The 72089-nt window shown below is 45.2% G+C and overlaps 1 protein-coding gene and 1 long non-coding RNA gene across 4 annotated transcripts; one reads left to right on the top strand and one right to left on the bottom strand.

Moving 5' to 3' along the window:
- Window positions 1-46776: 46776 nt before the first annotated feature.
- LOC141042395 (uncharacterized) lies at window positions 46777-57968 on the bottom strand. 3 transcript variants are annotated; one of them, XR_012204969.1, is made up of 8 exons: window positions 57703-57968; window positions 57420-57569; window positions 56462-56505; window positions 56191-56334; window positions 51833-51916; window positions 50505-51675; window positions 48534-48615; window positions 46777-47151 (listed from the first exon to the last, which is right to left on the bottom strand). It is a non-coding gene; the product is annotated as an uncharacterized lncRNA (long non-coding RNA). The 3 variants fall into 3 exon arrangements; XR_012204968.1 differs by having other exon boundaries at window positions 50505-51916; XR_012204970.1 differs by lacking the exon at window positions 51833-51916.
- Window positions 51914-56184, top strand: LOC109770759 (uncharacterized; the record flags this gene model as incomplete). Its single annotated transcript, XM_073510454.1, has 1 exon — window positions 51914-56184. A coding segment is annotated over exon 1 (2127 nt), but the record flags the coding sequence as incomplete, so codon positions are not given.
- Window positions 57969-72089: the final 14121 nt, after the last annotated feature.

The raw sequence follows: 72089 nt of genomic DNA, 5'->3' as shown, positions 1-72089 counted from the left end.
GGCGTCGGTGTCGTGGAGGCAGCTCTACCTCGGCTTCAGCTACTGAGTCCTTGAGGGCGTTGCAGTTGCGGTTGCGTTGGACGACGACGTCGGGGTACCGGCTCCGGCGTGATGGAGTTGGGCGGCGGTGGATTGGGTGCTATGGGGTGGAGGACGTAGGAGGCTGGGGTTTCGCGGCTAGTAGAGAGGGTGTTTTGGCGCCCACGGAGTATGAATGGGGAAACGGAGGGAGGCGGGAACTAAGGGGGAACAATGTTTCGGTTTGGGACGCGCTTGTTTGAAATTTGGGGAAAGTTACAAACTTTGCCCCCATCTAAAATTTCGGACATACTGCGGGTTGGGGGTAGGACAGTAATCTCAGGTGTCCCAAATGTGGGCGGGATAGATTTCGGCCGAGCGCATGGGTGTTTTGGTGCCCACGGCGTATGGATGCTTCTCGGAGGCGGTTGAGACTGGCGTCTTGGTGAAGTTACAAACCTACCCCGGTGGACATCGGGCCGATAGGCTACACGGGCCAGAGTCAGGCAGTAATTTCCTACCACCAAACATTAGTCTCGTGCGGTTCCGGGTGACCAGAGGCCTATTTGGTGCTTCGTTCAATATTTGGAAGCAGAAGCATTAACGTTTTCGGTTCTCTTGAATTGAACATTCAGGATTTGTCAAACTTCACAAATCTTTACTCTTGATAATCCTAAAGCTACGATTATTTTGGAATGGAGGTGGTACATTTGAATATACATTGTACACGAGTATATATTAAAAAATATGCAACTTACCTCAGTTCATGCATGGTTCCAGATATAATCTCCTTGGTTGCAAAAAAAAAGTTAGACATGCGTATGAATATATATAGCATGTTCAAAGGCACAACAAAGATTGATGCCCCCTTTTACATCTGATTTACAAATGCCATTTTCTCGGGTTCAAATAGATGAATGCACTTCTTATGAATTCGAATCTTCAAAAACCCCTTTATGTTGAATTCGACATGTATTCTGTTTCGTAGCTAGCAATTTGGAATGTATCCATGCAAGTGACAAATGTATAAAGTGCTTCACACTAACAACATGGAGTGCACTAATTAATGTTTATATATGAATTGCAAAAGCATCCATTGCCTGTATTTCAAACCGCTCTCACTCTATGGATCGATAATATGAAATAAACACATGCACATGCTAGAATTCAATAGAGTATGGGTGTCTGATAGACCGATTTTCGTCCATACGCAATTTGCAAAATTCATGATCTCATCCAAAAATAATAATGCCATTTATATTTTAATTTAATGCGTAGAACCGCCTTTTACACGTAGATGGACTATGCCTCGGCCCGTTCTCACAAACGCGTTATATATCTCTCTATCTACCGCATAAGTGCACACACTTTATATGCATCGGCATTTCTCTTTCACACATGCTCGCAATCTCTCTCGGGGTGTCGGGGAGTCTCACGCACATGCTCTCTTTGTATCTCTCTCTCTCTCTTTCTCTCTCTTTATGACTACTATGTACCACTCTTTTCACTAATCTCAGTTGGAAAACACTGTTTCTCTCACATGCATATATACACACGCACGGTCTCTACTAGCCCTCTATACGCACCTATATGTGCCTACGTGTCTCCCGCACACACATTATCTTTAGGCCTCTCTCGCACACATTCCCCCCCCCAGACACACCTCTCTCTTAGTAGTTGGCAGATATGATTCCATCATATCATTCGGTAGGATATCCCTGACTGTTAGGCTGGATGGTAATACGAGGCAAAGTTTTACCCTAGTTCGGACCCTTGCAGTTGAGGAAAAAGCCTACTCCTGGTACTGTATATTAGTGATAGGGGTGTGTACAAAGTACACGTGAATACCAGGCATTGTGCGTGTGTGTATACTATCGACGAACTAGCCCCCAAGCTTCTATAACATACTGGGGGCCTAGGGTTACAAATCATATATAGTCGGCTTATCACCAGTGGGGATAGAGTCCTCCGCGACTCTAGTAGCTAGCTTCGTGTTGTACGCCGAGTCATCCACATGGGTCTTCGTATAACGCGTCTCAATCCAACCTATGTGGCGCTGGATGGAACCAACCCATGAGTCCTCATGTTGACCCACCACAACTAGAAATGATGTGCCCACCACACCACACACGCAATCGGCCACTAGGAAAATAAGCATATACAATAGTACAATGTTATACATGAAAGTTAATTGCATGGTGCATCCAAAGATATTTTTTCTGCATTGTGAATGTTTATATATTCTCCTAAAATATTAGTCACGAGAAAGAGAAACGAAGGGCATATCTCTCCTTGTCTCCACCGGACATCCCCTCTTTCTACACCACTTTCACGTACGCACACAAACTATCTCTCGACCCTCTAAAAGTATGCATGCCCACGACACATTCACGCATGACGGTCACTGTATTTCAAGCTAAAGCACTATACGTTCACTGGAGTTCAGAATATGCTCATTATGGTCACCGTATACATTCTCGTGGTGATCATACGGTATCTAGCTCACGATACGTCTCCGTATTTTCTTGATGACACTGATGGACTTTGAATTTGATGCGTGCTCCGTATTTTGTTGACGACTTACGGTCATTGTATTTGAAGCGAAAGCACGATATGGTCACTGGACTTCAGAATAAGCTCATCACGGTCACCACATACATTTTGTCGTGCTAACCAACATGTGGTTGGATGGTTAGGAGGAGAGTGGTTTCTTGAGCCCACCAGGGTTAAAGTCCCGGTGCTCGCATTTATCCTTGGTTAATTTTAGTATTTTCCGGCGATGTGCGTTCAGTGGGAGGAGACGTTCCACTCGACTACTAGGCACCTATGGTGACTTCGTAAAATCTCAAGATCATATGCTGGCCCACTCTCTCGAAGGTGCTCATAGGGGTACGGTCTGCGTGTGTGCGCTTATAGCGGTGAGTGCTTGCGCTTATATATGAGCCCTTGCATCTATATCGTGTTAAAAAAATACAAGTCATGATTACACGGTCACTGGCTCACCCGTACAACTCTGTATTTTGTTGATGACACAATCAATTGACCAATCAAACGTTCCACGTGGCGCAACTAGTGTTGCACCATCGGGGCGCGTAACAGTGGGGCCCACCTGTCAGCCCGTATATGAAAGAAAGAAATGGTAGTTTGAGTCTGTACTGTGTTAATAAAATACATTTTAGGGTGATCATACGATCACTGGCTCACCATACAGCTCCGTAATTTGTTGATGACACGATCAATTGACCAGTCAAACGGTCCACATTCAGCAGCGCACATTACCATAGGGCCCACCCGTCAGCGCGTATATGAAGGACAGAAATGGTAATAAATTAGTGGTCGGTGGGTACTCGAAGTCGTGAGACCTCTGGTTGGCAGTCGCCGGTAGTGGGGGCGTTGATTGGGCGGTGGGGTGGGGATCGCCGGAGAAAAAGCTCGGCGCGGGGGGGCCTAGAGGGATGGCCGGTGCGGCGGCGGACCGGCGGTGAGGAGTGGTTTCGGGGCGGGCGGGGCGGCATGGCGGCGCGGGCCGGCCACGGGCGGCGGGGGCCGGCGGTTCGGCCGGTGGTGGCTGGCGGCTCAGGGGGTGGAGTTTGATGATAAACTGCATGCCCTTGATTTCGTATCCAACGGCTGGAAAATCTAATGACCAGAGATGAAAAAGTCAGTCGACTGACGTGTAGCCTCACCCCGCACGTACACATGCATGCACGCAAGACACGCACGCATGCAGGCGTGCAACACTGACACATACACATAACGAACACACGCACGCATGCAGGCGTGCAACACTAACGCGTACACATGCACTCACAAACACACGCACGTACGCACACATGCATGCAACACTGAAACATACCTTTGCACGCACGCACTCGCACGCCTGCATGCACACAGCACACGACGCAAGACACACGCTCAACCTATACGTGCATGCACCCTTTGTTAAGGACATGGATTGTTACGGGTATTAATCAATCTTATCTGTGATAAGCAGAACATTGATGTCTGTAGCGGTCTATGAATCACAACGTATCGAACGGGCTATCAACATAGTAGGCTTATCTACATGAAAAGGATGACGTCACACTCAATGAACAATCATCGGTTTATGAAATGCCCGCTTCTGACCGCCCTGGCCCACCAAAGGTTCCTCTGTTGTGCGCTGTCTGCGTTGGGTCACTGACATGCAGGCCATGTACCCAAAGAGCCCACACGTCAGTGGAAGAACGGCGCGCTGTCCTACGTCAGAGTCGAGGGCGCCACTCGCTGCACGCCCGGCTGAACACGCCTCCTTGCCGCATTCAAACGCCTCCATGAAACCTGCCCGTGTGGAAGCCGAGAAACCCACTCTGGACACACGTCCGTTCATGACCGGGCCGGCATTAAACGAAACGCCGGCCGAGCTCCTCCCGTCCGCCATCTATTTAATCTCCTATTTAAACAAGGACAAACGCCGGCCAAGAATCGCACACCTCCGCCGCTCCCATATCTCCTCCTTCACCATTTTGTCCACTCTTACAATGGCTTACAAAGAGTAGTTATTCCGCATCCAAGCCAGTTGGGTGGCCCGCCGAGCCCGTAGGATACGAGCTATGCATCTCGCTGATCCACCTCCCTCCCCTCGCCCGACGAAGCCAGTTGATGCCCCAAGCCGGCGCGTGGTTCAGCAACTCGCCGCTCCAGGCCAGCTCGATGAGGAGCGGCGCATGGGCGTCGTTGCTGCCGTCCACACCGCCGCCTCATACCGCGCCTCCCGTTTCTATGGCCGAGACTCACATACCGGCGGCCGCGCCATGCAAGCAGCGACAGAAGCCGGGTGCACGGAGAGCGACGAGTCGGTGGCGAGCGCCTCCGCGTCCGCCGCCATCATCAAGGAGAAGTAGAACACGGGAGGCCGCCGCCGCTTGGGTCCCATGAAGGCCACCACGGAGGCGACGCCGGCGTACACAGCAGGTGTCTTGCCGGACCCTTTTCTTGCGAGGACCTTCGTCGACCCCGCATATACCTCCGGGGCTCCCGGCAGTCCGATGATCGTGCTGCCGGATATGAGGAACACAAATCGATCGGCGGGCGACCATTTAGGCCAGGTATTATATACCTGTGCTGTCTAGAACTAACACCGTGTAGTTCATTTGAATGTAATGAAATCCGTCATGTTTGTATGAAAATCCGGTATCTTATATGATTTTCGTCGTTGTTTATATGAAATATCGCCGTGTTTGCGTGAATTTTGTCCGGTTGGTTGACTTGCTGTCATAATGTGTGCGGCTATGGTTGGATGGCGTAATTTGCGGGTCGCCGGTCGGTCTACGGGCGGCTCGGGCGGCGTGGTGGGACAAAAAGAACACAGCTCATGCGAGCTCGTCTCCAACGTGCACGCTGGAGGATGCATGAGAACCCGAGCCATTCCTCGTTCATCGGTGGAAAAGGCACCGGTGGACAAAAGGGTCGCCAATATTTTGGCTACCCCGGGCAAGATCCAAACAGCCCCTCCCAACAGATTCAAATCCCTCGTTCACCGTGGAATTTTGCCATGTGTTGTTTTCATGGACTAGCAAGATGCCCGTGCATTGCACGAAACATCAAGATGCATTTTTTTACAAAACACCTATTGTGATTGACCCATGCAGGAGTAATCCCATTTTGTAAAAACTAATGATTGCTCGAGAACTTTATCGGATAAATGGTATCTCGAGAATTTTATCGGACTCCATTTTTGTATACAAGACCACAAACCCATATTACAGGTACCAAGGCAAAAATTAATGTCTTCTAACTCAATGTTGCAAGCCACCTTGTTTCCTTGTTTGCCGTGTAAATTAATGTGTATTCTTCTCTTTCATGCACATCAAGCCAATGCTCACACTCCCGCATGCATGCAAGGGATAATTAATGTCCTCCTATGCTAGTAGTACTACGAGGCAAACACCATTAATATTGCATCGATTAGTGTTAGTGGCCTTTTATATCTACAAATTGTAATTTTGATAGTGGCCTTGTATATAAAAATGGAGGGAGAAAGATGAGAGATAAGGTGAGGAGGAGTGGGGTGTGGTGGTGACTGGTGGTCGGACTGGGCGGAGGCATGGGGATGGACGGCGCATTATGTCTAGGTTTGTATCTCTATAGTCCCTCTCACACACACCCACGTAGGTGGGGGACGTGCACGAAGAGAAGAGGTGCACGCATGGCGCACGTACCCCCGTCTCTTTCCCAACCACACCCGCATGGGTACACGGTGGAGCTCATTTCTGTACGAAAAGGCAGCCCACGTGGTAACTTGACACGTGTACTGGTTGTCCACTAGATGGAGGGAGGATCGTCTACCACGGGTGAACAAACAAATTGCGACTTGACGCGTTATGTTAAAAAAGAGGCAAACCATGTGGGGCCTACCTTAGAGGCAAGGCTCTATACACGGGAGTACTTTTGATGTGTCCCGTCTACTCACAGAATGAGCAGAAGCTTGCTTAGTACGCTGTATCCCTGCCCACGGGCGCGGTGGCTCGTAGGATGAGGTGAAGCTTGCTTACTACACCTTACGCCCGCTCCCTCGCCCACGCGCGGTGGCTCGCATGACAAGGAGAAAATTTTACTAGTACTCCCTCCGTTTACTCCTTGTCCCTACCTTGGTTAGAGAGATTATCATATTGTTTGGAATATATATGTCCTTTAGTACCCCCTCCATTTACTTAGAGGGTGCTTGGATACGTTTTAGTCTCATGACTAAAAGTAGTAGGACTAAAACTTGCTAGCCTCACCCATGCTTGGATCCAAATACAAAAGAGACTAAAATCAAGTTAATGAGCATTTATTATCCTCCAAACCCTCCAATCCAGAACTCGCCTGTGTTAAAGGAGAGGAGTTAAATGAGGAGAGAGAGGACTAATCCATATTTTAGTAGGGGTACCCCTGACTAAAAAAATTTAGTCTCAAGACTAGTTTTAGCCCCTCTTTAGTCAAGGGTGCTTGGAACTTTAGCCTCTTAAAGAGACTATTTTTAGTCAGACTAAAATAAGTCCCTTGGATCCAAGCACCCTCTTATACAAGGCCACTATAAAAAAATACATTTTGCATCTATACAAGACCACAAATAGTAATCGAGACAAAAGTTACTACTCCCTCCTTTCCAGTTTATGGCTCAATTTCAAAATCTCTCCAACAAAGGTAGACGGTGAGTGGTCGAATTATTTTCATACTCCTAGTTTGCACAAGTAATTAGTACGCTCATTTTTCTCAAGAAGTTATGTTTACCGAGGCATTAATTAGAACGAATGCATGAATGACCACTAAATTTCCATGAACTTCTACATGCATTGGTGAGTTTTTTCTTGACACTGCTTGCATCGGGTGATCTAACGCACCTCGAAATCCAACATGTGATGGTACTACAACTAGTAGTAGAATTGAGACTTATAAAACAGAAAAAGAATATTTTGTAGATGAGCCCTATAAACCCTAGTGGGTACGTACTCCGTAAAATCAGATTTTCCCAAAACTAAGTCGCTCAACCTTTATTTGCTTGTTTCCCTTCCTGCCTCCTTGCCTCGAATAGACTATGCCAAACTCCCCTGCCTGCCGCGCGGGAAAAGACCCGCCCTCACCTTTTTTTAGTCCGGGTTTGTATCAATGGATCGCGCAAAGCAGCAAAAACCCAAGCCTTGTCTTGTACTCCTCCATCGACGCTCGCTTTCATGAATTCTGTACTTCCTGTCCCCGACATGTGGGACATATAGCAACCGGGTCGATGTGTCAAGCACCAAATAACAGTGCCGAACAGCAGGGGGACACACCCCAGTCGTACCACCCCAGTAGTAGTAGTAATGAGCAATGAGATGTCAAATCACAATGCCGCACCTTCCCAGACGGACGAAGCAACCATTATTTCACACTTCGGTTCGCCATCATCTCAAACGACATAGTATTGCTTTTGCCTCAAGAGGGACACGCGCATCGCCTTGGTACATCATGACACGTGGGACCGCATGACAGGCCATGCTCCCCCGCCGATCACTCGGTAAAATCACCTCATTTTTACTACTATACTTTCTCCGTATCGGTTTACATGGCATGCACGTCGTTCTAGGTTGAGAATTTAACTGGCTATATATGTGATGAACAACATATGTTTAGAAACTACATCCGCTTAATAATCCAATGATATACTTTCTGTGACATAGTAACTCAGGTTTAGTTAGTCAAACGGATGACGTAGAACTACGTGCATGCCCTATAAACCGAGACGTCTAAAAATGAGATGGAGAGGGTAGTTCAGTACGTATCTTTTTAGATCAATATAGTCGGGATTCACCAAGGAGCAAAACCAAGTGGTAGGTTGCACCTGTTGTGTTGGCGTAGCGACTCAGGCAGGGTCAGTCCACACATGAAATGGCGACACACTTAACAGGACCCCTTTGGCCGACATGTGGCTCATCCACCGTCTTGTTCCACGTGCGATGCACCAAATTACAGTTCGGAGCAGCGGTTGGAATTGGAGGCACCCCGGTCGTAGCGCCGCAGTAGTAGAAAATGAGCGATGAGGGGTCAAATCACAAAGCCCCACCTTTCCCGCATTAAGCTGGACGGACGAAGCAACCATCATTTCACTCAGGGCGCAAGAGCATAAAGAAAAGAGAAAACCAATGATGCGTGCGGCAGCTACCTAGGGCACCCTAGGGTAGGGGTCTCCACTACAGATCATTTTTTTAAAGTGCCTCCACTACAAATCGGCTTCTCCCTCGTCCTCTTGAAGAAAACCGATGATGCGTGCGGCGGTAGGGTTTGTAGGAGTACTACTAGGGCGTGCGGGGCCACGTCGTAAGTAAACGGGAGAGGGATTGAGTTCGAGTCGACGCCTTAAATATGTGTGGGGTGCTTGGTTTTAGGGGAACGAGGCAGCATTTTGGGTTCGGGGACCAGTGGAGATATAGTACGTACAAAAAATTGTGGACGTAGGTTCGACCGAAAGGCAATGATGCATGGCCCCTGCATTTTATATACCCGGGGCCGCATGAAATTTGCTACTCTACTCAAAACTAGTAAGGTACACATGCATTGAACGCATGAGATTTCGGAACCAAATTATGAATAAATACACACTATAGCATGTAAAGCTTTGAGTCATATATGCATGATGTAGATTTTCGTTTAGTTCTTATAGTTCATCTCATTCAAAATCAATTAGTTTTATAGAAATGTTAAGATTCATGGGGTTGTGCATTGTAAAGCATAAAGTAAAAAACAAATAATGGCAATTCATTTAGAAAAAAAATCAATTATGATACGGAAGATTCTAGAACAGAGGAGAAGTGCTTGTGTTTTGAGGTTTGTGCATTATGCTTAAGTTCAACCATGGAGTCTTCTAAATTGTACATGTGGCGGATCTGGTGGAATGTTGATGATATCCAACGGCCAGTAGTGCTCGGATTTGCCATCTCTGCACTGTCGGATTAGCTTCATCCAGCGACCATCTTTGAAGTTATTCGCACAATATATAGTTCTTGTGCCATAGTTGCATGTCTTGGAAAAAAGCTACTAGTGGGTTGTACTAGCTAATTAGGAATAGAAGATGTATACATGGAAGTTGTAGGGAAAGAGATGACATGGAGTATCTCAATTCCTATGAGTAGGGATTGGAAAAGAGATGTCATTTGGTTGACATCATAGGAACTTTTCTATTGAATCTAGAGATGACATGTATCTCAATTCCTATGAGGAGGGATTAAAAAGAGATGTAATTTGGTTCATATCATAGGAACTTTTCTATTGAATATACGCTAATGTTTATTTTCCTTTGAAATTATGGGAGTATAGAAATCCATTCATATGAACCAAGTGGCTCTAAAGCTATAGAAATGATATCATGTTTATTTCCTTTGAAATGTGGAGTATATGAATCTATTCCTATGAACCAATTGGCTCTAAAGGAAAAAATCCTATAAAAATCATATCATATAGAGTTCCTATGATATTCCTCCACACCAAAGGATGGTTGAAATTGCTGCAGGTGATACGATGGTCTTTCTTTGTAGAATCCTCCCCCATCTTTATAGTTACCTCTCGAAGATGAATGAAATGATATATACAGGGTATTCTACATGTGTAATTTGGTACACGAAAACTTGGTAAAAGTTTGCGAGGTTCGAATTTTCAATAAAGCTATATGCACTGCATTTTGGAACGGAGGGAGCATACGGCAGTTGCTAACACTCACGTGGAAGATTTGTGTGTAGGAGGAGTGGCTGTTCTGTTAAATGACATGGCAAAACTGACACTGTCGGATGCCGATCTAACGGTTCTTACGGCGTTCGTCAGGAAAAGGCTTGTGGCGAACGTTTGTCGGATAATGATTTACGGACACATGCATTGCATTGATATGTGCCCCCCTCTCTCTCACGCACACGCACCCTCCCGAGTCCTCTCGCACCCACCATCTATCTACAGGTAGACGTCACACACATATGTGCTCTTCACACCCTACCCTCAGAACTTCTAAAAAACAAAAGACGTCGCGCACATTTTATTTTAGCTCACACGCCACACACTTATACTATTACTCTTATCACGAACGTTCTTTGGGCATAGTATATTGTACTCTCACGAAGAGAAGCGATGCACGCATGCACTAGTTCTCTCACACCCACTCGCGGGTACACGTAGGAGCGCATTTTTTGAAGCTGGTACAACAAAATCACTCCACTACATATATAAGCAGGAGCCTTAGCGCTTGCTTTACTAGGGTTCCTCTCGTTCATTCTCTCATGATCTCCAGATCTAAGCAAGGCATAGGTGGCCACGCTCTCTCTCAGCTCAGGGCTGGTCACAAATCTGGCCGGACAACCTCGACCGGGGCAGGGGTGTAGGTGCATTGTTCACGCTGTCTTCGGCGGCGAGGGAGGAGACCAACGGCTGCCCGCACGTCCCGATCGGCAGTCGTGCCGTTCTCTCCAAGAGAGCGCCGGCTCCGGAGGGCCTCCGACCCCTTCTTCCTCCCTATGGTATTGTCGCCAAGATGCGGCCTCGCGACGCCGTCTTTGCCACATGTCGACGACCCTCAGGTATATATTCCTTCGAAACCTGCCTTGCTCTACTGCCCCAGCTCCCCACTTGGCTTCGTGTGGATCTTTTTTTACTTCTGTCCGCTGTTCCAAAGCCAACTAGACTTTTACTATTATTAGAGGTAAAGCTAGTTCATATAGTCGACTCTAAGAGTTGGTTCAAACAGGGAAGAAAGTGGGAAAGATGTAGCATGAATCTAGGACTTGGTTCTAAGAGGAAACGGGGGAAAATAGTACATACTGGCTACCCAACCAGTCTCTTGGTTGAAAAGACGAAGAAAGCATGGTGGATGGCTAAGGGTGGGGGGAAGTGGACCTATCTCTTGGTTGAAAAAGGAAAGAAAGTGACGGGTGTTGGGGGACAGCGCAAATGAGAATGAGCAGGTCTAGATTTCCTGTGCTCACATAGGAAAATGTCCCCGAGGAGATAAAAAAATGGGACAAATGCAGACATGCTGCCTGAGTGTTTGCCGCTCTCGGCAACCACATCTGCCTCACCACTTAAATCTCACACCGCTAACATTGCTTCATCCCAGTGGAACTGCACAAATTTGATTGCACATTTACTGACCATGTGCTACTCTCATGACAATAATACTAATGCTATTGTTTTGCATGTTAATCTAGTGGCAGTGTTGATGTGATGTGATGCTACTTACGTAAGGACACTTTCATACCGTCAATCTAGTGCCAATTATAACACAATAGATGTTGTTGTTAATCATACGCCACTGCAAATATCTGTCACTGTTTAAATAACTGTATTTCATATTTGCGCAAACAGGGATGTCTGTCTCCATATCGTCTTGGGATGTCTGTCTCCGTATCATTTCTATCCGCGCAATCAAAAGCACACACCTCAGTTTTAGTAGAACTGCGCAAAATGAGATGGCTATCCCTCGTTGCCGTCGTCTAACCACCCGTCTTCCAGGTATTCCTACATTGGTAGTTACTAGGTAGAATGACCAACGCAATATAAAAGAAGTTGATTCGTACGTTTTACTTCCTGATTGCAGTGTAGGGACGAGCGAAAACAACTGCATCCTAGTCCGGAATGCACTTTCTACCAGTTCATCCATGGACCGAGGACTAGCTGGCACGGCTGCACAGCGGTTTTTTGGACAGGTGCGCGGACAAGAGGCATTGTGGTCTGCTTATTTTTGCAAATAGCGGTGCTTAAATTTAGTGGAATGCACAAGAATTTCAGCTGTTCAGTACACTACATGGTTCAGTTCAGCATTCCAGCTGAGAACACAATTATAATTGGTTATTCTGGAATGAGAGAACCTAACCCTGGATGGTGGCAACAAGAAAAAACCAGAGTGAACTCCAGGAAATTTAAGCCTGCCGGGAGGCCCTTTGCTCAGAGAAGCCTTGCTTGTTTTTTCCTGATTTGTAAACCTTCTCACAACTTTGTCTTTTGATGTGAACTGGTATAAGTTTGTTATGTTCTATGAATCATTGAGATGTATAAAATTGCTTAACTTATGCTTTTCAAGTTTTTTATGAAGCCGAGTTTAATGTGAGTGTTCCACATGAACGCTGGACTAGCGTGTGAACGTTTGGAATTTGCATTGTGGCCTCAGTTAACTGCATGAACCACTGTAACAAGATACATGGTTGCTTATATGTCAGACAGCAGATTGTTGATTGTTAGCTGGTCGATAGCCTAGTGTTGAAGCGAGCTGAGCCAATGTGTCGTGTTTTGCACAACTGCTTACAAGTGGGGTAGCACCAACAGTGTTTACAAGTACTTATGTATACGTCGGCGCACAGTTCTCAAACGAGTACTCTATTTCATCAAAACACACACTACTCGTATGATAAAACTAGTGAGGACGCATCTGTTTCGGCAACAATTACGATGATTCATGGGCACACAAAAGTAGCAGCAGTTCCCATAGATGGATTCAAACAGTGTACTAGCCCAGAGGGCTCGATAACAGGCAAGGTTCGGATAATTAGACAGAATCCAAACTACTATTAAACACTAGCTGGGGCAAGTATTTCATGCCTCGATCTAATTTGGGCTGGACACAAGATGGACCTTGCCATGAACATCATCGAGGACGTCCGGCAGCAGCTCAATCATGTGAATCTTCATGAACAAAACCTTGTGGCCTTGCCACTCATAAACTTGTTTGTGGAGGCATGCCACGTCATCTTCTTGCGTAAGCTTGACAAGAACAGTATGCCTCGCAAACGAAGGAGTAGCTTTGAACTTCTTGTGCTTCAGTACACCCTTGACAACACGCCCGACAATAGTGAGGCTGGAATACAACTCTTCATTGGTATAAGCGCAAATGGCTTCCAGGATCCAACAGCCTAAAAACTCTGTTTTCCCAGTGCGTATATTCAGGTCATCCGCCTCATAGTGAGTGACATGTACAACCACACAATCCTTGTGTGCATGAGGGCTCTAATTGAAAAAGAAACAAATTCTGAATTACTTTCCAGTATAAGAAACACAAGTTATTTAAACCACTATGTATAGCATGGCATCGAAGCTAATAAAATTTGCATTATTCATCACCACATACTTAGATGAAAAACCACAATCGAGATCGGCAAAGAAGAAAATCACCTTGGGCAGCTCAGCGGGGGGGACACATCCTCGAAGGGGGAAAACTGCTCCTGCAGTGCCACGGGGGCTGTAACCTCAAACGGGGCGTTGACCATCTCAGTAGTGGCCATGAGCGTATCTGGGGTCGGCTCGGTGACTGCCTCCATCTTCTTGGAGCTCTCTGTCTCATGGGGATCAACCTCCCACGTATGCTCCAATATCGGCAGATCTTTTCCTGGTTCTCCTTGGTCCATCATGAAACTGACGAATACTAGGAGACCACTGAAAGGAAAACACAATCGCAATGACAATGAAACAAAAAAGAGAGTGAGGATCGGTTACTGCTTTGCAAAAGTTCTTTTTTTTATCTGAACGAAAATATACCAACATCACGGATCCGCTTACCTTCCCTTCGTTGGGAGAGAATAATAGTGGCAGATGCGAGTGTTGCCTTTCTTGAAGACGGTGAGTGAGAAGGGGATTCAGCGAAGAGTGAAATGATGGTTGCTTCGTCCGTCAAACTTAGACTGCGGGGAGGTGGGGTTTTGTGATACGACGGCTCGTTATTGCCGCGCTACGACCAGGGTGACTCTCCGCCTGCATACTGCCTTCTAATTTGGTGGATGGCATTTGGGCCCGCGCGCTGCATGGCCCGCATGTCGGTGAACAAAAGTATAACGGCATTCAGTAGAGGGAGATGTTTCGATGACCTAGGAGGAGCCAGAAGCGGTATTGTATCCACTGTACTAGTAGTAATTGTTTTTCTGGGTAGCTGTAGAGTGTCTCCACTGTACTAGTAGTAATTGTTTCTCTGGGCCCAAGACAAAACAGCCCATCCACCCTAGTAAATAGTAAAATCAATTCAAAAGTCCATATATTTACTGAATGAGAGGCGCTACCCACACCCAGCACACCGCCCCCAAAAAAACCTGGGTGTTCTTCTTCCTCCTCACTCCCACCCACCTCACGTCAGCTCGCTCCACTCGTACCCCCAAATTCCTCACCTCACTCCTACAGAAAACCCCAGCTCCCCTTCTTCCTCACTACTACAGAAAAACCCCAGCTTCCCTTCTTCTTCACTTGCACTACAACTAGGCTCTTCATTCGTTACTCTGCTCAAATCCGTGAGCGCGACGCGACGCCCTCGAGGAAAATGGAGTCGGCTGACCCCAGCGTCAAGAAGATGAGGCTCCCGCCAGCGGCGACGCATGTTGTAGATCCCGCACCCGGCAGCGCGGGGAGAAGTGGCGACCCCGCCCCCACCGGATCCCAGGAACCCGTAGAATCTCAGGTGGACCGCATCAGCGATCTCCCGGACGCCGTCCTTGGGGAGATCATCTCGCTTCTCCCCACAAAAGATTGCTCTCAAGTCCTCTCAATTCGGTGGCGCCTTCTATGGCGCGTCGTGCCCCTTAATCTCGACTGTCGTCAGCTATCTCTCTTCAATGATTTTGAAATCCCCAGAGCCATCATCTCCTCCCACCAGGGCTTCGTTCAAAGCCTCTGCATCCCGTCATGCTACCTGAGCAAGCATACCATGCCCTGCGCGGTGGACGCTTGGCTGAAATCCCCTGAATTCACAGAACTACAGCTGCTTGAGTTCTACTATTCCCCTGGAAATCACCTACCAGATACCGAACGCCATCTACATGTGCCCTCAGCACCGATGTCCATCTCGCGGTTTTCCTCCTCTCTCCACACCGCCACCTTTGCGCTGTGTGACCTACCAGACAATCTGGTACTAAACCTTCGACTCCCATTTCTGAAGAAACTTTCACTTGTGCGGGTTCGTATATCGGAGGCCTCATTGCACAGCATCATCCACTCCAGTTGCCCTGCCCTGGAGTGCTTGGTGCTTGTTTTCACAGTTAGAATCGGTTGTCTCCAAATAAAGTCGCCTAACCTTGTAAGAATTGGAATTTGTTTTGACGGAAGGCAGCTTATCATCCAAGATGCCCCTTCACTTCAAAGGTTGATCATTGATTCTAGTTATTCACCGTTGCAAATAACCGTCCTCTCTGTGCCTAAACTGGAGACCTTGGGTGTAATACATGATCTCTGCGCTCATTTCAATATGGTGTTTGGCTCCACAGTTCTTCAGGTACTTTACATTATCATCTACACTTGTAACCATAAGCTGCATTTTAAATTTCTGCGCATAACTTATATGTCATCTTGGAGTACACATTTTGTACTAATATTATGTTCTATGCTCAGTGAAGAGTTTCTCCATGGATGGCCTATCAATGGTGCTGGATTTTGTCAAGATCTTATATATCCAAATGAATAGTTTTGATCTGGACAAGATTATTAGCTTGCTGCAATGCTTTCCATGTCTAGAGAAGTTGTATATAAAGGTGATAATTTCACGCACATTGGAAGCCCGCATATAGTATACTAGAATTAACCGTTCAACTGTTGCTCTTTCGACACTCCTTTTTTAGACCTTAACTGTTTTCAATCTTCATGTTTATTTAGGCAACAGGACGGGGTAAGAAAGTTATAACCAATCGGTGGATTCGTAAGCATCGGGATTTTCTTACTTCTCATGAGATTCGATTGAAGACAATAGCGCTAGAACGATATGTAGCCAACCGTGCAAACACTAGATTTGTCACATTCTTCCTGCTGAATGCGAGGTTACTATTGTCCATCAGGCTTAAGTTTATCAGCAGCATGGTTTTGACGGATGGGTATGTGGAAGAGCAAAAAAAGGAGTTTCAGGTGGGCAAAAGAGCTTCTGAACGTGTCGGGCTTCTAATTACAACATATTGTGGTCATAATCCAGTAAATTTTACGACCCAGGATGTTCATTCTATGGACCTGACCGATCCATTTGACTGTGACTGCCAAAAACAGTGCTGGAGTTAGATGTTGTTGCCCTTTTCAACCTGGTTTTTTTTGTAAACCTGATGAACAATTAACCCTCGTGCTTTTGTACATTTTGTAAGCTGGAGTTAGATGTTCTTGCCCTTTTCAACTCGGCTGTGACTATCATATTTTCTTTGAAGCAAGGCAAATGGCTTGCCAGTCGTTTAATTTAGAGTGAAATATTGTAACAACTAACAAATCCCAACCAAGGGAAATAACATCACTCTCGCCGGCTGCTTGAGCTCACTGTGCATTACAGAAGCCAAGTGATTAGCTCCCACCAGCACCCACAAACTTATTTCCAACTAGCACATCAAATGGGCTGTAAATTTTCATAGGAAGGGCTGCATGACCGTGACAGATTTGGATTCTAATATTTGGGACCCGCGAGGAAATAGCCTATCCAAGGTGTTGTCGACTTACTAGCCAGTCAACAAACGATTCTGCCAACCAGCCGTTGGATTGACATCCAACATCTGTCGTGTATCTTCTATCTCTTGTCTTCTTCTTCCTCCAGCCACCCAAACCAAACCACCCCGTCGGCTCCGCCTACTCCCGCCTCCCATGGCTGGCTGCGCCTCCGCCGCCCTACCATACGTACCCTCCAACGTTGGCCAGTCCCTCCCTCTATTCCCCCACACGTCCTGTTATTCTCCGATGATGTCAGCCCGAACACGCACCCGCACCCGAACCAGTCAACCCTCGTACTCCCCTCCGCCTGCGACTGGACCGACGCATCTTCCACGGCTCCTGTTCGTTCCGTCCGAGGCCTCACCGTCGTCCTCCGCCTTGCGGCCTTGGTTCGCTCGCCGTGCACGGTGCGCCGCCCTCTTGCGTTGTCAACGTCGTCAACAACCGAGAGGAACAAGGAGATGACTGTACGTGGAGAGGATGACAGTAGGGACCCACCAGCGTCATGGTAGTATGCAAGCAAGTGCCTCTATATTACAAGCCCAAAAATATGGTTCCTCCTAATGGTTGGACATCTGGGGCTCACGCCATTGTCAACGTAGTCAATAAACGAGAGAATTACACTACGAGCGGCTGACACCAGGGACCCAGCAGGTTGAGGAACAAGCAGTTGTTATTTATACTAGTTTTAGCGACAGATCAGGGTAACAATGGGGTTGTGCGGGGGCTGTGGCCCATCTAGCCAGGGTTTTATTTATGTTTACCACATCATGAGCCCCGTTGTGTTTTTTTTCTTGCTGAAAATGGCTAGCCCAGTTCTATTTTTTAAAAGAAATACCCAAACGAGGCCTACTTGCTTTATCAGCCCTGCTGGGCTGCAAATCTTTCAAGACGAGGAGAGTTTCATTCGGTTTGCCCAGAAATGGGCTGTACATTTTTAAAACAGGTCAAACCGGGAATTAGTTTCAATTTTTTTTATTACAAGATTTTAAATTCCATTGATTTTTATGCGTGGACAATTATTCGGATTTTATATTTATATAAATTATTTTTCAAAATAGTTTGAATGTGAATCGATATTTCGGGATTAAAAACAGTTGACCGCACCAAAATATGCAAAAAAAATCGTATACTTTTTAACCGTGGCCACAATATGGGGTGTAATGCTAACAAAAAGAAGATGGGCTCCAAAAAAATTCTTAAGAATTAGCAAATGGGTTGTACATTATTAGAAATAATGCACACAATGAAAGATCGTGGATGTCTCCTAGAGGGGGGGTGAATAGGCGCTTTAAAATAATTACGGTTTAGGCTTGAACAAATGCGGAATAAACCTAGCGGTTAATTTGACAAGCAAAAAACCTACAACAACTAGGCTCACCTATGTGCACCAACAACTTATGCTAAGCAAGATAAACAACTAAGTGATAGCAAGATATATGACAAGAAACAATATGGCTATCACAAAGTAAAGTGCATAAGTAAAGGGTTCAGGTAAGAGATAACCGAGGCACGCGGAGACGACGATGTATCCCGAAGTTCACACCCTTGCGGATGCTAATCTCTGTTTGGAGCGGTGTGGAGGCACAATGCTCCCCAAGAAGCCACTAGGGCCACCGTAATCTCCTCACGCCCTCGCACAATGCAAGATGCCGTGATTCCACTAAGGGACCCTTGAGGGCGGTCACCGAACCCGTACAAATGGCAACCCTTGGGGGCGGTCACCGAACCCGTACACTTTGGCAACCCTTGGGGGCGGTCACCGGTACCCATCAAATTGCTCGAGGCGATCTCCACAACCTAATTGGAGACCCCGACGCTTGCCCGGAGCTTTACACCACAATGATTGAGCTCCGAACACCACCAACCGTCTAGGGCGCCCAAGCACCCAAGAGGAACAAGCTCAAGGGTACCAAGCACCCAAGAGTAATAAGCTTCTCAACTTGTAACTTCCACGTATCGCCGTGGAGAACTCAAACCGATGCACCAAATGCAATGGCAAGGGCACACGGAGTGCCCAAGTCCTTCTCTCTCAAATCCCACCGAAGCAACTAATGCTAGGGAGGAAAATGAGAGGAAGAACAAGAAGGAGAACACCAAGAACTCCAAGATCTAGATCCAATGGGTTCCCCTCACATAGAGGAGAAAGTGATTGGTGGAAATGTGGATCTAGATCTCCTCTCTCTTTTCCCTCAAAAACTAGCAAGAATCCATGGAGGGATTGAGAGTTAGCAAGCTCGAAGAAGGTCAACAATGGGGAAAGAACACGAGCTCAAAGGATAAGGTTCATTGGGGAAGAAGACCCCCTTTTATAGGAGGGGGAAAATCCAACCGTTATGTGCTCAGCCCGCACACGAGCGGTACTACCGCTCCACGAGCGGTACTGCCGCTCGGGCGGAAGAAGCAGGGAAACGGATCAACGAAACATGAACCTTGGGGCGGTAGTACCGCTTATAAGCGGTACTACCGCTCACCCCAGCGGTACTACCGCTCGACCGGAGCGGTACTACCGCTTATAGGCGGAACTACCGTGCCTTACTGCCGCACGACTACCGCTGAACCCGACACGAAAAGAGCAGACCCAAAATTGAGGTGGTAGTAGAGCGGTACTGGAGTGGTACTACCGCTTGACGCTACAAGCGGTACTACCGCTGCCACCGCGGTACTACCGCTTGACGCTACAAGCGGTACTATCGCTGCCACCGCGGTACTACCGCAGGGAGAAAAACAGAACTGCCAAAATTTCTTCATATGAGCTCCGAATTGAGCAAACTCAAGCTTGTTGGATAGAGGAAGACGAGGCAGGGGAGGTATGCCAACAAATAGAGGAGTGAAACCTCCAACTGAGAAGAACCGGCATAACCTCCAACATCGAAAACATCATAGAAGATGCGAGTGAACTCTGTTTTCGATGAACTCGAGCTTGTCATCAAGATGACCATAAGCTCCAAAACTCACAAAGAGAAGAACCAAACAAGAACTAATAAAGATGATGCAAGGATGCAATGGTTTGACCTCTCTATGAACGATACGATCAAGCTACTCATCGAGAGCCCCCCTTGATAGTACGGCAATCGATCCTATAACCCGGTCTCCCAACTACCATCATGAGACCGGTAAAATAGAAAACCTATCAAGAGCAAACCTTTGCCTTGCACATGGTCCACTTGAGCTAGATGATGACGATCTTGACTCCCTCAACTTGGACCACCTTTCTTGGTTGCGTTGGCTCGATGAAGACTAGTTGATTGCTCCCCCATGCTCCACTATGGGTGAGCCACTGTTCCGCACATCTTCACAAGTCCATTGTCACCACAATGGACGGCAAGCTTCAAGCATTTGATCTCTTCATGATGCTTCACTTGAACTTGCACACCGCAACATCTTCACAAGTCCATTGTCACCACAATGGACGGCAAGCTTCAAGCATTTGATCTCTTCATGATGCTTCACTTGAACTTGCACACCGCAACCTAACCCCACAAAGATCTCTCACGAAGATCATGGGTTAGTACACAAAGCGTAATTGACAATGCTTACCACACCATCGGATCGCTTGATCCCTCTCGGTACATCTTCTACGCTTTGTGAGTTGATCAAGTTGATTCACTCTTGACTTAGTCTTGATCAACCTTGAATCTTTTCAACTCTCTTCATTTGGATGATGTCTTGAAGATATACACGAATGATCACACAATCTTCTTCTCCAAGACATGCTTGCAATAAGCTCAACTCTCACATGACCAATCTTTGGATAATTCCTTAATAACACCTTGGTCACCACATAAACTCCTTGAAACCAACACATGGACTTCAAGAAATGCATATGGACAAATCCTTCAAATATAACTCAAGGCAACCATTAGTCCATAGAGATTGTCATCAATTACCAAAACCAAACATGGGGGCACCGCATGTTCTTTCACACGAGAGTAGTGACTGTTGGATGTCCATCCAACGGCTGTCGTGCTTCTTCAATCTCTGCTTTTCCTGCTCCAGCCGCTCAAACAAGCGCCGGCGGGACTGCCTGCTCTCTCCTCCCCGCGGCCGGCTGTGCTGCCACGCAGGCCTCACCGCCCCACCGTACTCCCATCACTGGCCTAGCCATCCCTCTACTCACCCACACCTGCTATTATTCTCCGGCGCCGGCGGACGAACCAGTAAACCCTCGTACAGTCGTACTCCCCTCCGCATGGGAAACAACTGTCGAGTCTTCCCTGCCTCCGTGTCGTTCCCTTCCTAGGCCTCGCCATCGTCCACCGCCCTGGTGCTCTCGGTGTGGCCTAGTCAACGTGGTCAATGAATGACATCCATCGGAAGTGGATTGTACGTGGAGAGGCTGACAGCTGGGTCCACGGCCGCATGCAAGGAAATGCCTCCTTATTACGCGCAAAATAATGATTCCTCCACCTGACATCTAGGACCCATGGGAAGGGCTTCTGTATTTCGCGGTAAAAACATTCCCCCCGCTGACAGGCCGGACCCACCAGCTATTTCTTCGCACGCAAGGAAGTGCCTCCTTATGACGCATAAAAAATGAATACCCCCTGCTAGCTGGGACCCACCATAGTGGGTGGCTGACTTGTGGGCCTACTAAGTTGATGGGGACAAAGGGTTTTGTCAACTTAGTCAATATGAACGATTCTAGCTCCAATGACCGTACGATGTCCATCCAACGGCCGTAGTGCTTCTTCAACCTCTGGTCTTCTTGCTCCAGCTGCCCAAACCAGCGTCAGTCGTGCCTCGTGCTCCTGCCTCCCATGGCCGGCTGCGATGCGGCGGAGGCCTCACCGCCCCCATACTACTCCCACCGCTGGCCAGGCCATCCCTCCACTCACCCACACCCCCTGTTATTCTGCGGCGACGGCAGCCTCACACCGCAGCCGAACCAGTGAACCCTCGTACTCCTCTCCACGTGGGCATCCACTGCCGCATCTTCCCCGGCTCCGCGCCGTCCCCTTCCTAGGCCCCGCCGTCGTCCACTGCCTTGGTGCTCTCGGCGCGGCGTGGTCAATGTGGTCAACGGCCGACTTCCATCGGAAGAGTACTGTACGTGCAGAGGCTGACAGCTGGGTCCACGGCCGCAGCTGGGTCCACGGCCACAACCCAGTTTTTTTGTGATTTGCCAAGTAAGTCGCTTTGTCAGGCCTGTTGGGCTGCAAATCTTTCAAGACAAGGAGAGCTTCATTCGGCTGGCCGAGAAAATGGCCTATCAGTAATGAGAAATGGGTTGTACATTTTTAAAACACATTAAACTGGCAATTAGTTTCAAATTTCTTTTTGTCATTTCGAGATTTTAAATTGCATTGATTTTTATGCATGGACAGTTTGTTGGATTTTATATTGATATACATTTGTTTTTAAAATCAGTTTGAATGTGACTCGAAATTTCGGGAATAAAAACAGTTCGGACCGCACCAAAATATGCAAAATTTCGCATAATTTTTTTAACGGTGGCCACAATATGGGTTGTAATGCTAACAAAAAGAATATGGGCTCCAAAAAAAACCTTAAGAATTAGCAAATGGGCTGTAAATTATTAGAAATAATGGCAGATGAGTTGTATGCTGTTTTCCACAGATTTGAGGCTTTCCTAAAAAAAGGTTGACGCACAAGCAGTGACTGTTGGATTTCCATCCAACCGCCGTCGTGCTTCTTCAATCTCTGCTCTTCCTGCTCCAGCCGCTCAAACAAGCACCGGCGGGACTGCCTGCTCCCTCCTCCCCGCGGTCGGCTGTGCTGCCGCGCAGGCCTCACCGCCCCACCGTACTCCCATCGCTGGCCTAGCCATCCCTCTACTCACCCACACCTGCTGTTATTCTCCAGCGACGGCAGACGAACCAGTAAACCCTCGTACAGTCGTACTCCCCTCCGCGTAGGAAACAACTGCTGAGTCTTCCCTGCCTCCGTGTCATTCCCTTCCTAGGCCTCGCCGTCGTCCACAGCCCTGGTGCTCTCGGCGCGGCCTGGTCAACGACCGACATGCATCTGAAGTGGACTGTACGTGGAGAGGCTGACAGCTGGGTCCACGGCCGCACGCAAGGAAATGCCTCCTTATTACGCGCAAAATAATGATTCCTCCACCTGACATCTGGGATCCACCGAAAGGGCCTCTGTATTTCATGAAAAAAATGTTACCGCCGCTGACAGCTTGGACCCACCAGCTATATCTTCGCACGCAAGGAAGTGCCTCCTTATTACGCACAAAAAATGAATACCCCCCCTGCTAGCTGGGACCCAGTATAGTAGCAGGCTGACTTGTGGTCCTACTAAGTTGACGGGGACGGAGGGCTTTGTCAACTTAGTCAATATGCACGATTCTAGCTCCACTGACCGTATGATGTCCATCCAATGGCCGTAGTGCTTCTTCAACCTCTGGTCTTCTTGCTCCTGCCGCCCAAACCAGCACCAGTCGTGCCTTGTGCTCCTGCCTCCCATGGCCGGCTGCGATGCGGCGGAGGCCTCACCACCCCCTACTACTCCCACCGCTGGCCAGGCCATCCCTCTACTCACCCACACCCCCTGTTATTCTGCGGCGATGGCAGCCTCACACCGTAGCGAACCAGTGAACCCTCATACTCCTCTACGCGTGGGCATCCACTGCCGCGTCTTCCCCGGCTCCACGTCGTCCACCGCCCTGGTGCTCTTGGCGTGGCGTGGTCAACGTGGTCAAGGAACGGCTTCCATTGGACGTGGACTGTACGTGGAGAGGCTGACAGCTGGGTCCACGGCCGCAGCAAGGAAGTGCCTCCTTATTACGTGCAAAATAACTATTCCTCCACCTGACAGCGGGGACCCACCGGACGGGCCACCGTATTTCGCGAAAAAACGTTTCCCCCTGACTGCTGGGACCCACCAGCTACATCTTCGCACGAAAGGAAGTGCGTCCGGGCAAAAAAAATGATTCGCCCCCCTGACTGCTGGGACCCACCAGCTACATCTTCGCAGGCAAGGAAGTGCCTGACAGTCGGTACCCACCTGGTCGAAGCGTACGTAGCGTTGTCATTCTGGTCGCGAACGTGTACGTACATACTGGTCGATGTAGAGGCGCGCACGTGTCGTAGTAGAGGCGCGCACGTAGCATGTAAACGCACGTACAGCGGCCAGTGTGCAAGAAAGAAAATATGGCCACGTACGTACATACGGGCAAGGTCTTGAACGCCTACTCGCGCATACGTACGGCCAGGGCTCGTGTACATGGCTGGGTCGGAACGGAGAAACAGCATCGTCATCGTGTTCATGGGGAGCCAACCGGCTGGGTCGGAACGGAATGCGTCGTCGTGTTCATCGGGAGGGCTTGGACAGAACAGCTGATGGAAACATGCCTTGGCGTACCGCAGAATGGAGGAAATGACCTTGTGTTCGAACGTCCATGTTCGAAACGGGATCATGTTCATCGGGAGGGGTCTGGCGTACCGCAAAACGGAGGAAACAGACCTCCTACAGTCGAAACGGGGGTCCTGTTGATCGGGAGGGGTGTAGCGTACCGCAAAACGGAGGAAACGGACTTGTGTTGGAGTGCTATGGTCGAAATGGGGGTCCTGTTCATCGGGAGGGGTGTGGCGTACCGCAAAACGGATTCCACGGGATAATGTTCATCTCCACCGTCGACCCCCTCCAGCCTCCATGGGCTACGGTTCATCCACCGTCAACCTCCTCCAGCCTCCACCTGCGACTGTTCATCCACGGGCTCCTGTTCATCCAGCCTCCACCGCGCGCTACTCCACCAGCTACTGTTCAACCAGCCCTCTCCACGGGCTCCTGTTCAACCACCCCTCCACGGGCTACTGTTCATCCTGCCCTCCACCGTCTACTGTTCATCCTGCCCTCCACGGGGTGGTCCTGTTCATCTAGCACTCCACGGGGTCCTATTCATCCAGCCCCAACTGGCTCGATCGATCAGGGTACTGTTCATCCAGAGGCAACACCACGGGGTCCTTTTCATCCACCCCCACTGGGAACTGTTCATCCACCCCCCCCCCCCCCCCGCAACGCTCACTGTTCATCCAGAGGCAGCATCGATCGGGTTTAGTTAGCAGCAGTAGCGAAGGAATCGCTCGATCGGGTTCAGTTAACAGCCATCGATCGATCGCACGGGTTCAGTAACGCGTAGCCTGCAGTACAATCGCTCGGGTTCAGTTAGAGCCCAACGCCTCGCACACATGCGCGTACGTACGAGAGAAACGCGCATCGCTCGGCCCCCGACCACCCACCGTAACCGGGGACTCCCTGATATTTTCCGCACCCTCGCTTCTACCATGGTTTTTTCCGTCATGGACGGCCCAAAGAATGTCATGCAGCTGCGTCTCCGGCCCGCCCAGGACGAAAAGCCCATTTTCTGTCATGATTTTTTGTCATAGAAGTAGGACCCCACCACATCTATGATGATACCGTGTTTTGTCACAATTATTGTCATAGAAGTGTCATAAGTATGACAGAAAAAAATTCGTTCGGCCCAAAATGTCATGGATGTGTCTTTTTTTTGTAGAGTTCTTCAGGGGCGTTAGTCCTCATTTTCGATCCTTTTGGTCATTCGATGACAAAGGGGGAGAAATTTGAGTTAGTCTTCAAGCGGGTCTATCTATATGGGCGTTTTTGCTAAGTTACAACTCTCGTTCTTTTGAAGACTTTGCTGGATCGAGTTGTAAACTTAAACTCTATGGTGGCCTGATACTTTTGCTGTGTTCTTCTGCATGCTTATTCCTCGTTAATGTTAATGCACGCATGCTGAATTACATCAGTCACCATATTTCATCATGCATTTCAAATTCTTCATATTATATGTCAAATGCGTGTATGAATTACAAGATATAGGGGGAGATCTCCATGATTATACTCTTCAAGTGTGCATTGCTTCAAAAGAAAATTCCTCACTATGCACATCTTCAAGGGGAGTTCTTCTATATCTTGCAATCAAATTCCTCAATATCAGTATTTACACTTCATATGATTATCCCCGTTGAAAACTTAACCTATATTGTCATCAATCACCAAAAAGGGGGAGATTGCAAGTGCATCTAGTGCCCCTTAGTGATTTTGGTGTATTGAAGACTTATAGGTTAAGGGACTAATGTGTTTATGAGTGTACACAGGACCATAAGTCTATGAGGAGTTTGATATTTACAGAGAAAGTCGACCCCTAAAAATGAATATCTTCGACTGAAGATTTTGGTTTTCTGAAGACTTTGAAAGTGAAGAAATTGGTGTGACCTTGAAGACTTGGCATTCATTCAAGGAACATGAAGCATGAAGACTTTTGTTTTCGTAGTTTCATTTTCTCTTTCTTGAGTCATAGGAAACACCGTACTGTTAAAGGGGGTCGAGGAAATACTAAGGAAAAATTTCCATGTGATGTTCAACTCAAAATCCTAAACCTACCAATCCCTTTGAGTGAAGCCATTGGAAATCTCATACAGTTCAGTCAATTTCTTCAGTGACAGAGACGAAGTTCTTCTGGTCGCTGAGGAACTTATTCTGACTGAGGAGTTAGGAATTCGCCAGTGCGGATTGCCTACACAGTGAGGATCATGATAGCCCTGAGGAATTTGAGCCTCAAAATTCCGACCGTTGCTGTGCTACGCGCCAGCTGTCCCAAAATATCTACCCACCTAACAGTCATATCATTGAAGGGCATTTATGTCTTATCATGTCGGGCTGCTCCCTAGGCTAGAAATAGCCACCCCCTGCAACCACTAGCTGGTTGGCTGCTCCGAGAGAAATTGACATTTGTCATTTGACAGCATCCCATCCTCCGAGGACTTTGAGCGAAAATCATCAAGTGAGGAAAATCCAAACCCAAACACCTACAAACCCAAAGTGATTGAGCATCACTGAAGAGATTGATCCTGCGTGGATCCGACGCTTGTTACCTTTGAAGACTGTGCATCTTCCAGACGGTTAGGCGTCATGGTCTAGAGCATCCAAGAGGAAATTGTGGATCGCCGAGTGACCGAGTTTGTGAAGGTTTGGAAGTCACCTAAAGACTTACCACGAGTGATTGGGAGAGGTCTGTGTGACCTTAGCTCAAGGAGAATACGGTGAGGACTGTGTGTCCTCAGGTTTAAATACCTAGCCGCTCCAACCAGACGTACGACTGTCACAACTGTTGGAACTGATCTACCAAATCGTTGTCTTCACCAAGCCTACTGGTTCTATTTCCTCAACTCTTTCATTTCCTCATTACTGTGTTGTGCTCTTGTTCATATCTGTTTTTGAAGACTTTGACTGAAGACTTTCTCAATTTCCTCAGTTCAATTTCTTCAGTCTATTTGTCTTCATTCCGTGTTATCCTGTGGTTACGCTTTCTGTACTCTGTGCTTGTCTTCATTTCATCATGATGACCATGCTTGTGTTCTGCTATGTTTACATCTGAGTAGTTCTTCACTCAGGAATTTCCTCACCCGCAAATTCCTCAGTGAAGAATTCATAAAAATCGCCTATTCACCCCCCTCTAGTCGATATAACGCACTTTCAATATGATGAATTGCTATGAGCTACTCCTGCTGCTGCTATATGATGAATTGCTATGAGCTGCTCCTGTTGCTGCTATATGATGAATTGCTATGAGCTGCTCCTACTGCTGCTATATGATGAATTGCTATGAGTTGCTGCTGGTATATGATGAATTGCACACTGCTGCTGCTGCTGTATGATGAGTTGTTATGAGCTGCTGCTGCTATATGATGCTTTTAGGTGGTGCTGCTATATGATAATAACCAGCCACTTGGACCATCGAATTTCAATAAATAATTGTTCTTCATTTAAATGTGGGTCATGTGTTTTTCGTTTAAATTAGGCAATGGGGACTCTATGGAAAACATTGACCAAAGTAGATTGTGCCAAGTAGATGGTATCTTTGTATTTGCATTTTGAGCAAATAGTGATGGTCTGTTTTCCTATCATATTAATTACTGCACTGGGTTCAATTTGTGATGTTTGCAAGTCAAATTAATCTTCATATGGGCAGCAAAATGAAAAAATATAATGCAATCTAGACTTTTCACTGATCATACCAATGATAAGCTGAAAACGCAATGAAAAGAACTGGTTGGCTTATTACATGGAGCTTATATTCACAGGTGCTTATTTTCTTAGGATAACTCGTAATAACTGTCCCTAAGAAACTTGGCCAATACAACTGACATACAAATAACATGTCACGATGATTGCAATGGAGGAGTGACGTACCATAGCACACTGTATAGGCTCACCGCTGGCTCTCCTTTTTTGCGATGTTCCATAAAATTGCCACATACATCTTGTACTTTTTCATTGTGTAACCCTATCTGCAATTTGACACGGCTAATTTCAGACATCTCTACATGATAATACATTGCATATCCCTAGCGCATATTTAAACCACCAATTAATTATTGTGTGTGTAGCATAAATTAGCCATGACTCTATGTGCTGGACTAGCAGGCACTCTAAGGGAGCCTAATGTAGTGTACTGGAATTCCTACATGCCACCTACGATTTTGTGTAATGTACTGCCTCTGTTCCTAAATATATGTCTATGTAGAGATTCCAGTATGGACCACATACAAATGTATATAGATGCATTTTCGTGTGTAGATTCACTCATTTTGCTCCATATGTAGCCTATAGTGGAATCTCTAGAAAGACTTATATTTAGGAATGGAGGTACGAGGTAGTATCATGTATGACATCTACATATCTAATTTAGCAGCCAGTAGTAGAAATCATTGTCTGCACAAAGGGATTACTGGTCGAAAATCCTAGCAAAGCACGCTGGCAGGCACAGAACAATACAAGAGAGAGAGACACGCTTACAAGATCATAGCAATGCCTCGGTCCAGGATCTTGGTTGGCCAAGCTGTTAGATCCAGAAGAAACATCGTCCTTGTAGTTTTTGCCAGCTGCATAACAGGTAACAACGACCTGTTAGTATATTTGAAGTACATCGGGCAGGTGATGTTGGACGGGTTTAAAGGTGACAAGTACCTAGGCCGTGGCGGGTGCTTGGCATCTTGCCAGACGGTGGGAATCAGGTTAGAAACGTCAAGGGTGATGACGCTGCGCTGGCTGTCGGGGTCCGGTAAGGAGATCTAGAACCGTCGAGTAGGGTGTTTGTGGAGCGGCTCCGGTAGGGTGGACTACGGTGTGGGCGAAGCGGATCTGTGGCCGTGGACAAGGGCGTAGGTGAAGCTGCTCCGGTGGTTGGGTTAAGGATGGTGTCGACGATGCGGATCTGCGGCCGTGGACGGGGCGTCAGAAGCTGCTCCGGTAGGTTGGATGAGGGAGCGAGGAAGCGGATCTGAGGCCGTGGACTTGAGAGTTGGCAAAGCGGCCCCGGTAGGGTTGAAAATGGTATAGGCGAAGCTACTCCGGTGGGGTTGATGATGGTGTCGGCGAAGTGGCTCCGGTAGGGTTGAGGAAGGTGTCGGCGAAGAGGATCAGAGACCGTCGACGGGGGCGTCGGTGGGGCGGCTCTGGGGGGTGTGGACGAAGCGTCTCAAGTGGGGAGTACAAATGAGCCGCTGCAGATGCGCTGCGGTTGATGAGAGTACCGGCGAAGCAGATACGGCATAGTGGACAAGGCCGACACTGAATGGGCTGGGGTACAGTGGTGGATGAGCAGTCTACTTGTTTCTAGGGGAGGTGGGAGGGGTAGATGCGGCCGCAGAAGCAGATCCGGCGAGGTGGACGCCGCTGGCACTGAATGGGCTTTGGTACGCCGGTGGATGAGCAGTCTAGGGTTTCGAGAGGGGAGGGGAGAAAGGCCAATGAAGTACGGACAGCGTGATGTGAGATGCTCTGGTGCTGTGGAGTTAGTCGTTTTTGCGGGAGGGGGAGAGGAAATGGGGGTGCCGTGTAGTGGGGGGAACCGGAAGTTACCAAAGCAGCCCCGACCTATTATGTAGATGAGGGCAGTATTGTAACTGTTGGTCTCCGTGCACCAAGGACAAAAGGGGAATTTCGCATGCTAAAGACTAAGGTGGCGGAAATTTTAGAAGGAGGCGGGAGATTTTGCCGCCCGCGGGATCATTCGTATCCAGTTTCAACTAATTTTGGACCGTGCTAGCGGGAAGGTCATGCGAGACTGTGTACACGGGGCACGCGTCAGCAGTTAATAACTGGTGTGAAGTCCACCCCAGAAAAAAAGACAATAACTCGGGATGATGCGCCGATAACTTGGACGTTCACACGGGCGCGGCCAATCGTACGGGTGTAGTGGCACGTTCACAAAAAATGGATCAAACGCTCAGCCTATGTATTTCTTGTGTAAATAGATAATTTAGTGCAATTGGTTATTTACTTTAAACATAATGCATTGACGTGTTAGTTAGAGGCGCACAAAAAGAAATGGATATTGTAGTCCGCTACTTAAAAGTGTTACCTCATATGATTACATAGCCTCTATTTCATAAATTGCGTACCCGTTGAATTCATATATGAATATTACATATATTACTTCATAATAGAACCTTAAATCATCCAAGACTAATGAGTTTGAATGCAAGAGTAACAATGGTGCATGTACATGATAGCTACATTGGTTGTCTGAAGAAACATCACTGTAACTTTGGCATGCACAACTGAAAAGGTTTATTTAAATAGAAAAAATGTGATATGTGAGTGTCCAATCTTTATAGCGTTGAATCGATATTGTACCTTTGGCCACGATACGAAGTAGATATTGATTTATGTTCAAACGATGCACGTCCACGATCGCTAGATAGTGATACGTGAATGAATTGTGCAATCTCTCTCACACGCATACATATCTCATTTCCCTGTGGGCATCGGAATCACACACACGCACTTCGTGTATTTCTCTCCCTCCGTCAAGGTTAGAATTCGTCTTTCTACCCCGTCCTACAAGTCTCTCACACAGAAAAAGACACTCTCTCTCTGTCAAACACGCCCACCCCTTTAATTCCGCCCACCCACAACCACTAATGTCTCAAAGTATAATAATGTCTCTCACACATGCCTAAGGTTAACTCGAGTTCCGGAACCATATGAATACATACAATGGGATTCCAACAGAGCACCTTTTGTTTTGAGATTTCGCTCTCTCTCTCTCTCCCTCTCTCTCTCACACACACACACATTGTTTCTCGCTTCATTTTTTCCGGCACTTGCATGCACACAATTTTGTTTATCTTCGTGATGCTTTAAGTATGCCTCGCACAAATGCTATCTACCTATCCCTTAATATAGCTAGATATGTGTCACACAAACTCCTTCTCCCTACTAGCAAGATGCCCATGTGTTGCACCGAACATCAAGATGCATTTGTATGAGTAGTTTATCTTGTGGGAGAAAAGGATGAACGAGGGAATGCCTTATTTGCAAATGCGGAGAGGGGTGTGGGTATCTTTTTGCAAAATTGCCATAGTTTCCTTCCTATCCGTCGGGTATAAATCAGATGGCCTATATTGCAGGATGGCAGGAACACCATCATCACCAACTCTGTTTTTTATAAGAGTAGGTATATGTAAGTGTCACTGCCCCCCCCCCCCGACACACACACCCACACCCACAGAACCACACACACACGCTTACCAACACCGAAGGAGTAGGGTGACACCTCGATCTTGATACTAATCTATCGACTGGCTTCTCTCTCAAACACACACAGACGCACACACACTACCCGACACTGAAGGAGTAGGGCGACACCTCGATCTTGATAGTAATCTATCTACTCCTCTTTCAAACACACATACACACTCGCTAGTTGTGCCTCTGTGCCTACCGCGCACACTCTCGATACGTCTTTCTCTCCCTCCCCCTCCCCCCCCCACCCCAACAATGACAGCAGAAGGGTGACAACTCGATCTGATCGTAATCTGTCAATTGGTTTCTCTCTCAAACATTGTGTCTCTGTGCCTCGCTCAGTAGCCCCCTCGATATGTAGACTTCTCGCGCGCGCACAGCTGTAGTGACGATGACGCTGAACCCAGTGTGCCTCGTTTTTACCGGCCTCATGTGATAGTTATCACCCTGTTTTCTGTTAATTAACAAGGCAACCTTTTATTTGTTACTACTAGTGAATCTGAAATCATTCGGGGCAGACATAAAATATATCACTTCAACCCAATTATTGCAGTAATTATTTTAAAAGAAACTAGCTAGATGCCCGTGCGCTGCACGGAACATCAAGATGCATTTGTATGAGTAGTTTATCTTGTGAGAGAAAAGGATGAACGAGGGAAGGCCATATTTGGGAACGTGGAGAGGGGTGTGGGTATATTTTTGCAAAATTGCCATAGTTTTCTTCCTATCCGTTAGATATAAATCCAACGGCCTATATTGCAGGACGGCACGCACACCATCATCACCAACTCTGTTTTCTACTCCCTCCATTCCTAAATATTTGTCTTTTTAGAGATTTCAACAAGTGACTACATATGGAGCAAAATGAGTGAATCTACACTCTAAAATATGTCTACATACACATCCGTATGTGGTAGTCCATTTGAAATCTGAAAAAGACAAATATTTAGGAACGGATGGAGTATAAGAGTAGACATGGAGATATATCTCCAGCATGGTCTACAACAAAAATGTGCTGGACTGGTTAGCGCCGGATGCTCGCAGCGCGATGACATGAGTTCGAATTTTGTCTTTGACTTTAGATTTTTTTATTATATATTACTTATTTAATATATACTTCTTTCGCTACTATACTGACAGTGGAACCCATAGAGTACTTCGAATATAAGATTAAGGATGGACTTGTTTCTTTTTAACTTTCTGTACGAAGCCGTAGCCACCCTGCAAGTCACGTGTACACTGTACATGCAATTAACTTTTTATAGAGGGACAATCATCACGCAATTAACTCAAATGGATTGGATGTCACTCTATTATTTCCAGCATAAGAGCATCTCCAACGGCAGTCGGCAAATTTCCTCCCGCTTCCTTCCGCGGAGGACGACATCAAACGCCAGCGGCATACATTTTCACAACTCTAACCAACCAGATGAAATTCGTGCAAACACGGACTGATTTCATATAAGCATGAAGGATTTCGTGAAAAAAGCCGGATCTTCATATAAACATGATGGATTTTGATACGTCTCCAACGTATCTATAATTTTTTATTGTTCCATGCTATATTATATTCTGTTTTGGACATTAATGGGCTTTATTATACACTTTTATATTATTTTTGGGACTAACCTATGAACCGGAGGCCCAGCCCAGATTTGCTGTTTTTTTCCTATTTCAGAGTTTCGCAGAAAAAGAATATCAAACGGAGTCCAAACGGAATGAAACCTTCGGGAACATGATTTTCGGAACGAACGTGATCCAGAGGACTTGGACCCTATGTCAAGACATAAACCAGGAAAGCACGAGGTAGGGGGCGCGCCCTCCACCCTCGTGGGCCCCACGTTGCTCCACCGACGTACTTCTTCCTCCTATATATACCTACGTACCCCCAAACTACCAGAAACGGAGCCAAAAACCTAATTCCACTGCCGCAACCTTCTGTACCCGTGAGATCCCATCTTGGGGCCTTTTCCGGAGCTCCGCCGGAGGGGGCATCGATCACGGAGGGCTTCTACATCAACACCATAGCCTCTCCGATGATGTGTGAGTAGTTTACCTCAGACCTTCGGGTCCATAGTTATTAGCTAGATGGCTTCTTCTCTCTTTTGTATCTCAATACAATGTTCTCCCCCTCTCTTGTGGAGATCTATTCGATGTAATCTTCTTTTGTGGTGTGTTTGTTGAGACCGATGAATTGTGGGTTTATGATCAAGTTTATCTATGAACAATGTTTGAATCTTCTCTGAATTCTTTTATGTATGACTGGTTATCTTTGCAAGTCTCTTCGAATTATCAGTTTGGTTTGGCCTACTAGATTGATCTTTCTTGCAATGGGAGAAGTGCTTAGCTTTGGGTTCAATCTTGCGGTGTCCTTTCCCAGTGATAGTATAGGCCGTGGGTCCAATCTTGTTAGCTTTGGGTTCAATCTTACTGTTGAGCAATTGACAGAATTGAGCATAGTTATGAGAATATCTAGGTATGATCATGTATATAGGCATCACGTCCAAGACAAGTATTGTATTGTTGACATCGAGGATAACAAAATGGGGTTTATATCATATTGCATGAGTTTATCCCTCTACATCATGTCATCTTACTTAAGGCGTTACTCTGTTCTTATGAACTTAATACTCTAGATGCATGCTGGATAGCGGTCGATGTGTGGAGTAATAGTAGTAGATCCAGGCAGGAGTCGGTCTACTTGTCTTGGACGTGATGCCTATATACATGATCATACCTAGATATTCTCATAACTATGCTCAATTCTGTCAATTGCTCAACAGCAATTTGTTCACCCACCGTAATACTTATGCTCATGAGAGAAGCCACTAGTGAAACCTATGGCCCCCGGGTCTATTTTCCATCATATTTATCTCCCGTCAACAAGTTATTTCTAGCGTCGTCTTTATTTTGCTTTCCTTACTTTGCATCTTTATCATAAAAATACCAAAAATATTATCTTATCATATCTATCAGATCTCACTCTCGTAAGTGACCGTGAAGGGATTGACAACCCTTTTATTGCGTTGGTTGCGAGGATTTATTTGTTTGTGTAGGTGCGAGGGACTCGTGTGTGGCCTCCTACTAGATTGATACCTTGGTTCTCAAAAACTGAGGGAAATACTTACGCTACTTTGTTGCATCACCCTTTCCTCTTCAAGGGAAAACCAACGCAGTGCTCAAGAGGTAGCAGATTTCACTACATTTACATGAACTAAGCGGTGCCAATCCGGCTCTCTTGGTATAATTAATACTCCCTCCGTCCGGAAATACTTGTCCTAGAAATGGATGTATCTAGACTTATTTTAGTTATAGATACATACGAAATATCCATTCTTAGAACAAAAATTTCCCGCCAGCTGGAGAGGGAGTACATAATCTAAATGGCTGCCCGCGGATCCCTTTGTCTTCCTCATGTCCGGCAGACACTTTGCGGGGTCGACGAAGGTCCTCGGAAGAGACGAAGGAGCAAAGAAACCACCTGAATGCACATTCGTCGCCTCGGCGGTGGCCTTCATGGGACCCAAGTGGCGGCGGCCTCCCGTGTTCTACTTCTTCCTCGATGATGGCGGCGGACACGGAGAAGCTGGCCACCGACTCGTCGCTGTCCACACACCCGGCTTTTGTCTCTGCCTGCATGGCGATGCCGCAGGCACGGGAGGCACGCCCACAGACACGGGAGGCGCGGTACGACGCGGCAGCGACGATGCCCGTACCGGTGTGCTCGCCGCCGTGCCGGCGTGGAGCAACTCGCCACTCCTCATCGAGCTAAACTGGAACGGCGAGTTGCTGAACCACGCGCCTGCTTGGGGCGGCAACTGGCTTCATCGGGCCAAGCAAGGTTGGTGAAGCACCGAGCGGCCTCGCCCGTATCCGGAGGGCTCGGCGGGCCACCCAGCCGGGCAATATGTCGGAGAACGTCTCCTCGGAAGCCATCGGAGGAGTGGAGAAAATGGTGAAGGAGGAGATGGGGGAGCGACGGAGGCGTGCGATTCTTGCCCGCTGTCTGTCTGGCCTCGTGTAAATAGAGGGCGGACGGTAGGAGCTTGGCCGACGTCTGGCCTCGTTTAAACTGAGGGCGGACGGGAGGAGCTCAGCTGGCGTTGCGTTTAATTCCGGCCCGCTCATGAACGGACGTGTGGCTGGAGTAGGTTTCTCAGTTTGCATGCGGGTTTAACGGAGGGGTTTGATGGAGGCGAGGAGGCGTGTTCAGCCGGGCGTGCAGCGGGCGGCGCAGTACTATTCGATTTGACAGCGGGCGGCGCAGTTCCCGATACGGCTTTAATGCAGATGAGCAAGGGAGTAGCGGTTCCCAAAATTTTGAACGGCCAATGCATCCTCCTTCAATTAATGCATGAGGGAAGTAATGGGAGGAGGACCGGGAAAAGAGGCTGCACGATGTGAATGCAACGCAGCTTGCCCTCATATAAAGGCGCCCCTCCATTCCAATGCATCTACCACATCGTACGCACCTAACCATTTGCCTAAGCACCTACACTAAGCGCAAAAGAGCTCACTCCAAACCCATGGCAGCGATGCGCGCGAGCGGCCAGCGGCGGTGCCAGATGGTCCACGACGTCGGCCTGCGGCATGGCGCCGAGGATCGTCTCCAGACGGTGTTGGAGACCGGCTGGTGGATGGCCGCCGTCGACGCCAACTACGACTCTCAGTTGGACCAGATGATCGTTGCCACCACCAACAAGTTCACCATCCTCAAGAAGCTCGTGGACGACATCGTCGTACTCCTCCAGCCCACGCGCCCGGGCTCCTCATTGCCTGCCACCCTAATTGGCCTCCGTGGCCAGAACCTCTTTCAAGCACTAGTGGCCCTGCGACTGCCCGCCGACGCCACGAAGAATGTCCACCTGGAGGTCGCGCTCACCGCGAGGCACCTCGCCCTGCAAGAATTCATCGACCTACACATCCACGTGTAGGAGCAAATCGTGTACATAGGTATCTACAAGGCCAGTGAGGACGCTACGACGTTGGCCTTCCTCAACCGGCTGGAAGCCTTGGATGCCTTTGTTGAGAAGCACCTCGACCTCGCCACAAAAGCCGCCGCTCCTTAGCCGCTGGTCGGTGGCCCGGCGCACTAAGTTGAGGAGGATGAGGTCGTACGTTGATGGATGCATCTTTCTTATTGCCTTCTGTAACCAACACTGTGATCGCATCATCATCGTGGCCTTAATTCTTATTGTGCTATTGCATTCTCGTTCCAGTCAATACCAACATGTGCGATCCCTTTGCTTAATTATATGCATCACTGTAATTAGTACTCCATCCGTCAATTTATAAGTTGTGCTTACCTTTTCCATCAACTTCGTGCAACGCGCGGGCATCTTGCTAGAAACACTAGAACATGTCGGACCGCATGTGACCAAACCGACGATGCGCCAACCTAGCTACTATGTACCCTGCTTATCTGGCGGAAATAGCCCCGCCCTAGCGTTTCCAGTCGTTATTTCTATCTATCGATCGTGCCAAGGAGCAGAACCAAAATGTTACAATTTATACATGTTTCTCTACTCCTACTCCTATAAAAGACTCAATTGGTGATGGTGGTGTGTCTGCCATCCGTCGTTTCTGACCATTAGATCTGCATCTAACGGCTGTGAGGTAAGTTGTGGCATTTTTGCAACAATAGCCCACTTCTCTGCTCCAATTTGCAGAAAACCCCTTATTATCTTGAAAGCAACCACATCCCTCCCTCACCTCATCAAAACAGCCTGAGAAATATATACTCCTATAAAAGACTCAGTTGGTGATGGTGGTGTGTCTGCCATCCGTCGTTTCTGACCATTAGATCTGCATCTAACGGCTATGAGGTAAGTTATGGCATTTTTGCAACAATAGCCCACTTCTCTGCTCCAATTTGCAGAAAACCCCTTATTATCTTGAAAGCAACCACATCCCTCCCTCACCTCATCAAAACAACCTGAGAAATATATTTTGAGTGAAAAGTACTCCCTCCGTTCCTAAATATTTGTCTTTCTAGAGATTTCAATAAGTGACTACATACGGAGCAAAATGAGTGAATCTACACTTCAAAATATGTCTATATAATCCATATGTGATAGTCCATTTGAAATCTCTAAAAAGTCAAATATTTAGGAACGGAGGGAGTAATATATTAGGAGTATATCAAAACAAGAGTGATTTCTTTCAAGTTTGTGAACAAGTACTACTATTCTAGTACTTTGGATCCGTCGCAACGCACGGGCACATTGCTAGTAAAAGGAAAAGGCATGCCACGTTCGCGTCGCACCCCCCCCCCACACACACACGCCCAGGAATCGGGAGTACTCCACGACCCGTCCGGCACGACACATAGCTTAGGGAAGGCGTGTTGCCTAGCATTTTCACTTTCATGTGGGACCGCCGGTGAGCAAACCGACTATTGGCAAACCGCACCCCACCCGCCGCCGGGTTGGAAAACAGAAATGAGGGGAAGATCTAGCTGTAGCACGGAAGCCAAGAAATTTGGTGTCAGATGGGGCTCGTTGATAGAGTAGGAGCATTCCGCACTACTCTACTCCTACTAGTACCAAGTTTGTACTATACAACTAGTACTACCACTATACAACTAGTAGGTACGTGCACGACACAACATCGTAGGAACAAAAAACGGGAAGATCTTGTTTTGGGTGATTTATCTTTTTTCTATCAACGTAGTATGAATAATATGATGTGGGGGGCACCCATAAAGCTTATGTGGCTTGGTTGCATGGCTACGAAAGGTTAGAGAAAAATAAATAGATAATGTGTTTAGAGTGCACTCCACTAAACAGATATACTTTGGATCCATTGCAACGGGCTGGCACATCTATATCTATACCCCCTATATAGTGTGTGAATAACTTTGAAAGTTGGTCGTTGGATGAAGCCGATCCGACGGTACAAAGATGGCAAATCCGAGCACTACTGGCTGTTGGATATATCTACATTCCACCAGATTCTGCCACATGTAGAATCTAGAAGACTCCATGGTTGAACTTCATTCATGACTAACTTTGCCACAACTAAGCTTAGGCAAAGTGTGTCTGCCACAAAAAATGTGGCTAACAAAATGGCCACCACAAGTGTGGCAAGATTTGGCAAGAAGTTGAGTCTATGACATGTGGACCATGTAGCTAGAAAAGTGTGGCAAGCCACAAGCGTAGCAATGAACCAAACACATGCCTGGTGTGTTTGGTAGGGTGTATGAAGGGTGCATGATCCCAAGAGTTCCCTTCTCGACCCATTTTTAGGTGTTTGGTAGAGTGTATGGAGGGTGCATGAGTCCACACTAGATTAGCACAAATACACTAGAAGCATGCATGAAGAGAGCATACATGAAGAGGGGTGTTGAGTTGAGCATGCATGAAGAGGGAACAACTATGCTGAGACGAGAACGCAACCAAACACACTTGTGGCACGCCTAAGCTTAGGCGCAGCAACCTTAGGCTGCAAACCAAACCATAACTTTGAAATTTGGTCGTTGGATGAAGCCAATCCGACGGTACAAAGATGGCAAATCCGAGCACTACTGGCCGTTGGATATCATCTACATTCCACCAGATTTTGCCACATGTAGAATCTAGAAGACTCCACATGTAGAAGCATAATGCACAAACCACCAGAATCTCATGCGTGCAATGCACGTGTACCTTACTAGTAGTTGGTGGTAGTAAGAAACAAATTCCGGGTTTGGCACGAGCTCGTACTGCGGGAGCACCACAAGGCCTGCCGCAGGAGTTACATTTCCCTCTCGGGGCCCACGGGACCGAACTTCAGTGGCTTAGTGCCTGGCCTATGAGTCAATGACATGCGGACCTTAAATGCGGCTGGCCCACATGTCATTCTCATGGTGGTGGTGTGGTTCGCGACTCACTCGTTCGAGATGAACCGGCCGGTGGTGGCGTGGCCGTGGCGAGGGTGCCACAGCTGGGCGTTACGAGGCGTAGATGGCCACACCGGAGGGTACTACCTATAGTACAGAAGTACTCCAGCTAAGGATTGATGCCCGGGACGAAAAGTGTCACAGCCGCTGGATGAAAATTCGATGGTGCGGGACATGTGGTGTCATGGGTTCGTGCGGCGTCGTGGGAATCGCATGTGGCTGTGGTAGAAACTTGATTCTCGCCGCATTTAAGGTGGCCCACATGTCATGCACACAAAGGCAGAGGGGCTGTGCGGCCGAGAGGGGTGAGGTGCACGTCGGGGGACGTGGTGCCGTGGGTTGGAGCGGCGTTGTGGGAATCGCGAGTGGCAGTGGATGAAACGTGATGGTCGTCGTAGTTGAACTTCCATGGTCAAGCTGTCATGTCTACGGACACACGCATTGCATACCGATCACTGGAAGGAGTAGTAGAGAAAGCTAGGCGGATAAATAGTTCCTTATAGTCAAGCGGACCCATGCTACTACTTGTTCCAAAGACATGCACACCATCGAAATAGTCCATCTATATCAATATACATAGAGAGGGAATATTTTTTTTACAAGAGAGGAAATAGTTCATCCATCCATAATGCCCTGCTTCTGGTGCAGCATCTTCTTCTTCTTCTTCTTGTTCTCATTTTCCGTGGGAGACGGCTTCGCAACAAGCTCTCTGGACCTTGCAGCTATCTCGAAACTCACACGGGCATCGAGGGCAGCATATTTTATCCGCTCGTACGTCAAGGGATAATTCTCCCATCCAGACGACCTTAATGCCAGCGTCTCGTCACCCTTCTAAAGATTTGTTCCTAGCACAAAATTTGCTACGTCGAATAGGGATGGTGTCGGTTTATCACAATCTTCTACAGGAATTTTTATTCTGGTTTGTAGGTCAGCGATGCTTTTCAAATCAAGGTTGTACGGCTCCAACTTCTATTTGTCCCCTGCGATGGCTGCCTGACAGAAGTATATGTCCTCCCGAGACAAGAAATCGTGAAGCTCACCTGGTATGGAGGGCGCGTGTATGATGTGGTACACCAAAACATCATCTTCGAGGCACAGTTGAAGGACAGCGGCGCGTTGGATCTTCCTAGTGGCACGCTCCGTGTACTCTGCGTCGAGACCGATGACATTAATCTCCACCTTTTGGAGGGAGTTGGATGCATTGTTGATCCACTTCCGAACAACCCTTGGGTGGTCGGTGACTGTGGCAACTATGCTCAACGAGCCTTCGACGAGGACATGTTGGACGCTAAAAACCTGCATCTCGATCTCTTTCGCCACTTGGAACCGCTGGACCGGAGGGCTATGGTTTGGAGAATTAGGATTAGATGGCTAGTCTAACTGAAGAAGATGATTATTTATAGGGGCTTCGGAATTACTCCAGGAGGATGTGAAGAGGTTAAAACAATGTGAATGCAGTGTGGTTTGGATGCAAATGAAGATCAAGGAGGAAAATCGGTTCCCGATGGAGAAGTAAATGGGAGAAGTTATGCGCATGCATGAGGAGAGGTGCGGTGGTTTGACTGCTGCATGCAATGGATTGGACGGGCTCTTCGGTTGCCTTTTCTCTCTCCCACGTGCACAGAGTGGCCCACTTGCATGCTGCAGTTTATTGGCTGGATTCTGGCTGCAGCTGCTCATGCGTACGCTAATTAATGTTGTGAATGCGGGGCATGGAGGGAAATGGGCGCATGCAAAAGGGTATATACGCAGACTAATTAGAGAAATACTGAAAAAAGTTATGCGCAGACAAAAGAGGACCGGAGGGAGTACTACTCATGTTCCTACTACGGTTAAGGAATGTGTGGTTATCCTCAAAAAATAAAAGTCCTTATTCGCGCTTCCGCATGCACGAGAATTTGGTTCTGCTCGCAATATGGATGATAGCTGGAGGATGAAGTGAACCCAGAGGCATGCTAGCACGGGAGTGTGCTCATGTTCCTACTACTCCTACTAGTAGTAGTAGTAGTAGTACAACTGTGGTACATTTGATGGTCAAAATACTATTATTCATCCGGTCCTCACAGTGAAGTGACAAGACCTTGCGCCCGAGGTGACACCAGTCCAGGAGGCGTGTCCGGGTTACCAAAGTCAGCCTCACCTTGTGCACTGTGCAGTCACTGTCACCGCCGCTGTATAGCATGCCTCGCCTCGTCTCCCTCTCCCCTAGCACCACTCCATCTCCATCTCCGTCTCGCCGGAGATCCTGAGGTCACTCTTCATTATCTCACTGTGCCCCCGCATACCCTCGCCTCTCTCGCCTCCCCCAGTACCACTATTCCCTCGCTAGCCGCTCCAGCACCGACAGCCTTCTCCCCCATAAATCAAGCCCGCCAAAACCCCACCTTCCAAACTCCATCATGGCCGAACACGAACCACGCAGGATCCATATGAGCCGCGATTGGAGCAATCTCCCCAGTGACGTCCTCGACCTCTGTTGTTCGTGTATGGATATGTTGAGCGCCCTGCGGCTGGCTGCATGCTCGAGGGGCATGCACACGGCCATCATCAAAGCGAGGCCAAAGCTTGTCAAGACACCCTGCTTGCTGCTATCTGGTCTTGCGAGATTGGCTCACCATGATACGGAGGCGTACATGATGCCCCTCGACTTCAATCCGATCTCCATTAGCCGAAACTTCTTTGCAGGTATGTAGTGGGTCGTCGTACATCATTTCCCTCGACTTCGATCTGGTCACCATCGCCCGAAACTTCTTGACAGGTATGTACTGGGTCGGCATGAACTCCCACTGGATGGCTGCCTTCAGAGAAGACGGTAAAAAGTTGGTGCTCGTGAACTTCTAGACCTCCCATGAGATTATCCTTCCTCCGTTGGATTATATAGAGTTTTACCATCGCGGTCCTAGTTATCTAGATTACCACGTCAGTTGGACGGACCTTGTTTTGCAGAAGATTGTAATCTGCCAAGTGCCCACACGACATACGAATTACGCAGACTTCAAGCTAATTGCCTTGTTTGACCGCAGACTCGCCTATCTTTACGCCGGTGCCTTCTTTAGCTGGAGACAACTCAGCTCGCAGTGGATCATCGTCAAAGCTGATACACACTTCTGTGATGCTATTGAACACAATGGCATCATCTACGCGATCGACAAAGCAGATGGCACCACGTATTGCTGGGACGGCGTGTGTAAGTTGTTTCCGTCTCATGTTAATGATGACGCCATGACGCTATTTGAACTTTTTGTGATGATTGGCATATCCCTGTTTGAGCAGAATTTGAGTAGAACTATGGCAATGTATTAGAGACGTCGTAAATCAGCTATATTTTGAATGAGTTAATTCATGCGATTGTGATCATGTCATTACAGCCAATTTGTACCCCTGAATAACCAAACGGTTAGGAATATATGGATATTCTCCTTATTTTACAGTAATCTATGTACTACTACTAAATATGAGTGTGTATCAATGGCCATGTTAGTTTCCTCATTTTCATGATGTAGAAACATGCACCACACTGTTGGTTTCATCTAACCATACATTAGGGAAGTAAATGTGCATATGGAGAATTCTATATTTGGAAGTAGTGAAATCATGTAATGCTTACCATGTGTACATACCTATATTCGCCCTTCAGCAATCAATGGCTAGAATAATATCCTCACAAAAAATTTGCCCACAGAACATGAGTATATAACAATGCATGGTCTGTTAGTTACCTTGAAGAATTTGTTTGTGAGGACAAAACATGATTCCATAACATGCATGGCATGGTAGTTTCCTGTGAAGAATCGATTGCGAGATAACATGGGTATAACCACACATGGCACTTCTATATTTTCGAACCCAGTATACATTTCCCTGTATTTTCCTCCCAGTTCCAACAGGGACATATCAATGATGTTTCTTGCATTATCCTACTCATACTCTGAACAATGCTGATCTTACATTAACAATGCATGTCCTTTTTTATATGATGCAGTGTCCCTACAGTTGCTGCCCTTTGTAATCACACCACCTTTGCCAAAAACAGGGAAGCACATCTGGTTCCTCGCTCGATCAAACGACGGCAAAAGACTGATGATCATTCGGACACATGAGCCGGAAAAGTTATATTGCAAAAAACCCCACTGTATACAAGCATCGTGAAATACGTGAGTATCCGGACAGTGGCTGTTACGTCTATGAGTAGGATACCAGCTTGTTGTGGCCTTCAGGATTTTTTAGTTGGAGGCGGGTAAACAGCCTTGGTTCACACTCTCTGTTTCTCGGACTCAATTATCCGATTAACCAGGAGATCACCGTTGGCAAGGACCTTGATGGCAGAGAGGCTCTGTTTGCTATGGAAAACTATGTCTACACGGCGAGCCCTAGGAGTTCGGGAGCAAACTCCCCTGATTGTCAACGATACAGCCTGCAGCCAAAAGAAGGTGAGAATGACAAAGGCATCCGGATTAACTTTGATCCTTGGATGTCTCAATTACGACACGCAGTGATGTGGTTCAAGCCTTCAGGTTGATAGATAATTGGGCTGTTGCGTCGAAAGGGTGGAGTACTGGTGTCTCCGGATCATTAGTCGCTGAAGCGGGGCTGCAAATTATGATGGTGTTGGATCATCTCTTCGAAAGACTTTGTTGTCTTTGCTGCTTGTTTTGGATGGGTAGTTCTTTCTTTTGTTATGCATATTCCTTGTCATTTGGTCATCCTCGTCTATGTCACTCTTACTATGTAATAGTTGGCTCTGTTTAGAATGTCATTCTAGTCTGAGCGCTCCAGATGGGTGCGTTTTGGTGGTGTAGCAAGACTTCTTATGAACTATCATGTCTTGCTGTTTATGTCAGTAGTAGTCACTAGTCAGTGTTTGAATGTTGTATATATCGTTGTTTCGAACTGTTTATTGTCTCGAACTACTGGTGGGCTAAATGAGGGCATCACCATTCTCCAGTGTTCAGAGTGTATCCCCTTTTCTCAAGTTATATAATTTGAGATCAGTGTCTTTTCGATGATGTACACTTGTTTGGGCCAGTGAAGTGTCGTTGAATATGGGCCGAGTAGTAACGCAATGCCAAACAGGTCAATTATGACTCTCAGGCCGGGCTCTCAAAAGATCCTCAAAAAAAAGGCCGGGTTCTCCAAAAAAGAAAGAATAAGGACTCTTAGGCCGACATGTGGGCGCCACCGGTGTTTTCGTGCACTTGCGCGCCGAGAGCATATTGGTGTGTGTTCAAAATTCAAGCTACCTTTTCATCCCCAATCTCCCGCCCTCCCCCACCTCTGGAATCTCGATTCCTACTCCAGTTCCCCCAAATCCCCCTGCTGTACTCCCTGTACTCAAGCTCACTATCATGTCGCCGGTCAACGCGGATCTCCGAGCCGGAGATCCTGAGGTCCATCCTGCCTTCGGTCGCTGCATGCTGTCGCTCAATAGTGGCATGGAGGCGCTTGACGATCAGTTTGCCGGCAAAGTGCTGATGGTAACCATCAACGGCGACCGGCCTCCCGTCTCACCGGACGACCTTGTCAAAGCTCTTGGCATTGCGCACGGCATCCAAATAAGTGACTTGCTCGTCGAAGTTTGTCCGCCACCGGCTGATTTCTTCGTCAGGTTCCGGACAACTTTCGACTTCAGTCGTGTGTTCGAATCTTCCCGGCGTTTGTTCCGCGATGGCGCGCTGGTGAGCTTTGATCGGTGGCACCCAGGATGGGGCTCGGTGTCCTCTGAGCTGGAGTTTTTAACAAAGCTTACCTTCCACGGCATGCCTCGACGTGCTTGGAACAGCGAGTCCATGAATGAGCTTATCAACGACCTTGGAGGTGAGCTCATAAGTATGTTTGTTCCTCCAGACAGCTGGGCTCTGACGGTTATGGCATGGATGAAGAAGTCGTCCACCATACCGAAGGTGATTGGTGTTGAGATACCGGTGCAGGAACCGGGGTTGTACTATTCGTCGCCACCAAGGCCGTCGCGGACCACGTTAGGGATGTACCTGTATCGAGTGTTCGTGCATGTCGAAGAAGTGGTCAATCCATCAATCGAAGTCCTGCCGCCGCCGCTAGTGCCAGGTCCGTCGACGACGTCCATTATAGGAGTCAACGTCAGACTTTCCCCGTGTTGCTCGGAACGATGGATGGCACAGGGCCTACTCCATCGCGCGACGGAGGCCACTGCTTCTTTGGGAGAAGAGCCAGGGCTGGTTGCCTGGATGTGCTCTAATTTGAGGTAACAACTGAATCTTGTCAGATACTAGTTAACTCCGAGGAAGCACTGATGTGCCAGTACATTTCATTGTGACCTGTTCTAATTTTGTACCTGAACTTTTTTTAGAAAGGGTTGTACGTCAACTTAATGTGCTAGCAGAACTTATTGTGTTGTATGTCTGTTTTCTTTGCACAACATTCAAGATATTTCCCTGTCATTGATAAAGACGATGAACCGTTATGTACGAGTTCGTTTGTTTCAACATAGCCCTACCCGTAGCGATCCACTGCTTCCATCCTGATTGTGCCGCCTGCGTGAAATTTTTGTATGCAAGTTCGGTGTGCTATGATGTTCTATATGATTGTGTCAACTATATAAGTTTTTACTGAGCATCAGCAATGCATATGGCTGGAAGATGTATTTACGAGCATCGACCGATGGGTCTCTCTCTCTCACACACACACGCGCGCGCGCGCACACACGCACACACGCACAAGTGGGACCCGTTGAATTATTTCTTTGCTCATGACAGCTTTTAATTAGGTTCAACTGTAATCTAACTTTTTTCTTAAGTTATTAAATGAGCTCAGTGACTTCAAAAAGTTGTACAGAAGCCTTGTTTGGGCCTTTCCGGCGTCGCTGAATGTGGGCTGAGTAGCCATGTTAGGTTGTACTGTACTACACAGGCCTTTTTTTTTTCAACATCAGCAATGCAACTGGGCCGACAGTTGTACACGATATCCGGGTCAACTTGTTATTCTCCGCCCCACTGCAAACTTTCCTAGGAGGTATGCATTAGGCTTAACAAGAAAATGGACTTTAAGAAATCATAAATGGGATATAATTATAATAACTGGGCAGTAACTATAAAAAAATGCACCAAACGTGTAATTAGTTTAAAAATATATTATTTTTAGAATTTAAACTTTAATTTCATTACTTGTTGCACGCGCAATATTTCGTTGGATTTTAACGTAATACAACTTTATTTTCAAATCTATTATATAATTAAAACGATAGAAAACCAACGGTGATGATTTGGCACCATAAAAGCTAAGATGTATCAACGGTGAAGATCTAAAACGGTTTTATTTTTAAGAAAAGATGTAAAACGGGTTGATATTAGGAAAGTGCACACGAGGTGTACTATAGCACGTGAATTTTTTTGCACCTGAAAAAAAACTGAAACAGACGTATACTATTGCATATAATATTAGGCAAGTGTACACGGACATATACTATTGCACGTGGAGGACTCTGAAACGGATTGCTATTGTCAAGGATATGGTCGTGTACTATTGCAAACAAAATAATTTACAGCGGACAGTCGTCCGTACAGAATTCAAACCCAGCAACCTTTGACTAATATAAAGGTTGGGGCAAACACCCCAGAACAGCCACGGAATAATAGACGCCAGAACACCCATTGAAGGGAGATCCACACAATAACATATCCACACAAATCGAAGGGGCGACATACGTCGGGACGCCCAGCACATCGAAGGACGGAAGAAGAAACGACAGAAACATCAAGTTTGGGTAATATATATAGCTTAAATCTTGAGGTCTATTTACATCTTTCCATCCCTGCATGTCTTTGCAACCTCCTTATGAACACCATGTTTTCCTGTTCATTAACCATTAGTTAGAACACTTCTTTGTAACCAAATTTCATTATTGCATTACCATATGAACCACTCCTTCTATAATTGTTTTGAAGGCAACGTCTCTGTGGCGTACACGAAGTTGAGTGAGTTAACCACAAGAGGACAGACATGGAATATTAAAGCCAAAGTAATGAGAATGTGGGACTCGATCAATCCTTCGACTGATGAACTTATAAGCATCGATATGATCTTGATGGATGAGCAGGTATTTTCTTCACATAATTAACAGTGGGGATTGTTTTATTGTTAAAATTACTACTAAGATTTTTCTTTCATTAAATTTTGAAGGGCCATACAGTTCATGCTACTATTTGGAAGAATCTAATAGACACTTACAGAGCAAAGATCAACGAGGGTTCTATATATGCTTTTAGCAATTTTAAAGTTGTAGATTCGACAAAATATCGACCAGTCAGCAATGAAATTAAAATTACTTTTTTATACAACACAAAATTAAAGGAGATGAAAGGTTCATCGGATAATTTTCCAGATTACTACTTTGAGTTTGCTAGCAAAGATACCCTACAAGAACGTCTAGAAAAAGACCAACAATGCTCAGGTATGTTGATAGTCATATTCTTACTTCCAAGTGGACAATTTAAATTTGATGTCATTTCTTGGTAGTTGTATTAATAAGCTCAAATGAATAACTTTCTAATTTTTGAAGTCTTTAATCTTCTAATTTGCAGATGCCATTGGGTTGCTTACCAAGATTAAGCCAATAGAATCAAGGATAACAAAGAAGAAAACACCTGCAGATGTACGTCAAATTGAAATTCTAATGCCAGAGTAAGTGTATCCATGTATCAACTTTTCACTAAAGGGTAAAGGCTGTTTTCTTCCACTTATATTATTATTACCATTAATTACTTTGGAATGAATTATTCAGGGGTGATAGAATCAGAGTATCATTATGGGGAAGATTAGCTCATCATTTAGTGAGGATGTAATTGGCAATCAAACAATTATTATTGTTACCTCAACAATGGTGCAAAAATTCAATGGTAAGTTGAATATGTTTACATGTCTTTTTTTCATACCAAAATAATAAATCTAACCGATTTATTGTTCATTAAATAGGTTTGTGCCTAAAGTCAACTGGCGCCACAAGATTATATACGAATCTAGATATACCCGAGACTTGGGAACTTCGTGGCAGGTATTAAGCACAATTTGTAGGTTCTGGTCATATAGAATTTCATAATATATCTTCATTTACGAACTTTTTTTATAGCCACTCCACCAAAGAAACTTTACCAAAAATGATGGAGATAGATAAAAGTACTCAAGGGACACTGGAAGATCAAATGTTTTACAGAAGGATAACCTTAAAAGAACTTACTGGAATTAGGCACGACAACCCAACAGATGAGGTAATGAATCGGAACTCTTCTAAGACATGATATTGTAGAAGCCTCCAATACCTACAGATGTATTTGACATATTTGTATGAGTGACTGCATATTCTTTAAAGAGCTATATTTTCTTCATCAACTTTCAGGACTTTGTGTTCACAACAATAGCTACAATTGATCGGTTACAAGAAAATATTCAATGGTGGTACATGTCATGCGATGTTTGCAACAAAATTGCTACGAAAGAATCACATAATTATTATTGCAAGAATTGTGATACGTATCCAGAAGGTTTAACACCTAGGTAAGCATATTCTCTTGATTTGACCATCATTATGTACTATCACATTTGCGTTACACTAACGAAATGTGATTCTAGGTATCGTATTCGGCTTCAAATTAGTGATCACAGTGCTACTACAAGTTGCACTTTATTTGATGAAGAGGCTGAAAGAATGCTCAATACATCTGTCTCATTCCTGTTGGATTCCTTAGATGGAAAATCTGAAGAAATCCCAAAGATTATACAAGAATTATGTGGACAAAGACTTATCTTTCGATTCAAACTCAACAATAAGAACCTCACTCTAGGCATGCAGAACTATGCAGTAAAGAAAATATTTGTGCCTGATGAGAAGCTTGAGAAGCGATACTTAGAGGATAAAGCTGAAGAGGTAATGGTCTATTAAACTATCAAATCTATTTAAACACCAATTATTATAGTCTTTTATAAGGAACTATTGAAGCAAGTATTTACAATTCTTGATCCATTGTGCTCAACAGGATTTGATGGATGATGAAGTGGACAACATGTTAAAACAAGAAACAAAGAAACCGAATGAGCCAGTTAAAAAGGTGATTGTATACTTCACTGTACAAGCTTTTCTTTACATAAATTCATCTCTTAATTCATCCATTTATGTGATTTTTGCAGGTACAAATCAGCAAGTGTGAACTTAGCAAAAACATATGTGAGTTGGTCCCTGTGAAAGAGGAGCCAGAAGATAAAAGAAATGGGAGTACAGTACATCAGAAGGAGCATCAACATCAAAAATCATCAACGAGTGTCGATGGTGGGAAAAGGAGGCGAAGATCTGTTGTATTATCAGACTCCGAAGATGAAGAAGTGGAAAATAGTATATCTGAAAAATTAGAAAAGGCAGTTCCCAAAAGCACCAGAAGTGTTCATGCAAAAAACAAAAAGACAAAAGTTGAACATGAAGGCTCCACAAGGATGACACGAAGTTTGACCAAAAAGACTAATGGCATCAAGACGATGTAATCATCAACTCAAAGATCAAGTACGCCAAACAAGACCCAAGAGAGGAAGGACCTTTTCCAGATTTTTTTTGGGACAGTACTTTATCCAATATCTATTATTTTAATGTATCCGAGAACTGGAATATTTAGTGTGTTTTATATATGATCAATTTGTATGAACAATATGACATTTTGTTTTCAAACAATTCAAGTATTGTATACTATTCAGAAGAGAGAATGACCAGTACATTCATTTGATCTTAATCAATTTAGCATTGCATTTGTGTGGTTGGTCAATGCTCTGATGTGCCTGCAACATTTGCTAAAACTACAATGTACTAGCATGGCCTAGAATATATGAGAACAAAAATGCTCAACAGTATTTGAAAAGATTGAGTTGGAAATCCATCTGGAATACTATGAAAAAAACTAATCAAAATCATCGACTGCGAATTGTTCCATATGAAGCCACAATGAAATTTAAAACGACGGAAAGATGGATTGAGCTTTTATCCGGGGCGTATATTATTACATCACGAACAAGCATATGATGGGGACTCACAGACTTAGGCTTAATTTTTTTCTCACTAACCCTCAAAAAATCCGACTAAAATTATTTTGCAGACAAAATGTATTTGGGCCAGACGCATACCTAGCTGAACTAGGTACTGACTAGGCAAGATAGCTGAAGGCCAAACCTGCACTGCTACTTGCCGCACTGATGCACCCAGGTTCCGCTCCTTGGTGCCTGCTGCGCCGCGCTGCTCCACGCAGGTCGATAGCTACTTGGTTCACCTCGCGAAAGCTCGCCTGTGCCGGCGTCTCCGTGCGGCCGCCGGCGGCGCCACCGCATCCTTGGCGCAAGAGCGGATCCAGTGAGAATCTTAGCCCAGCAGGTCGCCGGAAGCAATCGATTTGCTCATCCGAAGAATATCCTTTTGGAAGGAACTGTGTGGAAGAGGAATAATCCATTGATATGAAGTGTGAGAAGATAATAAGCGGCGTAGCAGGAACGATTTTTTTATTTTATTTGGACAGCACTGCAGCAGGAGAGTTGAAGTGCGAATAAAATACAGTACATTTTTAGGGGCGCTAGACAGCTTTCTGACAGTCAAGCACAAGCCCAAATTAGCTCATTAATCAGAAGTTGCTGGTGTAGGACTAACTATTAGTCGTTGCTCAAAAAAAACTACTATTTATTCAAGCTAAATTTCCTTTAAAGACAATCCGTACTATACTGTCCGATTTTGACTCACTACATGATTCCTAATCCTACACGCCTAGGAAAACATCTAACCATATCATTATATAAAGTGCATCATATCACGTCCTACTAGCACAACAAGCCTCATCGCCGACTGACCCGTCTTCTCAAATTCGAAGCAACTCGACGACTAAGCAGGCAAAGGTTCCATGGTATTATATATCTTCCTCTCTTTAATCTGTGCATTATTTTAGCTTCCTTATCAGCCAACATATTCTCATAGAACCTTTGTCCTCAGGTGATCTACATTAGTCAAATTGCTAGGTCATAGTCTCAGAAAACAAACAAGAGGTATAGTCACATACACTCATCCCTCTGCTTATATCACATAATCATCATTCAACCATAATTTTACAAGACAGACATTCATAAATGACCCATGATGCACTTCCTCAATAGCTACTTTTTCATGATGTCGGGAAGATCAAACACACGAGACGGCCGACAAATTGAAGGTATGGCAACAACTTCAGCAACTTGCATCCAATATACGCCGGCGACACCCAAACGAACAAAGGCACAAAGAAACGTCCAACGAACTGAAGACACAACATCAGCACCATCAGCCTCAGGTAATATCCCCATGCAATTCTTCATGTGTGTGCCTGCATTTTGATCTCAGCTCAACATTGCGTCAAAACTCTTCTCATACTGAACTATAAAGCTCTTTTTTTTCATGCATCCTAACACTACCATGATAATAATGTGAAAGCTACAAAAAGAGCAACACGGTTGAACAATTATTGATTTATAGTTCCCTACCAGATAAACAACATTAATCTCCAGATGTACTGTATGTGACAATGTCCATTAGTAGTCTCTTATATCACCAAATGCACTTGCATGCTGCAAAGGCAAAACACTATTAAGTACTCTCTCTGTAGAGACATATAAGAGTGTTTAGATCACTACTTTAGTAATCTAAACGCTCTTATATTTCTTTACGGAGGGAGTACAACATAAATCATATTACATGATACTATGTTAAGAAGACTATACGCACTGACGAAATCACATTTGCAGATATGAGAGTCCAACATACGTTAGACCCAGCAGCTCACCAGACAAAAAGAAAGAAAGAACAACCTCTAAACTCAAGGAGTACAAAGCGGACAAGGACTGCAGAGGGAAGAAGAAATGCAAACACAGAGGCTCCTAAACGATTGAGAAAGGCTAATGCTGAAGAAGATAGGGAATTGAAGCGTGCCAGAAGCGAAACCAACAAAAACAACACTAGAGACAATGTTGGAGACAACAACAGAACCAGAACCTCGACAAGTGCTAATAGAAAGCCATGGAACTTCGGAAGGCCAACATACAAATGCCAATATTGCAAAGCATTGCTATGGTGTGAAGAAAGATTAAATTCAAACAAAGGAACTACGACACCCTCTTTTGGAATATGCTGCAAACAAGGGAAAATCGATCTGCCGCCACTAAGAGGACCTCCACCATACCTTAGAAACCTCTTAAGAAGTGAAGGGCAGGATTCGGTAAACTTCAAAGAAAATATAAGGTCATACAACTCAATGTTTTCATTCACATCGATAGGAGGAGCTGTGGACAAGGAAATAAACACTCGCAAAGGACCTTATGTTTTTCGTTTGCATGGACAAAACTACCACCATATCGGAACTCTTTTGCCTCAAGGTACAGACAAACCTCGGTTTGCACAGCTATACATATATAATACCGAAAATGAGGTGGAAAACAAGATAAGTGCATCAAGACGCAATGATAATAAATCAACAGTGGACCCCAACATCGTCAAAGAACTGAAAATAATGCTCGACGACAACAACATCCTCGCAAAAACATTCAGAATGGCAAGAGATAGATTCCAAGAAGGAGACTACCATGATTACACACTTCGGATACTAGGCAAAAGGAACGGAACACACAACCTTCCATCCGCATCTGAAGTTGCAGCATTGGTAGTAAGAGATCCAACCGGAGAGAGTGAAGGACGTGACATTGTTGTTGAGTACAAAAATATGGAGCCACAAAGGATATCAGAGATCCACCCGAAATTCATGTCCATGCAATATCCGTTGTTGTTCCCATATGGAGAAGACGGTTTTAAACTTGAGATACCCTACAAGAAAACAAAAGGAGGTACAAACAGCAGGAAATACGTAATGTTGTTGGACTACTATGCATTCTACCTACAACAACGTCCTGATCAAGGAATGTTACTGCTCAAGTCCGGGCATTTGTCACTGCAATTTTGGGTGGATGTATACACATGTATCGAGCAAAATAGACTAAACTGGATCCGACACAATCAAGGAAAGCTACGAACTGAACTTTACAGTGGATTGCAGGATGCGATTGAGCGAGGGGACACAAGAATAGAGCAAGTTGGAAAGAGGATAATTGTGCCTTCATCTTTTACAGGTGGTAGAAGAAACAAGGCACAATATTTGCAAGATGCCTTTGCAATATGCCGTTGGGCTGGATACCCAGACCTATTTATAACATTCACATGCAACGCAAAGTGGCCTGAGATCCAATACATGCTAGATGAAGCGGGAGGTGGCCAAAAGCCAGCCGATCGGCCAGATATTGTGGACAGAGTATTTATGATCAAACTAAAGGAGCTAATGAGAGACATAAAAGAAAAGAAATACTTTGGAGAAACAGTTGCAAGTAAGTCCCATTGACTATCAATCTTTACTCTTTCTTGCATCATCTTATAGTCCGTCAGACTCTTGCTCTTTAGAAACATGCATCATCTTATACTCCGTCAGATTCTAGCTCTTTAGTAACATGCATTCCAATTTTAGCTAAATCTGACAAACCATTAATCAACTGCAGTCATCTACACAATAGAATTCCAGAAGAGAGGACTCCCGCATGCCCACATACTAATATTTTTTAAGGACAAAGACAAGTACCCGGAACCATCGCAAATCGACAAAATAATAAGCGCTGAGATCCCAAACAAGGATGAGGATCCAGAGGCATTTGAAGCTGTTGAGAACTTCATGATGCATGGCCCGTGTGGAGAGGCTAAGAAAAATTCACCATGCATGGTGGACCATAGATGCACCAAGCATTTCCCAAAAAGATACAATGTCAGCACTACCATTGACGAGGACGGATTTCCAGTATATAAAAGGAGGGATGACGGAAGGCAGATCAAAAAGGGAGGGGTGATGCTCGACAACAGATTTGTCGTGCCATACAACCGGGACCTTCTGGTCAAGTATCAAGCTCACATAAATGTCGAGTGGTGCAATAGGTCCAGATCAATCAAGTACCTATTTAAGTATATCCATAAAGATGACGACCATGTTACAGCCTTGCTCAAGGAAAGGGGCACGGCAAACGAAACTGACGAGATCAAGAAATACCTAGAGATGAGATACATATCAACATCAGAAGCATGCTGGAGGATATTTCAGTTTGATCTTCAGTATCGCAATCCAGCAGTTGAGAGGCTACCTTTCCATCTTGAAAATGAGCAACAAGTCATTTTTCCAGACTCCACTGATCTTGAAAAGATAGTAACAAGGGACGGATCTAAAATGACCAAGTTCACTCAGTGGATGGAGGCAAATAAAATATACGAGCTAGGAAAAAGATTGACTTACGCAGACTTCCCTACAAAGTTTGTATGGAAAAGCGAAACAAAATGTTGGCAGAAGCGAAAAAGGGACTATGCAATTGGAAGAATCTACTATGCACATCCCGCAAGTGGCGAGAGATATCATATGAGGATGCTTCTAAACACCAAGAAAGGATGCACATCATTTGAGGACATTAGGACCGTTGATGGAGTCATTCACCCAACATACAAATCAGCATGCCAAGCCCTCGGATTTCTCGATGATGACACCGAGTGGATTGACTGTATCAATGAAGCATCAAGTTGGGCATCCGGAACACGACTGCGTCAGTTATTCACCACCATATTGTCCCACTGCGAAGTCACAAACCCAAAGGTATTGTGGGATTCAACATGGGAGGCGTTGTGTGAAGATATGCAATACAAAAGAAGGACTATTCTAAACTTTCCAACACTTCGGCTTACAAACACACAGAAGAAAGCATATGGTCTGATTGAGATAGAAAAACTGATGAGGCAAGTAGGAAAGTCACTAAAGGACTATCCAGACATAGAACTACCAAATGCCGCAGAGCTAGAAGAACTTGGGAACAGACTAATAAACGAAGAGGTCAACTACGACATGGACAAACTCAAGGATGAGCACAAAATCATACTAAACAATCTTAACCAAGACCAGAAAACGGCCTATGATGCAATAATGGAGTCAGTCGACAAAGGCCTAGGAAAGCAGATATTTGTCGAAGGGTACGGTGGCACAGGAAAAACCTATCTATGGAAAGCAATAACGACAAAGCTAAGATCAGAGGGGAAGATAGTGCTTGCGGTAGCATCATGTGGCATTGCAGCGTTGCTTCTCCAAGGTGGAAGAACGGCACACTCAAGGTTCCGTTTTCCACTTAATATCACTGAAGAATCAACGTGTGAAATAAAACAAGGCTCGCATTTGGCTGAACTGCTAAAGAAGACCTCACTTATATTGTGGGACGAGGCTCCTATGGCAAACAAACACTGCTTCGAGGCACTAGACAAAAGCCTTAGAGATATTCTAAGGTTCACTAATGAAAACAGCGATGAAAAGCCATTTGGTGGGATGACAGTTATACTAGGAGGCGACTTCAGACAAATCCTGCCAGTTATAACCAAAGGAAGGAGAGAGCAGATAGTAAATGCTTCAATCAAAAGGTCATATCTGTGGAAACACTTTGAAATATTTGAGTTAACACAAAACATGCGGCTGAAGTGTCTGTCAGATGATCCAATACAAAAGCAAAAGGTTGCTGAATTTGCAGAGTGGATACTACAGATTGGCGATGGGAAAACAACATCAGATGAAGGAGAGGATTGGATAAAAATACCAAAAGACCTACTGCTAGAGAAAGGAGAAAATCGTAAACAAATCGTCAAAAGCATATACCCAAATTTGCTGCAAAAATACCGTGAGCGGGATTACCTAGAAGAAAGAGCAATACTATGTCCAAGAAATGATACAGTCAAGGAGATAAATGACCACATAATGAGCCAAATACAAGGTGAAGAGGTGACATACCTAAGCCTGGACACAGTGTGCAAGGCAACGACAAATACCAACATCATGATGAACATGCAGCCTACTGAGTTCCTCAACACCTTAACGTCCCCAGGAATACCAGACCATAAGTTAAAACTGAAGGTGGGTTTGCCGGTCATGCTCCTACGCAACATCAACCAAGCAGCAGGCTTATGCAACGGTACAAGAATGACAATTACACAACTTGGAAACAAATACATCGAGACACAAATAATCACAGGAACACATGTCGGCGATAAGGTATACATACCTCGAATCATCATGTCACCAAGCGACTCAAAATGGCCATTCGTGCTGAAAAGAAGGCAATATCCATTATCAGTGTGCTTCGCAATGACAATAAACAAGAGCCAAGGTCAGTCCTTAAACAAGGTAGGCATATATTTGCCTAAGCAAGTGTTCTGCCATGGACAACTATATGTGGCACTATCAAGAGTGACAAACAAGGAAGGATTGAAGGTGCTGATTGATGACGAAGAGTGTCCAACCGAAGATGTCGCAAAGAATATTGTTTACAAAGAGATTTTTTAATTGATAGTGCAGTTCCTCAAGTCATTAGACAATTCATGTATAATTACATAGTCACAGACAACCTTACCATACATTTTGAACAACACATTTACTTGGTTGGCATATTGAATTTTTAAATAGTTATTAATCCATAGATATATATGTTTGATCTTTCTTTAAAATATTAAATTTAAAATTAGTTATTTATCCTTGAATATTTTTAACACAAAAAATATCGCAGCAGATGAAACAATGAAATCACTAATGGATTCCACCTACAATAAGCTTTTCGTAATCTCCCACATTATAGCCACGACCCACAACTAAAATATATTCACGGTTAATCTCAAAATCCAAATCTTTTAAAAACGTTCTATAGAAAGTTCACCGATTAATTCCCCTAAATAGCCATTACTAATCTCTCACAATCTAACACTCACATCTCTCTCACGAATAGTTTCCGATTCCCCAAATCTCCTCAATTTGTGTCTCTAAAAACATAGGCATTAGCCTCCTCAAGCGAATAAATGTATGCGTACATATGGATCTTTAATCTTTCAATAAAATATATAAATTTTTGTTCATCGGTTCTGTATCCGTGAACTAACTCTATCATGTTTGTACACATAAGTTCTTTCTACATTAATATTTCTATAAACTTAGAAGTAATTTCTGAGAGCAAAAAATACAGATCGTACCTTTTTCATTTGGCAATGGATGTCAACTCTACTGAATATACCATCATCTCTCTCATACCACATCCAGAAGATCACGATACCAACTCTAATCCCTCTAATGAATAGTCCCCAATTCTCAATCTCTTTTCTATCAGATCCAAGAAAACGTTCCTGCAGCAAGGAGATTTAAATATCTTCTTTACTAAATCTTGAGCGTGGTTGTGGCATGGAGATTTTACCCAACAATTACTAATCTGGGATGACATTTACCTCATGTGAGATGCACGAAAATTAGGGATTTTACCTGTGAAGGGCTGAAGGCTCCCTCAAATCCATTCAGAAAAAGAGATCGGGAGAGACGCTGCGGCATACATCTTCCATCCGCTGAAGCTATGGTTGGCGGCGGTACGCAGCCGAGCCAGCGACGAGCGCATGCGCTGGTGCTGCCACTGAAAAGCAGGGGAGAAGAGCTGCGCTAGAGGCCTTCTTGGTTCGACCATTTACAAAATTAAGGCTGTGCTAAAAAATGAACAAAAGGAGCACGGTTTCTTGACGATATTTTGGTCCAGTCTTTTTCTAGACGATATTTTGGTACAGTCTAAGAATAGAGTACGCATGGAATCAACTTCACACATAGCCGTACAGTTCCATATAAAAGAATACTTCTAAGCTTCTATTCTCTCTGTTCGTAAATATAAATCTTTTAAAAATTCCAATATGAACTATATACAGAGCAAAATAAGTGAATGTATACTCTAAGATATGTCTATATATACATCTGTATGTAGTCTGTATTCAAATCTCTATAAAAGACTTATATTTAGGAACGGAGGGAGTAAAAGACAATCACAAAAAAGTTTAAATCTATCATGCATAATTTTCATGAAATGAACAAAATGAATACATGAATAGAAAGGGCATTTCCTTTCAATAGTTTTTATGTTAGCTAAATGGTTCGATTTTGAATTCTATATAAAAAATATTTTTTAATACAATACAGACGCAGACACTCATACATCACACATACACTCACTCCTATGAAGGCAGGCAAGCACACCCTACGAGTGGATTAAAGAGACTAAGTCAGCTCATCAGCAATAGTGTCAAGTCAAGGATTTGAACGCCAATAAGCTGGAAAGACCATTGTACTCCTAACTATATAACCATAGGCCGGTTCGCAACAAAAACACAATACTTAATACTCCCTCCGTCCCAAAATAAGTGACTTAACTTTGTATTAACTTTAGTACAAAGTTAGTGTAAAATTGAATCACTTATTTTGGGACGGAGGGAGTACCTTCTAACACACACTCACAAATACAATAAAAATCTTTTAAAATAAATCTATCATATATAATTTTCATATAATGGAAAAAATTAGCACATACAAAAAAATTATTTCATGCTAAAATATTTAATGAATGCTGAAATATCACATCATAATGTCAAATGCACAAATAAAGTCAAAAATCCAAGCCAATATAATCATAAATAAATAGTCTAGCCGCGCAAATGCGCGGGTAGCTCCACTAGTTATACTTAATCTGATTAAAAATTTCGGATAAAAATATTTCGGATCCCATAAAAATGTGGAAATTTTTTTAAAATTCTGTTTTGAGCGGTTGGTTGAAATTATTAATCATTGTCCTAGCTAGAAAATGGGTTGTACTTTTAACAAACTGTAAATGGCATGTAGTAAATTCCATTAGAATTAAAAAATGGGTTGTACATTCTTACAAATCGCAAATGGGCTATATGTTCTCTGCCACACACTTGTGGGCCTTCTAAGTTGATGCGTCCCCTAAAAAAACTAAGTTGACGCGTATGCAAGGCTTTGTCAATAACACACGGTTCTGGCAGCTATGGCCGTTGGATGTCCATCCAACGGATGTCGTGCTTCTTCTTCAATCTCGGATATTCTTGCTTCAGCCGCCCAAAAAATGATTCCTCCCCCTGACATCTGGGGCGCACCATTTCGGAGGCTGACCTGTGGGCCTACTAAGTTGACGCGTACCAAGGGCTTTGTCAACTTAGTCAATATAAACGATTCTAGCTGCAGTGACCGTACGATGTCCATCCAACGGCCGTAGTGCTTCTTCAACCTCTGGTCTTCTTACTCCAGCCGCCCAAAGCAGCGCCGGTCGTGCCGCCTGCTCCTGCCTCCCGTGGCCGGCTGTGCTACCGCGGAGGCCTCACCGCCCCCTACTACTCCCACCACTGGCCAAGCCATCCCTCCACTCACCCACACCCCCTGTTATTCTGCGGCGACGGCAGCCTCACACGACAGCCGAACCAGTGAACGCTCGTACTCCTCTCCGCGTGGGCATCCACTGTCGCGTCTTCCCCGGCTCCGCGCCGTCCCCTTCCTAGGCCTCGGCGTCGTCCACCGCCCTGGTGCTCTCGGCGCGGCGTGGTCAACGTGGTCAAGGAACGGCTTTCATCGGACGTGGACTGTACATGAAGAGGCTGACAGCTGGGTCCACGACGGCAGCAAGGAAGTGCCTCCTTATTACGCGGAAAATAATGATTCCTCCCCCTGACAGCAGGGACCCACCGGACGGGCCACCGTATTTCGTGAAAAAATGTTCCCCCCTGACTGCTGGGAACCACCGGATGGGCCAGCGTATTGCGTGAAAAAACGTTCCCCCGCTGTCAGCTCGGACCCACCGGAAGTGCCTCCTTATTACGCACACAAAAATGAATACTCCCCCTGCTGGTTGGGACCCACCTTGGTGGGAGCCTGACTTGTGGGCCTACTAAGTTGACGGGGACGGAGTGCTTTGTCAACTTAGTCAATATGAACGATTCTAGCTCCAGTGACCGTACGATGTCCATCCAACAGCCGTAGTGCTTCTTCAACCTCTTGTCTTGTTGCTCCAGCCGCCCAAAGCAGTGCCGGTCGTGCCGCATGCTCCTGCCTCCCGTGGCCGGCTGTGCTACCGCGGAGGCCTCACCGCCCCCTACTATTCCCACCGCTGGCCAGGCCATCCCTCTACTCACCCACACCCCCTGTTATTCTGCGGCGACGGTACCCTCACACCGCAGCGAACCAGTGAACCCTCGTACTCCTCTACGCGTGGGCATCCACTGCCGAGTCTTCCCCGACTCCACGTCGTCCCCTTCCTAGGCCTCGCCGTCGTCCACCGCCCTGGTGCTCTCGGCGCGGCGTGGTGAACGTGATCAAGGAACGGCTTCCATCGGACGTGAACTGTACGTGGAGAGACTGACAGCTGGGTCCACGGCCGCAGCAAGGACGTACCTCCTTATTACGCGCAAAATAATTATTCCTCCACTGACAGCGGGGACCCACCGGACGGGCCACCGTATTTCGCGAAATAAACGTTTCCCCCTGACTGCTGGGACCCACCAGCTACATCTTCGCACGCAAGGAAGTGCGTCTGGGCAAAAAAAACGATTCGCCCCCTGACTACTGGGACCCACCAGCTACATCTTCGCACGCAAGGAAGTGCCTGACAGTCGAGACCCACCTGGTCGAAGCATACGTAGCGTTGTCATTCTGGTCGCGAACGTGTCCGTACATACTGGTCGATGTAGAGGCGCGCACCTGTCATAGTAGAGGCGCGCACGTAGCATGTACACGTACGTACAGCGGCCAGTGTGCAAGAAAGAAAATACGGCCACGTACGTACATACGGGCAGGGTCTCGAACGCCTACTCGCGCATACGTACGGCCAGGGCTCGTGTACATGTCCGGGTCGAAACAGAGAAAATTGTGTCGTCGTCGTGTTCATGGGGAGCCAACCGGCTGGGCCGGAACGGAATGCGTCGTCGTATTCATCGGGAGGGCTTGGACGGAACAGCCGATGGAAACGAGGCCTGGCGTACCGCAGAACGGAGGAAACGGCCTTGTGTTCGACCGGCCACGGTTGAAACGGGATCCTGTTCACCGGGAGGGGTCCGGTGTACCGCAAAACGGAGGAAACATACCTCCTACGGTCGAAACGGAGGTCCTGTTGATCGGGAGGGGTGTGGCGTACCGCAAAACAGAGGAAACGGACTTGTGTTGGAGCGCTACGGTCGAAACGGGGGTCCTGTTCATCGGGAGGGGTGTGGCGTACCGCAAAATGGGACTCCACGGGGTACTGTTCATCTCCACCGTCGACCCCCTCCAGCCTCCACGGGCTACTGTTCATCCACCGTCGACCTCCTCCAGCCTCCACCTGCGACTGTTCATCCACGGGCTCTTGTTCATCCAGCCTCCACCGTGCGCTACTCCATCGGCTACTGTTCAACCAGCCCTCTCCACAGGCTCCTGTTCAACCACCCCTCCACGGGCTACTGTTCATCCAGCCCTCCACCGTCTACTGTTCATCCTGCCCTCCACGGGGTGGTCCTATTCATCCAGCCCTCCATGGGGTCCTGTTCATCCAGCCCCAACCGGCTCGATCGATCGGGGTCCTGTTCATCTAGAGGCAACACCACGGTGTCCTGTTCATCCACCCCCACCGGGAACTGTTCATCCAAACCCCCCAGCAACGCTTACTGTTCATCTAGAGGCAGCATCGATCGGCTTCAGTTAGCAGCAGTAGCGAAGGAATCGCTCGATCGGGTTCAGTTAACAGCCATCGATCGATCGCTCGGGTTCAGTAACGCGTAGCCTGCAGTGCAATCGCTCGGGTTCAGTTAGAGCCCAACGCCTCGCTCGGGTTCAGTTAGAGCCCAACGCCTCGCACCCACGCGCGTGCGTGTATGAGAGAAACGCGCATCGCTCGGCCCCGACCACCCACCGTAACCGGGAACACCCCGTTATTTTCCTCGCCCTCGCTTCTACCACGGTTTTTTCCGTCATGGACGGCCCAAAGAATGTCATGCAGCTGCGTCTCCGGCCCGCCCAGGACGAAAAGCCCATTTTCTGTCATGATTTTTTGTCATAGAAGTAGGACCCCACCACATCTATGATGATACCATGTTTTGTCACAATTATTGTCATAGAAGTGTCATAAGTATGACGGAAAAAAAGTTCGTTCGGCCCAAAATGTCACGGATGTGTCTTTTTTTTGTAGTGTGAAGGCTAGAAAATAGATTGAGAAGCAACAACCCAAAAGGCGAAAACGGTCATTAACGTGCATTGAACATAAATAACATTGAATAATGCACCACAAGTAGCATATAATATCATTGCATAACTATTGACTTTACGTGCAAACATAGGGAATCACAAACCTTGACACCAATATTCTTACTAAAGCATAATTACTCACCAACATGACTCAGATATCACTATCTCCATATCGCAAAACCATTGCAAGAAATCAAGTTTATAATATCCAATGATCTTCATAAAAGTTTTTATTGTATCCCCCTTGGATATCTATCACTTTGGGACCAAATTCATATCTCGTGCAAATTACCATTACTATTATTCTTAACTCTCAAAAAAGATCTAAGTGAAGCATGAGAGCATAAATATTTCTTAAAAAAATTCAACTCTCAAAATAATATAAGTGAAGCATGAGAACATATTTCTTTAAAAAAAACTTCCAACTCTCAAAATAATATAAGTGAAGCAAGAGAGTTTATTTCTTTAAAATATAACCATCGCCTTGCTCAAAAATATATAAGTGAAGTACTAGAGCAACTGCCTAGCTCAAATGATTTAAGTGAAGCACATAGAGTATTCTAGCAAATCATGATATGCGTGTGGCTCTCTAAAACAAGTGTGTTCAGCAAGGATGATTGTGACAAACTAAAAATAAAAACAAAGCAAAGACTCATATAATACAAGATACTCCAAGCAAAACTCATGATATGTGACGAATAAAAATATAGCTCCAAGTAAAATTACCGATGGTCGTTAGAAGAAAGAGGAGATGTCTTCCGGGGCATCCCCAAGCTTAGTTGATTAGTTCTCCTTGAATAATAATTTGGGGTGCCATGGGGCATCCCCAAGCTTAGGCTCTTTTCACTCCTTATTCCTTCATCCATTGTGATCTTACCCAAAACTTGAAAACTTCAATCACACTAAACTTAACAAAACCTTCGTGAGATCCGTTAGTATAACAAAGCAAATCACCACTCTAAGTACTGTTGCAAACCCATACATATTTTATTTTTGCATTATAACTAATGTATTCTAAGTTTACCATGGCTTATCCCCCCCCCCCCGATACAATCCATAGATTCATCAAAATAAGCACACAATGCAACCAAAACAGAATCTGTCAAAAAAGAATAGTCTATAGCAATCTGAACTTTGACCATACGTTTGTAACTCCAAAAATTGTGAAAAACTATGACATCGTGGGAAATTTGTATATTAATCATGTGTAAAAAATTCAGAATTTTATCAAGCTCGGGCAAATTTTAACAATTCTTCTACTCGGCGTAAAAGTTTCTGTTAATGCACAGAATCAAATCAACTACCACCCAAATCATCCCAAAGGCTTTACTTGGCACAAACACTAATTGACACACTAAAACACAATCATACAGTAGCATAACTATATATTTATTTAAAAACATAAAGGAAAACAAAAAGTTAAAAGATAACTATTGGTTGCCTCCCAACAAGCGCTATCGTTTTACGCCCCTAGCTAGGCATAATGCATAGTCAAGTGTTGGCATCTTTGGTTTTAGTTCCATAGGTGGCCCTCATGATTGACCCATATGGTGGCTTAATTCTAGTTCTAGGGAAGTGTTCCATACCCTTCTTTAACGGAAACTGGAATTTAATATTCCCTTCTTTCATGTCAATGATGATACCTATAGTTTGTAAAAACGGTCTACCAAGTATGATGGGGCAAGACGGATTGCAATCAATGTCAAGCACAATAAAATCGGCACATAATTCCTATTGCCAAGAATAAGAACATCATTAATTCTACCCAAAGGTTTTTTTAATAGTAGAATCCGCCAAGTGCAAATTAAGAGAACATTCATCCATATTGGTAAAACCTAGCACGTCACATAGAGATTTCAGAATTGTTGAAACACTAGCACCAAAATCACATAAAGCATTGCATTCATAATTTTTAATCTTGACTTTAATGGTGGGTTCCTATTCATCATATAATTTTCTAGGAATTGAAATCTCTAGTTCTAACTTCTCTTCTAAGGCTTTCATCATCGCTTCTATAATATGTTTGGTAAAAGCTTTGTTTTGTTCATAGGAATTGGGTGAATTTAGTATGGATTGCAAAAAATAAATACACTCAATCAAAGAGCAACTATCATAATTAAAATCTTTGTAATCCAAAAGAGTGGGCACATCACCAGTTAAAGTTTTTACCTCGCCAAACCCACTTTTAGCAATTTTTTCATCAAGATTTTCGCCCTTCGCATCATGGGGACGCCTTCTAACTAAAGTTGACTCTTCTTCGGTCCCCTTATCATCAATTTTAACATTACTAATTAAACAATAAATCACTAGAAGAAACACCAATCATTTTAATCTCTTCATCATTACTACGAAAGAAACCGACAGGAGTCGCTTTTTCTAAAAATTCTTCTTTAGCTCTAAGCGTAGCAGTTCTTTTCTTACTTTCATCCATAGAGACATACAAGGCTTTAATTGATTCATTAATATCAACCTTGGGTGGCAAAATTTTAGTCTTAAGATTTTCCACGTCATGAATAATTCTATTGATGCTCCTAGACATATCATTAAGTTCACTCATTTTTTCCTCTATCGTAGTGTTGAAAACTTTAGCATTGATAAATTATTTAATATTACTTTCAAGATCAGAGGGCATCCTATTATTTTTGTTGTCAGAATTACCATAGGAATTGCCATAATTATTAGAGGACATTCCAGGAAACGGCCTAGGATTAAAATTACCTCTATAAGCATTACTATTAAAATTGTTTCGCGAGACAAAATTCACATCTACGAGATCATTATTTTGCTCAATCAAAGTGGACAAAGGCACATCATTAGGATCAATAGGAGCATTTTTACTAGCAACCAATTTCATAAGAGCATCAACTTTATCACTCAAAGTACTAATTTCTTCAACATAATTCACTTTTTTACTAGTAGGTCCTCTTTTAGTATGCCATTGTGAATAATTTGCCATAATATTATCAAGCAATTTAGTAGATTCCCCAAAGTAATCTCCATAAAAGTACCACCCACGATAGAATCTAAAATATTTCTAGAAACAAAATTCAATCCCGCATAAAAAAATTGTATGATCATCCACAAATTTAAACCATGAGTAGGGCCATTTCTTATCATCAATTTCATTCTTTCCCAAGATTGGGCAACATGTTCATGCTCAAGTTGCTTGAAATTCATAATTTGATTTCTAAGGGAAATACTTTTCACGGGGGAATATACTTAGTAATGAAAGGATCTTTGCACTTGTCCCAAGAATCAATACTATTTCATGGCAAAGATGAAAACCAAAATTTTGCATGATCCCGCAAAGAGAATGAGAATAATTTTAATTTCACAATATCATTGTCCACATCATTTTTCTTTTGCATATCACACAATTCCACAGAAGTGTTTAGATGGACGCGGCATCCTCATTAGGATTACTGGATTTTTTTCCTTTCATAACAAGATTCAACAAAGCGACATTAATATCATAAGACTCCGCACTAACGGCGGTAGGAGCAATAGGAGTACTAATAAAATCATTATTATTACTATTGAAAAAAATCACACAATTTTGTATTTTCTTGAGACATCGTAACTACGCAAACAAGATCACAAGCAAACAAAAGATCAAACATGAAAAACGCAAACAGAAAATATTTTTGTAAAAACTTTTTAGAAGTGGGGGAGATGAAAACGAGAGGAAAATGGCAAATAAAGTAAATGCAAGGAGATGAAAGTTTATGCGTAGGTACTTGATAGATGTTGATGATGTCTTCCCGGCAATTGGGACAAAAATTCTTCTTGCTACCTATGAGCTACGTTGGGATTTCCCCGAAGAGGAGAGGATGATGCAGTACAGTAGAGATAAGTATTTCCCTCAGTTATGAAACCAAGGTTATCAATCCAGTAGGAGAACTAAGCAACACTATGTAAACAACACCTGCACACAAACAACAAATACTTGCAACCCAACATGTAGAGGGGCTGTCAATCCCTCAACGGTTACGAGCAAGATTAAATTGTATAGGTTTTGATAGATAGATCTGATAAAAATACAAAATAAATACAAGAAAATTGCAGCAAGTTACTTTAAGTTTTAATATATGATAGAAAATAGACTCGGGGGCCATAGTTTTCACTAGAGGCTTCTCTCGAGAAAATAGCATATGGTGGGTAAACAAATTACTGTTGGGCAATTGACAGAAAAGCAAATAATTATGACGATATCCAAGGCAATGATCATGTATATAGGCATCACGTACAAGATTAGTAGACCGAAACGATTATGCATCTACTCCAACTCCACACATCGACCGCTATCAAGCATGCATCTAGAGTATTAAGTTCATAAAGAACGGAGTAACTCCTTAAGAAAGATGACATGATGTAGACAAAGTAAACTCACGCATGAATAAACCCCATCTTTTTATCCTTAATGGCAACAATACAAATACGTGTCGTGTCCCTTTCTATCACTGGGATTGAGCACCGCAAGATCGAACCCATCACAAAGCACCACTTCCCATGGAAAGATAAATTAATCTAGTTGGCCAAACCAAACCAATAAACTAGAGAAGAAATACGAGGCCATAACAATCATGCATAAAAGAGTTCAGAGAAAACTCAAATAATATTCATGGATAGATTTGATCATAAACTCACAATTCATCGGATCCCAACAAACACACCGCAAAAAGTGATTACATCAAATAGATCTCCAAGAACACCAAGGAGAACATTGTATTGAAGATCAAAAAGAGAGAAGAAGCCATCTAGCTACTAACTATGGACCCATAGGTCTGTGGTAAACTACTCACGCGTCATCGGAGGGGCAACAAGGATGATGAAGAACCCCTCCGTTATCGTTTCCCCCTCTGGCAGAGTGCCGGAAAAGGCCTCTAGATGGGATCTCGTAGTTCTGGAACTTGCGGCGGCGGAAAAGTATTTCGTGGACTCCCTGGTAGGTTTTGTGATTTTAGGGTATTTATAGAGGCGGAGGTAGGTCAAATGGAGGACTGTGGGCCCCACTACCCACCAGGGCGCACCAGAGGCCCCTGGCGTGCCCTAGTGCTTAGTGGGCCACTCCTTCGTCTTCCCGTGGCCTCCAAAATCTTCCAGGGTCTCTTATTGCCAAAAAATAAATCTCCAAAAAAATTCATGGCATTTGGACTTCGTTTGGTACTGATATTTTGCAAACTCAAAAACAAGCAAAACACAACAACTGGCACTGGGCACTAAGTTAGTAGGTTAGTCCCAAAAAATGATATAAAGTTGCTTGTAAATGTATATAAAAATCCAAGATTGATAATATAATGGCATGGAACAATCAAAAATTATAGATACATTGGAGACATATCACGCCCTTGGCGGAGTTGTTGTAGAGCGGAACCACCCTCTTTGACAGGTGAAATTCGCAGCCTTTATTAAAAAGCTGTCAGATGAGCAAGTAGTGCTCCATCACCGACAAGTTGTTATCGGACCCAGGATGCAGCGCATTGAATCCTCCCATGCCCTTCGGCCTCCTCTGTGCTGCAGCGGGGCGATCCGGCGACGGGTGAAATCTCCCCCCACCATTTCTATGGTCAGCCCGACCGTCTTAAGGGTGTAGATCCTATACAACGCCATCCTAGTTTGGCGTCGCTGGGCCCGGCATTGCTCCAAGTTTTCCCCTTCCCAATCCATTGAGTCCGGAGGCAGCAGAAGGGAGGAATCTCCTCTTGATGGCCTTGCTTGATCCAACACTAATCTGCCCTCCACTCGTTCCACTTGGTGTGCAGCTTGCCGTCAACATAGTGCTCCTTCATCCGCATTCTTGGAATCCAAGTAACACTGCCAGAGAGAGCGTCGTTCTCAATCTGAGGAATGAAGAAGTGCCAGAATAGGTCAAGATTGGGTGTTATCCCCAGGAAGTTTTCACCCAGGTGTGCGTACATGGACATGCAGGTGATAGCATTGGGAGCGAAATCCAGCAAGTGAAATCCGTAGGACTGCATGACCTCTACAAAGAAATCTGAGAAAGACGGGCAGAGCCCGCCATAGAAATACCCGAAAAGAAGTCAAACTGGTTGTCCGCTAGATCAGGCGACCCCGAGAGGACTTCTGTAGCCGAATGATTTTTGGTCTTGCTCGACCAGACATACGAATATCTTGTGGTCTGACCATCGGTCGTTAGCACCGGCAGGAAGATGGCATTCTCCCGCTGCTGTTTCTCCCTCTCGAGCTTCTTCTTATCCGCCTCTGGGTCCATTGCCTTCTTTGCTCTTTTCAGGGCCATGGAGAATGCAGAGATGGGGGATTGAGGAATGGCACAGTGAAGCGGCGGCGAAAAGGGGTAGATTGCTCTGTTCTTGTGCAAGGAAGAAGACGAATGGGGTGGCTGCTAGATTGGGAGCGAAAAGGGTAAATGAGAAGTGCCCTCGTGGTTTCCTTTTTATGGGGAAGGCGCGGAGGCTGGCTCTTTTCCATCCTACGTGGCTGCGCTTTTCAAGTGCACTACCCCTGACAGCCGTTTCGTTCCACCTCTCCCACGTTTCGCATTTAATGCGCATCATGGGGGCATGGTAAGAGAGAAGATTGCCACATTTATCACCTGCCACATGTGCTTGTGCACTATTTGGGCCTAGCCCAACGACGCCTCGCATACGTGTACGGCCTAGGCCCGGGGGCTCCTGTCGGTGTACTAAAATAGGGGTCCTTTAGTACCCCAAAATTGTGCACATGCAGTGATACGTATCCAACGTATCTATAATGTATGAAGTATTCATGCCATGTTTACAACAATTTTATATGGTTTTGGTATGATTTGGATGGAACTAACCTGGACTGACGTTGTTTTCAGTAGAACTACCGTGGTGTTGTTTTTTGTGCAGAAATAAAAGTTCTCCAAATGCAACAAAACATTTTGACGATTTTTTTGGAACAAAAGAGGCATTAGAAACTTTGTGGGAGGACCAGAAGAGCCACGAGGTGGGCACAACCCACCAGGGCGCGCCAGAGGGGCCTGGCTTGCCCCGGTGGGTTGTGGTCTCATGTCACTTGAAGCTATGTCGGTATTTCCCCAAAGAGGAAGGGATGATGCAGCACAACGGCGGTAGGTATTTCCCTCAGATATGAAACCAAGGTTATCGAACCAGTAGGAGAACTAAGCAACACAACGTAAACAACCCCTGCACACAAATAACAACACCTCACAACCCGACGTGTTAAAGGGGTTGTCAATCCCTTTCAGGTAACGGCGCCTCAAATTGCGTGTGGACGGGAGAAAGTTGTAATAAATTGAATAAATAGATCGCAAATAAAATAAAGTGCAGCAAAGTATTTTTGTATTTTTTTGGTTTAATAGTTCTGAATAAAAATAGCAAATAAAATAGATCGCGAAGCAAATATATGAGAAAGAAGACCCGGGGGCCGTAGGTTTCACTAGTGGCTTCTCTTGAGAAAAATAGCAAACGATGGGTAAAAATATTACTGTTGGGCAATTGATAGAACTTCAAATAATCATGACGATATCCAGGCAATGATCATTACATAGGCATCACATCCAAGATTATTAGACCGACTCCTGCCTGCATCTACTACTATTACTCCACACATCGACCGCTATCCAGCATGCATCTAGTGTATTAAGTTCATGGAAAATGGAGTAATGCAATAAGAACGATGACGTGATGTAGACAAGATTTATCTATGTAGAGATAGACCCCATCGTTTTATCCTTAGTAGCAACGATACATACGTGTCGTTTCCCTTTCTGTCACTGGGATCAAGCACCGTAAGATCGAACCCACTACGGGCACCTCTTCCCATTGCAAGATAAATAGATCAAGTTGGCCAAACAAACCCAAATATCGGAGAAGAAATACGAAGCTATAAGAGATCATGCATATAAGGGATCAAAGAAACTCAAATAACTTTCATGGATATAAAAAGATATAACTGATCATAAACTCAAAGTTCATCAGATCCCAACAAACACACCGCAAAAAGAGTTACATCATATGGATCTCCAAGAGACCATTGTATTGAGAATTCAGCGAGAGAGAGGAAGCCATCTAGCTACTAACTACGGACCCGAAGGTCTACAAAGAACTACTCACGCATCATCGGAGAGGCACCAATGGAGGTGGTGAACCCCATCCGAGATGGTTCTAGATTGGATCTGGTGGTTCCGGACTCTACGGCGACTGGATGAATATTTCATCGACTCCCCTAGGGTTCTGGGACTTTTGGGGTATTTATAGAGCAAAGAGGCGGTCCGGGGGCACCCGAGGTGGGCACAACCAACCAGGGCACGCCTGGGCCTCCTGGCGCGCCCTGGTGGGTTGTCCCCTCCTCGGGACTTTCCCCAGGTGCAACCAGGGCCCAAATATCTTCCTTCTGGTCCATAAAAAATCTCTGTAAAGTTTCGTGGCATTTGGACTCCGTCTGATATTGATTTCCTGCGATGTAAAAAACATGCAAAAAAACAACAAGTGGCACTTGGCACTATGTCAATAGGTTAGTACCAAAAAATGATATAAAATGACTATAAAATGATTGTAAAACATCCAAGATTGATAATAAAACAGCATGGAACAATGAAAAATTATAGATACGTTGGAGACGTATCAGCATCCCCAAGCTTAACTCCTGCTCGTCCTTGAGTAGGTAAGTGATAAAAATAGAATTTTTGATGTGGAGTGTTGTTTATCATGTCATATCATATTCTTTTCTTTATAGCATGGACATTTGGACTTTTATGTGATTCAAAGCAATAGTCTAGTTTTGACATAATAATTTAGATACTCAAGCATATCAACAAGCAACCATGTCTTTCAAAATATCAATGCTAAAATAAGTTATCCCTAGCCCATCATGCTCAAACATTGATCCATTCATGAAACACACTCGAACATTAGCTACACCCAATACTTAAGTACGATTATATTGCCTCTTAGTTGGTGCTTTTGTAAGAGAAGATGGAGACTCAAGTTCAAAAATAAAAATTGCATAAAGTAAAAGAAAGGCCCTTCGCAGAGGGAAGTAGGGATTTGTAGAGGTGCGAGAGCTCAAAGTGAAAAATTAGAGATAAAAACATTTTGGGAGGTGTATCCATCCCACCAACGAAAACGACTTAGAGTTCCGAACACTTTCCATGCTAGATATGCCATAGGCGGTTCCCAAACAGAAAATAAAGTTTATTCCTTTTTCCACCATTCTTTCACTTTCCATGGCTAGTTGTATCCACGGTTGCCCTCCATACCAACACTTTCCAAGGAATTTATTATTTGATAACATAAAGTAAATTCATTTTTGCATTTCGGATTGGGCATCCCTAAAACCTTTGCCTTACTCTAGTGCAATGACAAGTGAATAAACACTCATCATGGGAATAACACATCCAGCATTGAAAATATTAGTCACCCGTCACCGCTCCACGAGCGAAACAAACACACAAAAGAGAAGTTTATGTTGAAAATTAGAGATGGCACATGCAAATTTGCTTAGAATGGCAAAAGAATACCGCATATAGATAGATATAGTGGACTCATGTGGCAAAACTGGTTTAAAGGAATTTGGATGCACAAGTTGTGATCATACTTGGTGCAAAATGAAGGCTAGCAAAAAGATTGAGAAGCGACCAACCA

This window comes from Aegilops tauschii, chromosome 3 (genome assembly GCF_002575655.3).
Source record: "Aegilops tauschii subsp. strangulata cultivar AL8/78 chromosome 3, Aet v6.0, whole genome shotgun sequence".
NCBI lineage: Eukaryota > Viridiplantae > Streptophyta > Magnoliopsida > Poales > Poaceae > Aegilops > Aegilops tauschii.
This window is presented reverse-complemented; position numbering and strand designations above follow the sequence as displayed.